The 61,512-nt window shown below is 51.0% G+C and overlaps 2 protein-coding genes across 8 annotated transcripts; both read left to right on the top strand.

Moving 5' to 3' along the window:
• The first annotated feature begins 2,757 nt into the window (after window positions 1-2,757).
• CUNH1orf115 (chromosome unknown C1orf115 homolog) lies at window positions 2,758-6,626 on the top strand. Its single transcript, XM_036453474.2, has 2 exons — window positions 2,758-3,083; window positions 6,272-6,626. Exons 1-2 carry the CDS (start codon window positions 2,808-2,810, stop codon window positions 6,389-6,391), a joined length of 396 nt encoding a protein of 131 aa, XP_036309367.1. The 5' UTR covers window positions 2,758-2,807; the 3' UTR covers window positions 6,392-6,626.
• An 8,205-nt stretch (window positions 6,627-14,831) lies between these two features.
• Window positions 14,832-36,706, top strand: LOC118727643 (mitochondrial amidoxime reducing component 2). 7 transcript variants are annotated; one of them, XM_045587107.1, is made up of 8 exons: window positions 14,832-15,164; window positions 28,412-28,585; window positions 29,701-29,863; window positions 31,338-31,478; window positions 32,898-32,959; window positions 33,048-33,119; window positions 34,763-34,833; window positions 35,751-36,061. In XM_045587107.1, exons 1-8 carry the CDS (start codon window positions 14,887-14,889, stop codon window positions 35,975-35,977), a joined length of 1,188 nt encoding a protein of 395 aa, XP_045443063.1. In that variant the 5' UTR covers window positions 14,832-14,886; the 3' UTR covers window positions 35,978-36,061. The 7 variants fall into 7 exon arrangements, with proteins under 7 accessions (XP_045443063.1, XP_036309364.1, XP_036309361.1 ...); XM_036453468.2 differs by lacking the exons at window positions 28,412-28,585; window positions 29,701-29,863; window positions 31,338-31,478; ... (2 more) ...; window positions 34,763-34,833; window positions 35,751-36,061 and adding exons at window positions 15,744-15,920; window positions 17,631-17,793; window positions 19,655-19,795; ... (2 more) ...; window positions 21,711-21,857; window positions 23,454-23,755 and having other exon boundaries at window positions 14,848-15,164; XM_045587108.1 differs by lacking the exons at window positions 28,412-28,585; window positions 29,701-29,863; window positions 31,338-31,478; ... (2 more) ...; window positions 34,763-34,833; window positions 35,751-36,061 and adding exons at window positions 15,744-15,920; window positions 17,631-17,793; window positions 19,655-19,795; ... (2 more) ...; window positions 21,711-21,828; window positions 23,454-23,683 and having other exon boundaries at window positions 14,849-15,164.
• The last annotated feature ends 24,806 nt before the right edge of the window (window positions 36,707-61,512 follow it).

Here is a 61,512-nt window from a genome sequence, read left to right as displayed (position 1 = left end):
GCAGATTGCTAAGGAGCAGGTCACATAAAGCCCTGATTGGCAGCCTCGGCTCAGACTTGGACACACGACAGGCGATTCCCGCTGATGGCATTCAGGTATCTCCAGCATCCATGTCACCCCCGTTCCCTCTTTAAAAAGAACGTTCCCACTGAAACCGGTTTGGCTCAGTGGATAGAGCGTAGGCCCTAGGACTGGAAGGTCCCGGGTTCGATTCCGGTCAAGGGCATGTACCTTGGTTGCGGGCACATCCCCAGTAGGGGGTGTGCAGGAGGCAGCTGGTCGATGATTCTTTGTCGTCAATGTTTCTAACTCTCTATCCCTCTCTCTTCCTCTCTGTGAAAAATCAATAAAATATATTAAAAAAAAAAAAAAAAAAAAAAAGACCGTTCCCTTTTCCACTTTCCCTGCAGCTTTCTTACGGCCTGTTTCTCCACCAAGTGAAACATGCCTTCTTTCGATTATTATTATTTGAAAATTAAAAGGCCTCACAATAGGCATATAATGGACATCATTTATTTTTCTCCTCAGTTGTTTGTAAACGGGCCAGGAAGGCTGGGCTGGCCCAAGCCCTTAGCTTTGGATAAAGAGCAGAAGGAGTGGTAATGTGTTCTTGCTTTTCAACTGGAGTCCGGTTTGTGAAAAGGTGTTACTTAACTGTGGACAGACATGAATGCAGACTGGGAAATTGCTTCATATTTTTATTTTAAATATATATATATTTTATTGATTTTTTTTACAGAGAGGGATGGAGACGGATAGAGAGTTAGAAACATCGATGAAAGAGAAACATCCATCAGCTGCCTCCTACACACCCCATACTGGGGATCAAGCCCACAACCTGGCATGTGCCCTTGACCGGACTCGAACCCAGGACCCTTCAGTCTGCATGTGGTTGCTCTATCCACTGAGCCAAACCTGGCTAGGGCTCTTCTAAACTTCTTGACACATGGAAATAATATTATAGTTGGTTCCAGTCATTACCAGAAAGAACCACAAGGGGGCAGAGAAAACCCTATCCTGTATGCATTGCTCAGTCTTACCACCCACAATAATTGCAACTCTGTGAACCTGTACATAAAACAGAGACCCCATCGCCTCCCCCCTACCCCCCACAGTGCTTGCTCTTGTGGCCCACATTCTCTGGGTTAAATGAAGACCACATCTTATTCTGTCTACTCACAGACTTGAGGTGGACATCCTTCAGTTCTTCAGCGGATTTTGCCCTTTTCGGGTTATTTATATGACTTTCCATCTGACTGCAGAGGCATCATGGGACCGTTGGACCCTCATATCCAGATGTAATGCTTCATAAGTTTTCTCAACTGGTTGGAATTCTGCATTTTTCTCATCTTGTGCAAGTCTAGCAGGACCAAAAAACATGCAGATAATGAAAATGATCCTTGAAAACAATATAGCCTTTTATAGCCGTGTTCTTTTAATATCATAACACTGATTTCTCTTAGAATACTGGGGTGCACCAATGGCTTTTCATTGACTCAATTTATTTCCATTATTTGTAGTCATGAGTGTTTCTAGGGTGATTAGAATGTCACTGTTTAGCCAAAGGAATCCTTTAACTGGCCCAGGTAGCTTTGTGTGTATATGTTTTGTGACACCCTGTACATACACATATTAGACTATGCATATGTATGTAAATATATGTGTTAGAATGGAATACCATTGGCAAGAGTGACTGTATACCAATGCAGATTTTTCAGGTTTTGTTAGAAATACTCGCTTAGCCGTGGCTGGGTAGCTCAGTTGGTTAGACCATCTTCCCAATGTGTCAAGGTTGTGGGTTTGATCTCTGGTCAGGATACATACAAGAAGCAACCAATGAGTGCACGGATGAATGGAACACCAAAGCGATGTTTTTCTCTCTCTCCCTTTCTCCCTCTAAAAACATTTTAAATAATGTTAAACATGCTCTTTTGACGCATAAGATCAAAATTCTGACCTCATTTCTCCCTCAAATATTCTTCTATAGCTCAGTCATTTCCCAAGTCTTCAGTGTCGTTTGGCTAAACGAGAGAGAACCCATGATATTGTGAAAGAATTCTTTTAAGCGTCAGCTATCCCACTTAGAAGCTCTACCCACAGGGACTTCTGGTTCTGCTTCCGATGGAAAATGATTCCAGAGACTCTGGGTCTGGGGCAAACCCAGGTGTGACGCTGCACCGCAAACACAGATGGCGTTCTTGGGCGGGAGGTGGGCGTCATGGCTGCAGGAGCAGAGGTGATGGAGAAGGTGATGGAGTTCCAGGGAGGACCTGCCTCACTGAGGAGCAGCCAGAGATGCCCCCGGCCTGCTGGAGGTGGTGAGGGAGTGGGTAGTGGGGGAGCCAGGGGGGCATTTGCTGGGTCATGGGCAGGAGAGGAGAGTGTCCCGTAGGGGATCCCAAAGAACCAAGAAAGGTGCCAGGCCCAGGGGGGGGGGACACCCCTGGGGCAGTCCCAGCGAGGGAAGAACTCTCCTGCCCTCTGACCTGTTTTGGCCGCAGAGGGGGCTGAGACGCATCATTGGAGGTTCATTTATTTCCTGGCGAGTGACATGGTTTGGCAGTTCACGGTGCATTGACCTTTCCAGGTGCATGTCCCTCACCCCTTGGGGAGGGTGGGTGGGCCCATCACGGCCAGGCCTTGGCTGGGCCGCCGCAATCCCGGACCCCACCGCCAGGGGGCGCTGCGCCCTCAGGTTCCCCCCGCCCCGTCCGGGCCGGGGTGGCGCCCGCCCGGGGCTGGGAGCAAAGGTTGGTGCCTTCACAGCCGGACCTTCCTTCGCCAGAGAGAGGGGCCGCGGCGGCGTCATGGCGGTGGGTGCCAGGCTCCGGTGGGGGCGCCGGGGGCGCGGGCGGCGGGCGGCGGACGAGGAGCCCATCGTGGAGCAGCTGGAGCTGGACGACGGGGCGGCCGAGTGCCCCGCGCGCCCGGGGACCCGCAGCGCCCGGCGGGTGCACCTGGCCGCCCTCCCCGAGCGCTACGAGCCGCTGGAGGAGCCGGGGTCCCCGGGGCCCCCGGGGTCCCCGGGGCCCGGGGACAAGCCCAAGCGGAGGTACCGGCGGAAGCTGAAGAAGTACGGCAAGGTAGGCCCCGCCCCCACTATCGGGGATCGGGGTGCGGGGTGCGCCCCGGGCTTCCCACGGGGGAACGGATTCCATCCCCACGTCCCCTGCGCTCAGCCTCCCGCGCTCCCCTCTGCCCTTCTGCTCCCTCCAACCGCCCTCCCTCCAGCATTCCCCACTTAGCTACCCCCTGTGACCTGGGAAATGAAAGAAAAGTTTCCAATAAGGAGAGAAATTAACGCCCAGGTGACCCTAGGCACCCACCCGCTGCTGGCTGGTTAAGGACAGTGCCGAGGGTGGCTCCCCAAGCCAGTTCCCTTCCTAGGTGTGTGTGTGTGTGTGTGTGTCTGACACTCCCCTGTGGGCTGGGCAGGTGGGGAAACTGAGGCCTGGGCGTGGGCAGGTGCGCCTAGAAGGCGACCCAGTTGCAAAGCGTGGATTGCATCCTCCTCCCCAGGAGAGCCCGCCCGCTGAGACCTGAGTTCTAGCCCCCAACTATCCCCAAGGTTATTTCAAAGGGCCTGGGAGCTGGACAAAGACACAGATAGGCGCCTGCAAAAAGAATGCCGTTGGCCCTGGGGGTGAGAGGCCGAGGAGGGGGGGGAGAGAGAGAGAGAGAGAGAGAGAGAGAGAGAGAGAGAGAGAGAGAGAGAGAGAGAATGAAGGAATTTCCTCCTTGGGATCAGCCTGGAAGCATCGGAAGCTACAGCTGCCCCTGCCCCCTGGGGCCGGACAGGCGCCCAGAGGAAAAATCACAGATGAGTTCCTTAGTGGCCAAAGGCCAAAGGCCCTGCCGGTTTATTGTCCGGGATTCCTGGGCCCTGCAGCCGCCCTTCTCCTGCGTGGAACCAGCCAGGCCCCATTCCTGGAAGCTTGGGTGTACCCTCCTCCCTAGAGTATGGCTGCAGCCTGGGGAGCAGCCTGCAGGCAGGCAGTTATAAACCTGGGAGTGCACACGTGATGAAGCGGGACTCGGAGGTGGGGAGTCCCGCCAAGACTCACCATTTGCTTCCTGGTTCTGGCTGGGCCCAGGCAGCCATCGTTGCTCTCAGCAAAAGGTGAGTGGATCAGGTGCCCGTCTCAGCTCAGACGCTGGCTCCGAAGATGCTTTTTTTTTTTTTTTAAATGCATTTTTATTGATTTTTTACAGAGAGGAAGGGAGAGGAATAGAGAGCTATAAACATCCATGAGAGAGAAACATCGACCAGCTGCCTCCTGCACACACCCCCACCGGGGATGTGCCCGCAACCAAGGTACATGCCCTTGACGGGAATCAAACCTGGGGTCTTTCAGTCCGTAGGCCGACGCTCTATCCACTGAGCCACACCGGTTTCGGCTCTGAAGATGCTTTTGGGGGTCCAGGCATTGTGCTAAGCACTAGACACAAAAATGGGGACCCCACTCACTTCTGACCTTTTCGGGGAAAGATGAATTGGGATCACTTCATGGGGATGCAGAGCATGTGTGTGTGTGTGTGTGTGTGTGTGTGTGCATGTATGTGCTGGAGGTACAGAGACCTGCGGAGAAAGAAAAAGGTACAAAATGGCCCCTGGGAGAGAGAGAAAGTCAGCCGGCCGGACAGACAGGGCAGGCTTGCCAGGCAGCGTGGGAAGTGACAGTGAGGTTTGTGCTTGTCATCAGGGATTTTCCTTGATACCGGGCTCCCCGGTCATTGAGGTTGGACGGGCCACACGGTTGAGGGACAAGGTGGGTGTCGAGGTCCATGCACGCTGAGGTCATCGAGAAGGATGAGGGAGGTTGGGGACGAGGAGAGGAAGACGGGGCAACAACGCCATCTGTGTTGGTCACTGGTGGCCGTCTGAGTGTTTCTGTTGTGATTGCATTTGAGTCCTTGCATGGACCTGTCTTGCATGGCCAGGTCTTACAGAAAAGAGGCAGGAGGAGTGGAGATGGGAAAGGAAAGGACAGCCTGCCCGGCCGGTGTGGCTCAGTGATTAAGCATCGACCTAGGAACCAGGAGGTCACGGTTCGATTCCCGGTCAAAGGCACACCCAGGGTTGCAGGTTCCATCCCCAGCGTGGGGCGTGCAGGAGGCAACCGATCCATGATTCTCTCTCTCTGTCTTCTTATTTTTAAAAAAATATATTTTATTGATTTTTTTTACAGAGAAGAAGAGAGAGGGCTAGAGAGAAACATCGATGAGGGAGAATCATCCATCAGCTGCCTCTGGCACACCTCCTACTGGGGATGTGCCCGCAACCAAGATCCATGCCCTTGACCGGAATCGAACCTGGGACCTCTCAGTCCACAGGCCAACGCTCTATCCACTGAGCCAAACCGGTTTCGGCTCTCTCTCTCCTTATTGATGTTTCTCTCTCCCTCTCCCTCTCCCTTCCTCTCTGAAATCAATAACAATGTATTTAAAAAAAAAAAAAAAAGAAAGAAAGAAAATACGGCCTGGTCCTCACCCTGGGTATGTGGCTGTGTCTGAAATGCAGACTTCTCTGGATGCAACGATCAGAGCCTTAAAGGAGACACAGGTGTGGGTTGCTCAGCGCTCTGTGCTGCTGGTAGAGAGGACAGGGCTGGCTCTGGGATAAGGGAACTAGGGGAAACCTAGACCCAGCCTTCAGACGATCTGGTAACACCTGCAACAGAGGAGGAGTCAGCTTTGGTTAAAAATAATAAATAAATAAACCAAAACCGGTTTGGCCGAAACCGGTGTGGCTCAGTGGATAGAGCGTCGGCCTGGGGACTGAAAGGCCCCGGGTTTGATTCCGGTCAAGAGCATGTACCTTGGTTGCGGGCACATCCCTAGCGGGGAGTGTGCAGGAGGCAGCTGATGGATGTTTCTCTCTCATCGATGTTTCTAGCTCTCTCTCTCCCTCTCCCTTCCTCTCTGTAAAAAAAAAAATCAATAAAATATATTTTTTTTTAAAAAGAAGAAAAAAAAAAAAAAACCGGTTTGGTTTCTGAGCCAGCAGCCCCTCTGCTGCCCCCAAGATCTCGGAATGATCTGGAAATACGAGGAGCGTGAAAGCACGTTGATTCAGTGACCTCTGTCCTGAGTCCCCACGTGTTCCCAGGTCGGGGTGGGTGTGAGACAGACACGGTAACTGGCTCATGTGCCCCCGGGGAGAGGAAGAAGCAAAAATGATTCTCCCGGGATGCCCCCTCCTGCAGAAGCCCCCTGACCGAATTCTTTGCCTTTTTTTTCTTTCTTCTTTTGTCTCGATTCCTAAACACAGAACGTGGGGAAGGTCCTCGCCAAAGGCTGCCACTACGTGGTCCTCGGCCTGCAGGGCTTCGCCGCCGCCTACTCCGCCCCGTTCGCCGTGGCCACCAGCGTGGTGTCCCTCGTCCGCTAGCGGGGCCGCCGAGGGCCCCGCGTGGCCAAGCGCTGGCCTGGGACCCAGGAGGCCACAGGTCACCGTCCGATTCCAGCCTCTGCAAGCCCAGAGCACCTCGGACCTGAAGCCACAGAATGACCTGGAGAAAACAAAACAAACAACAGTCTTTGCCGTTTGAATGGGACGCGTGATCCGAATGGGCCATCTGCCAAGCTCTCTCTCTCTCACCTCTCTCCAGTGGACAGTCCCGCAGAGATTTGGGCCGATGTTGGTTTGGGGTCCGAGTTCAGTTTGTTCATCCTTGGGGACTGGCGGGGCTGGCTGGGGTGGGAGCACCGCGGTGGCGATGGGGAGGGAGGACTTGAACCCGGAGTGAGGACATTTGCTGCCTTCTCCTGGGAAGGCTGCAGGCTGACAGGAGTCCTCCCTCCCCTCTCCTCCCCCACCCTCGGTCGCCAGGAGTTGAATCTCAGGCCTGAGAAGGAGGAAGTGACATCCCTTTGAAGGCCGCGACACTCCGAAGCTGGGTTGATTGACAAGGCATCATCACGACTGTTTAAAGTAGATAGATGCTTGTCATCGCCGTCAGGGTGACATGGACGTGCAGGGGGGCTGAGGGGAGGGAGAAGGGCAAGTTCAGGTGCGGGCTGCGTGGTGGGCAGGGTTGGTGAGGGGGTACACACATGGCTGGTGCTGTCCTGACTCAGGCGCCAGCAGCATCAGCCCGGCGTCTCTGGGCCAAGCCGTCGAAGAGGGCTTTGTCCCGGGAGCCAGGGAGATGCCACATCTGGGGTGAGAACGTAGGACGCAGAGAAGGAAGCAGGAAGTGGGAGGCGGGCGCGGGAAGGAAGTAGAAACAGGACAGGAAGGAGGTTGGAGGAGGGCGGTGGAGATCCAGTACCGGGATTCGGGCCTTTGGCGGGAGGAGAGGGGAGGGCTGAGGGCTCCTGAGTTCACGTTGTCTGTTTTACTGGCATCCTTCTCTCTTCTGTGCTGCCCACTTTGACCACATCCCACCTGGACTCCAAGGTCAAGGTGAGCATGGTCCTGACGCCCCCCCAGCGTGACCCAGCGACAGATGGGTCCCCTGGCCAGGAAGGTGGGAGACAGGAGGTCCCTCACCCCAGGCCCTCCGCCAGCTCCGGCCATCGGCCACTGTCCTTTGTTCCCGGAATCTCTGAGAGTCCAAAGTGGTCATTGCTGGGGGATCGGAGGCCCCGATGTTCTCGTTCCAGCCACCGAGCCCAACCAGGTAGCCCCGTGGAGCGGGGACGGTGGGCAGACAGACAGATGGACAGAGAAGGAAATGGGAGGTGGGGAGAGAGAGCCATCGTTGGGGAGCGAAGGCTGGGAGGCGCACGGTGAGTGAACTTGGACTCAATGCCAGCGTCACTCGTGTCCGTGCGGACGAGAGAAAACAGATGCTCTAGTTCAAGCCCAAAGGATGGAAGTTATCACACAGGAGGGTATTACAGCAGGCCTGGCCCCCCGGGAGCTGGCGGGGGAGGGGAGGGAGAGAAGGATGATGAAGAGGAAGAAAAAGCAAAGTTGTGTTTAGTGGGAGAGTTGGGTCTGCTGATCCTGAGAAGGAACATGGGAGAGAAGGAGGGAGGGAGGGAGAGAGAGAGGGAGGGAGGGAAGAAGGGAGGGAGGAAGGGGGGGACCAGTTGCTGGAAGTGGTCCAGGGATGCTGAGCAGCCCCTGAGCGCTCCCTGGGTCCCTGAAAGGTGACCCCAGGAAGGACAGGGAAGGCCACTGCAAGACCTTCCCCACCTCGTGCCCCCACCCTACCCCGGCCGCCGCCCCCATCTTAGAGACGCTATCAGGCCAAGTTCACTTGGCCCTGGACTTCTGGAAGGCTGGTTAAGCATTAACCCAGGAATTCCAAAAGTCGAACCTCACAGAGGTTGTGCCCGCAGCCAGATTCCTGGGTCAGACAATGAACTTCAGACTCGCCGGGCCCCGAACTCTCCAGACTCCCCGAGGGGCCGCCCGTGCTGGCCACCACCTTCTGTGCCTTTTCTTTCTCTCCGGCGTCTCCCCAATCCCCAGGCCCGCGCCCCATTGAGAATGGGGGATCAGAGCTCTTTTCCTACGTGTTCGGCCTCCGAGGCTTCTTTTGTATCCTGGTCGCGGCCGGTTATGTAAATAAAAACCCCGGTTGGTTTAATTTCTGTGCGTGAAGATGGTTTTTTTTGCGCCCTTTATGGCCTTTGCATTAGCCAGATGCCCGCGGCGTCCAGCCACAGCTGGCCAAGGACTTCACTCAGCAGGTGAGGGTCCAGGCCCCAGGAAAGAGGCCCTGACTCACCTGGTGCTCTGGTTGGCTCGTAAAGGTGGGGCCACTCTCTAGAATCTTCTAGAAGCCCAGCAGGATGGGGTTCGGTGTGCAGGAGCCTCGGCTCATGTATTTGCTAAAAAACGAAAATGTCCTTGCCTGGCCCGTGTGGCTCAGCCGCTGAGCGTTGACCTGTGAGCTAGGAGGTCACAGGTCACAGCTCTATTCCAGGTCAAGGGCACAGGCCCGGGCTGTGGGCTCGATCCCCAGGGTGGGGCGTGCAGGAGGCAGCCGGTCCATGATTCTCTCTCCTCATTGATGTTTCTACCTCTCTATCCCCGTCTTTCCTCTCTCGGCAATCAATAAAAACATAGTTTTATTTTTCTAAATATTTTATTTGATTTCAGAGAGGAACAGAGAGAGAAAGAGGTGGGGGGAGAAAGAGAGAGAGAGAGCGATCAACAGTGTCTATTGTTGATGGAGGGGGGGACTTCTTTCTTTTCTTTCTTTTTTTAAAGTACGTATGTTTTTATTGATTTTAGGAGAGAGAAAGGGAGGGAGGGAGAAACATGAATGTGAGAGTTGAACGTGTATCAGCCTCCCACTGGGGATGGAGCCCACAACCTGGGCATGTGTCCTGTCTGGGAATTGAACAGGCGACCTCTGGGTGCATGGGAGGATGCTCAACCACTGAGCAACACCGGCCAGGCCAGGGCCAGGCGGGACCTCTGAGGGGATCTTAGTGGGGGCTTGTTCAGCAGGAATGGCCTCTGTCTGGGGAGATGGGAGGGGTCGGGTCCCAGAGCCCACGGAGAAAACAGAAGTAACGGGGTAGGTAGGCCGAGGTGGGTGCAGGGGTGAGGGAAAGCGAGGAACCACAATTCTCTCAGCTTCTGGCCGGAGCAACAGAGACGGCACCAGCGGGGGAAGAAACGGAAGGAAAAAGGCCGGAGTCTTTCCAGCTCAAGGCCAAGGCCGTTCCCCGTGTACAATGCCGCTCTGCTGGGCCAGAACTATTATACCTGGGCTTGCTGCGGCCGCGGCCACGCTATTTCCTGAGCCATTGTTACCGTTTTCACCTTGGAGCCTGGTGAGCAGTCCCACGGCTGGCCCCGGCCCTGACCTTGGCTCTGGGGGAGGCTGGAACTTGCCGGCCACTCCCCTTGGTCTCCGCTGGCATCGGAGTCTGCTGGACGCTGGACAGACACATTCAGCCCTGTGGGGGGGGCAGGGGCTTATGAGGCAGGGAAATCCAGGCCATGAGGTGTTCAGTTCTACGTGGGGCTTGAGCCTCACCACAGCACATGGACACGCGTGTCATGGTCCCCGCTGTTGACACGTGGGGAGAGGCCTCTCTCCTGCATGGATCTCTACAGGGCACAGCTCAGGCCCTGCAGATTCTGACCCCACCCTCCGTCTCGTTTTTCTTCTCCTTCCCTCCCTCCTCCCTCCTTCTTCCTCCCTCTTTCCTTCTCCCAGCTATCTAACCAGATGGTCCTCTTTTTTTTTCTTTTTCTTTTTTTTTAAACATATTTTATTGATTTTTTTACAGAGAGGAAGAGAGAGGGATAGAGAGTTAGAAACATCGATGAGAGAGAATCACTGATCAGCTGCCTCCTGCACACCCCCTACTTGGGGATGTGCCCTTGACTGGAATGGAACCTGGGACCCTTTGGTCCGTAGGCCTCTGCTCTGTCCACTGAGCCACACCGGCACTAGGGCTATTCAGACGATCTTTCCGCTAGACTCTGTGTGGCTTCCACCACCACATTTGGCCCAGACTATTAAGAGGATTAGGTGGAATTCCCTCTCCCTGGGGAACACGTGAACAGTTTTCTATCCACATTCCTGAAGCTCAAGGTGTGGTTCGTAAATAAATAGGATGAAAGGGGCATGGAGGCTATTTTGTGCGAGACACTTTGTTTCATCCTATTTTCCTGGGGTTGGAGGCCATCCCAGCGGGCAAGGACATTCTTCCCCTGGCCACCCCCCTCCCCGAAACCTATCCGGCCCCAGTCCTTCCTCCCCCTCTCCCAGCCCAGCGGGGCTGAGATGAAAGGCCAGCCTGCCCAGCGGCCAAGGAAAACAATGGCAGAGACACAGCAGCTGGGAAGGGGAGGGGCCTCGGGATTCTGCATCCGGGCTGATAACCTCCTCAGAGGCAGAGCTGCAAAGACTGGGGGGGCTCGGCCATGGTCATCAAAGGAACTTGGGGGTGAGAAGGTCCCTGGCCCTCAGGGTCATCAGCTTAAGCCCCCTCGACCTTGCCCTTGATGTCTGAGGAATAGAGGTGATCCTCCCCCCTCACCATGAATTCCTTGGAGCACCTATTTTTTTAAAATTCTATTTATTTGTTTGTTTATTGATTGATGATTGATTGATTTTACTGATTTTCCACAGAGAGAAAGGGAGAGGGACATCCATGAGAAAGAGAGGTAGAAACATCCATGAGAGAGAAACATCGACCAGCTGCCTCCTGCAACCTCCCCCCCCCGCCCCCCCCGCCCCACCGGGAATCCAACCTGGGACCTTTCAGTCCCACAGGCCGACGCTCTATCCACTGAGCCACACCGTTTTCTGCTGGAGCATCTATTGATTGATCAGGTATCAGCTGAGACATGACGGTGCCCCAGATACACAGGGAGACCCCCAGTCCCAACGGGTGGAAGGAAGGTCGCCTTACAGGGGGGACTTGGCGAGGACAGACACATTGCACCTCTTTCTTCTGGCCGGTCCCCATTGCTTGCTCCCCGCCTGAAGCCACACACTCCAGGCATCTCTCTCCTCCTCCTCCTCCTCCTTACTCAAAGGGCAAGTGTGGGAGGCCGACACAGTGGGGAGCTGCCTCTTTCTCTCCGGGCGGGGCCCTCCTTCAGGGAGACAGGGGACTCCATGTCTCCGCCCGAGAAGGGACTGCATGTCTCGGCTGGTTGGGGAACAGACACCTCATCCTACTTCCCACTCAGGATGGCCCTGAGGGCCTGCCAGCCTTCTGCCCCCCAGGCCCTGCGGGGACCCCAGTCCAAATGCCAGGGGCCGCAGGCAGCGTGGCTTTGCTTCTCCCCAGTGGATTGCCAAACACTCGGCCTCCAGGTCACTTGCAGGCCCCTCTCTTCCCTGAGCTGGGTCAAGGGAAGCTGTGCTCAGGATTTGCTCCCCAGGAAGGAAAGGAGAACTTCCTTTCTGGGCCCCAAAGAACCAGCTGCAGGCACACCCTCCCCTCCCTCCTCTCCCCCACCTTCCCTCCTTGCCAAAATGCTGGTGGCGGCGCCCCCTGGTGGACATCTGGAGCAACTGCAGGAGACAGCCGCCCTGGACCCAAAGGCTCAGGGCCTGGGATTGAACTCAGGGAGGCGGGAACTGGGGTGATCCATGGTTGGGGTGATGCCGCCACCAGGTCCAGCTGACTGTTGTCCTGAAGAATACAGATCTCGCAGGACCAGCTATTTCGGTTTTTCAGGACAAACGGGAGGAAGTTGACTATTGAAAAAAAAAAAAAAAGTCAAAGCAAGCCAAAGACAACAGGAGGCGGGCCAGAGTTTGGAGCCGCAAGCCTTGATTTCTGGAAAGATGAAACATTGAAGAGCAGCTTATCCCAACCCACCCACAAGGCGCCGTCCGGTGAACAGGAACGTGTTTGTTGTAGAAAATGTAAAAGTCACAGCGAGGGACCTATTTGACAGGTGTCCTCGGTCGCTTCTGAGTTTTCCCACTTGTATTTGCTTGTTATACGTACTGATTTTTTAAAAACTTGTTATACCCTTTTTTTTTTTTTAACTTCTGATATGAGCCAGCAGAAACTAGGAATTTTCTGTAAAAATTATGGGTAGGATAATTTTTTTATTATTTTTAAAAAATATATTTTATTGACTTTTTACAGAGAGGAAGGGAGAGAGATAGAGAGCTAGAAACATCGATGAGAGAGAAACATTGACCAGCTGCCTCTTGCACACCCCCTACTGGGGATATGCCCACAACCAAGGTACATGCCCCTGACCGGAATCGAACCTGGGACCTTTCAGTCTGCAGACCGACGCTCTACCACTGAGCCAAACCGGTTTCGGCATAAGTAGGATAATTTTAAAATATAATTTAAAACAATTTTTTTTAATAAGTAACAATTTGGATGATTCAAAATGAAAAAAGAAAAAAGGTGTAAATGTGTGTAGGACTGAAAAGTGTCCGTCTCTCCCATATTTCTAGCCACCCAGTTGCTATCAGTAAATGATGTTACTCTTTTTATTTTATTTTATTTTTTTTATCCTCTGGGTGAAGTCCACATTCCTTTCTGCACAGTGTAATTCTCTCTGCCATCTGGTCTTGTTTATCTCCCCAGCCCTCTCCCTACACCCAGACTTTGCCCTGTGCTTCTGAGCCCGCACTGAACTTAGCCAAGTTCTCTGTCACCCTCCCCCTCTGTCCCCTACTCTCTCTTCACCTAGCAAAACGTCCCTCATCCGTCTGGCCTCAGCGCCTGTCCACAGGGGTGCCCAGTGCCCAGAGGGTCCCAGGGGCCTCCCTTCCCTTCTCCCCTCCCCCCTCCAGTGGTTTTCTCCTCCTAACCTGAGGGGATTCTCCCAGGCTCCTTGCCATCAGACACCCTTCCTCAATCTTTTTATTTTTTAATGTTTTGATATATTTTTATTGATTTCAGAGAGGAAGGGAGAGGGACATGAGAGAGAGAAGCATCCATGATGAGAGAGAACCCTTGATGGGCTGCCTCTTCAACCCTAGCAGGTGCCCTTGACGGGAATCGAACCCGGGGACCCTTCGCTCTATCCACTGAGCCGAACCGTCCAGGGCGCAAAGATAGCTTTATTTACCTGCAGCAAATACAAGACACGGGACTCACTGCTAAACTCTGCAGGTTAGCCATGGCTGGCATACACCTTGGCTCCAATCCTCTGTGATCCTCTGCAGGTGGCTGCTGCAGCTGCTGAGTCCTGAGCTACAGTTTAAATATATTTTATTGATTTTTTTTTTTTTAACAGAGAGGAAGGGAGAGGGATAGAGAGCTAGAAACATCGATGAGAGACAAACATAGATCAGCTGCCTCCTGCACACTCGCTACTGGGGATGGGCTTGCAACCAAGGTACATGCCCTTGACCGGAATCGAACCTGGGACCCTTCGATGCTCCATCCACTGAGCCAAACCGGTTTCTGAGCTCCAGTTTAACATTTAGCCAGAAGCCCCATGGGACCTGTCCAGACCTGGAGAGCTTTGTGGGGTCCAGCTGGAGGGTCGTCCTGCGGGCTTGGCCTTGGGCTGCAGTAAAGGATGCCAGACTCAGGGCCCAAAGCACAAATTCCCCCCAGTGGGCTGGGGGGCGGGGGAGGGAGAAGGCAGTTCTGCCTTTTTCCTGGGGGATCTGCCAGCAAATGTAGTCCCTCCTGGTTTGGAGGTCTCCCCTTCTCAAACCCCCATCGCTCTGCGCCAAGCATAAGGTGGCCAGATCGTCCAGGTGTTGGCGGGACAGTCCTGATTTCTAACCATTTTTCCCGCGTCCCCGCGGCGTTTTAAAGAAGTCCCGATGTTTGGAAAGATTGGAAACATTGGAGAGAGTCTTTCCAAACATCAGGACATTTTTTTAAACGCCTTGGGACGCGGGGGGGAAAAACTGTTAGAAACCAGGACTGTCCCGCCAACACCTGGGCGATCTGGCCACCTTAGCCAAGCAGCCGAGTGGACGGCGTGAGGGGGCAAAGGGGGCGGAGGGGTGGGCTGGCGGCCACTGCGCGCCCCGGGGACAGGGGAGAGGGAGGAGGGGAGGGGAGCACGCTTGCTCGGAGGGTCGCAACGGCCTCCCGGGGACACACTCTGCCTCGATTTCCCCCGGGGCTGCCTGATCTTACCCCCGCTCCCTCCTGGGCACGCGCGTGGCCGGTGCGCCCTCCTCCCTCCCGGGGGCTGGGCCGAGCCCGGCTCCTCCCTCCCCTCCTCCGGGCCTGCAGGTCCTCGTGCTCCTGGCAGCCTCCCGGTCCCTGCTTTCTCCCAGGTCCTGCTCCCTCCCAGGTCCCTGCTCCCTCCCCGGTCCCTCCCTTCCCCTCCGCCCTGGGCGCGCGGGGGGCTGGGCCGAGCCCGGCTCCTCCCTCCCCTCCTCCGGGCCTGCAGCTCCTGGTGCTCCCTGCAGCCTCCCAGGTCCCTGCTCCCGCCCAGGTCCCTGCTCCCTCCCAGGTCCCTGCTGCCTCCCCGGTCCCTGCAGCCTCCCCGGTCCCTGCCCGCCACCCTCCGCCATGGGCGCGGCGGGCTCGCAGCTGCTGGGCCGCCTCGGGGGCCCGCGCCGGGCCGCGCTGCCCGGGGCCGCCTGGCTCGGGGCGGCCGCGCTGGGCCTGGGCGCCGCGGCGCTGGGCACGGTGCTCTGGCGGCGGCGGGCCCGGCGGCCCCGGCGGCGGCAGCAGGTGGGCACCGTGGCCGAGCTGTGGATCTTCCCCGTCAAGTCCTGCAAGGGGGTGGCGGTGCGCGAGGCCGAGGGCACGGCGCTGGGGCTGCGCTGCGGCCGCCTGCGGGACAGGTAGGGGGAGCGGGCGCCGGATCGGGGTGAGGATGGGGGGCTTGTCAGCCCGGGACCTGCTGGGGTTGGGGTCGGGGGGAGTCCGGAGGGGAAGGGAGTTTACCGTTATCTTTCCCCCATTCCCCTTCCGGAAGGAGAGTAGAGGTTTGCCACAGGGTCAAACGCAAAACCAGGTGGTAAACCTGTTTTGGGAAGGTCAAGTTCACGCCTGAGCCAGATTGGGGGAGGTAGGCCGGGGCCAAAGTTCCTTCTGGGCAGAAGGACTGAGTCTGCCCTGGTTGTAAACTTGCTGTCTTCGCTTTTGGCTCCACAAGCAGAAACATAAACTGCCATCGCCACTAGGGGGCGGCCTGGAGCAACGCTGAACCCAAGGCCCTGGCTGGCTGCAGGGGCCTGGCTCTGGCCTCGCTGGGGCTCCAGTGGGTGCTGGGACATAGGGGTTCCCCACCGTGTCCGGTCCCAGGGCGAGGGTTTGATGAAGGAGGACCGCAGAGGGCAGCCCTGGGGGAGGTTAGGGGGTAGGGGAGAGGGGAGGGAGGAAAAGGGTGTCCTGAGTGTGCCCTGGCTCTTTTATCGCAGGTTTTGGCTGGTGATTAAGGAAGACGGACACATGGTCTCAGCCCGGCAGGAGCCCCGCCTGGTCTTGGTCTCCATCGCCTACGAGGACGACTGCCTGGTCTTCAGCGCGCCCGGCTTCGCCGAGCAGCTGGTCTTGCCCACCAAGCTGCCTTCCTCCAACCGGGTGCACAACTGCAGGTGCTCTGCTTGGGGCCCCCCTGGGACCTGCGACAGGCCCAGCCCCGCCTCCTAGGCTCTTCCCTGAACCCCCTCTTTGCCCAGGACGGGACGAGTCTGGTGAAGGAAGTGTTTAGGAGCCGTCTAGACTGAGTTGGAATCAGGTGTGATCAGGTGCAGGCTATTGCTTGAAGGTACCTGGGAATTGTTTTAAATATATTTTTATTGACTTCAGAGAAGAAAGGAGAGGGAGAGAGAGAGTCAGGAACATCGATGGGAGAGAAACATCGATCAGCTGCCTCCTGCACACCCCCTACCGGGGATATGCCCGCAACCTAGGTACATGCCCTTGACCAGAATCGAACCTGGGACCTTTTAGTCCGCAGGCCGACGCTCTATCCACCGAGCCAAACCGGTTAGGGCACCTGGGAATTGTTTTAAATACATATATATATTTTTATTGACTTCAGAGAGGAAGGGAGAGGGAGAGAGAGATAGAGAGAGATAGAGAGAAAATCATTAACTGGTTGCCTCCTGCACGCCCCCCACACACTGGAAATCCAGCCCGAAACCCGGGCATGTGCCCCAACCAGGAATCGAACCGTAACCTCCTGGTTCACAGGTCGATGCTCAACCACAGCCAAGCTGGCTGGGCGCTGGGAATGCTTTTTGTTGTTGTTGTTTGTTTAAATTTCTTGATTGATAAAGGTATCACATATTTGTCCAGCTGGGAATTGTTTTAATCAGACATGGTAAGACTCGCAGGTGAGGAAATGACTGTCACAAAGAAATATTATATATATATACATACATATATATATATATATATATATATATATATATATATATATATATATATATAAATATTTGCCAGTCCCTAAACACAGGGCGCCAAGCCGCGCAGGGCCACACGGGGGCGCTCCAGGCTGGTCAGGAGGCAGAGGGGACAGGAAAGAAGTGAGCAAGAGCCTTGACTGTCCTTTCCAGAGGAAGGACTTAGGATTGGCGGGTGTGGAGAATTTCAGTGGGTGCTGGGACGGAGGGGCTGGCACCTTTGGGCGCTGGGTGATTAGGGCAGGGGATGGGGGCCGGGGTTTAAAAGTAGCAGAGGAGGTGGCTGGAGCTGAGGCTCTCCGTTTGTGGGCATGGGTATGGAAACCCAGTGGTTTCCTACCTCTAGCTCTGGGAGGGCACTTGCTTTTGAATCAGCAAAACCCTGAGGTGGCAAAGCATCACAAATATAAACGGTCAAAAAGTGTGATTGGCCGAAACCCAGTTTGGCTCAGTGGATAGAGCGTCGGCCTGCAGACTGAAGGTTCCCAGGTTCGATTCCGGTCAGGGGCATGTACCTTGGTTGCGGGCACATCCCCGGTGGGGGGTGTGCAGGAGGCAGCTGATCGATATCTCTCTCTCTCATTGATGTTTCTAGCTCTCTATCCTTCTCCCTAACTCTGTAAAAAAATCGATAAAATATGTTTAAAATAAAAGTGTGATTGGTACCAACACGGAGGGCGTGGGAAGAGCCAACCTTTAGGGTCTGTCTCTTTCTGCTCCAGCAGAATGACTTCTATGCAGCGTTGCCTCCTTGTCCTCCTCCAAAAGCATCCTGAATCCCTGTGGTCCCCGGTCCAGCAGCTGAGAAAGGCAGAGCCTCAGGCCCTGAGGACCCCACCTGCTGCCCAGGACCCGCCGATGCAGGCCGTGACCCCGGTCCCTCTATCGCCCCTGCAGGATCTTTGGCCTGGACGTTAAGGGCAGGGACTGTGGCGACGAGGCGGCCCAGTGGTTCACCGGCTTCTTGAAGTCAGAGTCCTTCAGGCTGGTTCAGTTTGAGCAGAGCATGAAGGGAAGGGCGTCGAGGAGCATTTTCCCGTCTTTTGTGCAGAACTACCAGGTGAGCCGCCAGAGGCCCGCCCCTCCCCTGCCCCCCTCCACCCGCCCGCCACCCTGCTCTTTCTGCCTCCTCCTCCTGGGCCCCCTAAGAGCCTCTGGGGGGCCCCAGGCAGGGAAGGGTATTCTGGCCCAGGTGAGTGGCACTAGGGTACCACCTGGGCAGGTGTTGGGGATGGAGAGGGCAGTGGGATGCCTAGAGCAGTGTTTCCCAAGCTTCTCTCATGATGGGAATCACCTGGTGGAGTTGTTAAAACACAGATTCCCGGATCCCAACGAAGAAGTGCTAAACTGGAATTTTTGGGAACTTATACCCTGTTTCCCTGAAAATAAGACAGTGTCTTATATTAATTTTTTCTCCCAAAGTTGCGCTAGGTCTTATTTTCGGAGGATGTCTTATTTTCGGGGGAAACACGGTAGGTAAAATTGTATACTTAACTAGTGCTTTTACCTCTATGCTCCCCCCAAAAATCCCAGTTTAGCACTTCTTCGTTGGGGTTCGGGAATCTGTAGTTTAACAGCTCCACCCGGTGATTCTCATCATGCGAGAAGCTTGGGAAACGCTGGCCTAGAAGATAGAATGTGGGGGACCCCTGTGCAGGGAGGAGCCAGGAGTGACTCTGGGGCACTCTGGAGAACACGGCTGGGGAGGAGAGGTGAGCGTGAGAGGTTCCTTTGGGGCTAAACGCAGGTTTCCTAACATTTCAGAAGCAGGCTTCTCCCCCGGCCAGCGCTGCTCCCACAGGCAGCTCGGGACGGTTTTGTCGGGTGCTGGGAAGGCACCTCCAGTGAAGACACTGCGCCCCAGCCTTTGGTCCTGCAGTGAAATAAGGTTTAAAAGAGCATGCACGCTCCTCGGGGTGTCTCTCCCACCCCCTCCCCCAAGCCCCTCAGTCCCCAGGCTCCTTGAGTGCATGGCCTGGCACCTGCGTTGTTCTATGCAGTTTTCCCGCCTGGAACAAGGCTGGCGCGCAGTAGGTGCTTCATGAAATGCATGTTGAGGGGGCTGGTGGCAGCGGAAAGACATCCCTACTTCGGCAGAGCTGACTGGCCGCAGACGCTTCCCCCATTTGATGATGATGATGATGATGATGATGATGATGATGATGATGTGGGAGGGGGATCACCTATGGGGCGCTGGAGTGCGGAATGAGGAGGAAAAGGGGTTGAGGGGGTGGACCCCCAGCCTGGCTGATCCCCCGCCCCAAGTCCAGAGCTGACTTGGCCATTTCCAAGCTCGAAGCATCCCTTCCCTGCTTCTGCACTCGGGTGGTTTTGCTTCTAAAATTAAAAAAAAAAAAAATGTGTTTTTTAAAAATATTTTTTATTGAATTTTTACAGAGAGGAAGGGAGAGGGATAGAGAGCTAGAAACATCGATGAGTGAGAAACATCCATCAGCTGCCTCCTGCACGCCCCCTACTGGGGATGTGCCCGCAACCATGCCCTTGACCGGAATCGAACCTGGGACCTTCCAGTCTGCAGACCGACGTTCTATCCACTGAGCCAAACCGCTTTTGGCAAAAAAATATGTTTTTATTGATTTTAGAGAGGAAGGAAAAGGGAGAGAGAGAGAGAGAGAGAGAGAGAGAGAGAGAGAGAGAGAGAGAGAGAGAGAAGCATCAATGATGAGAGAGCATAATGGATCGGCTGCCTCCTGCACGCCCCCTACTGGGGATGGAGCCCGCAACCCAGGCATGTGCCCTTGACCAGAATCGAACCTGGGACCCTTCAGCCCGCAGGCCAATGCTCTATCCACTGAGCCACACCAGCCAGGGCTTGTGTGCAGACTTAGATTAGCTGTGCCGTCGGCCCCAGGACTGTCAGGAGGCGGCCAGGCCTGATGGGGGCCGTGCTCTTGGTGTAGGTGGCGTACTCGGACGGCAGCCCGATCCACATCATCTCCGAGGCCTCCCTGGCCGACCTGAACACCAGGCTGGAGAAGAAGGTGAAGATGGACCAGTTCCGGCCCAACATCGTGGTGACGGGCTGCGGGGCATTTGAGGAGGTCAGTGGCTCCCTATTTAAAAAAAAAAAAAAAAAAAAATATATATATATATATATATATATATATATATATATATGTATATATATATTTTATTGATTTTTCACAGAGAGGAAGAGAGAGGGATAGAGAATTAGAAACATCGATGAGATAGCTGATTCTCTCTCATCATTGATGTTTCTCTCTCTCCCTCTCTCTTCTTCTCCCTCTCCCTATCTATCTATCTATCTATCTATCTATCTATCTATCTATCGCTCCCTCTCCCTTCCTCTCTGAAATCAATAAAAATATATTTAAAAATAAAAAAAAAATCTGAGGAACAGAATAAACTGGTGAATATAATAGAATCAGGGACACAGAAAGGGAGTGGACTGACAATTCTCTGGGGAAAGGGGGTCTGAGGGGTGCGGGAAGAGACTGGACAAAAATCTTACACCTGTGGATGAGGACAGTGACGGGGGTGTGTGTGTAAGGGCATGGGATGGGGTGGGAAATCAGATGGAGGGAAACTATGGGGCGGAAAAGAGGAACATATGTAATAATCTGAACAATAAAGATTTATTTAAAAAATAAAATAAAATGAGGTCATGGTGAAGTAAAGAGCCAGTTATGCAAACCTCTGAGTAAGAATAATTAAAAAATAAAAAAGACGAAGGAAGCCTTAACTCAACAGACAGTGCTTGTTCCCCCTTCTCCTAGGACACCTGGGATGAAATCCAGATTGGCAGCATGGAAATGAAAAAGGTTTTGGCTTGCCCCAGGTAAGGACTCTCTCGCGAGACTTGGCCCCTGGGGAGTGGGGGTTCTTCGTCATCGGTTCTTCACCGTCACCTTACCCGCGGCTCCTGCCCGGCAGGTGCATCATGACCACGGTGGACCCCGACACCGGAGTGATAGACCGGAAGGAGCCCCTGGAGACCCTGAAGAGGTAGGACATGGGTCCCGTGTGTTTTTAACATGATCCCCACCGAGAGCTACCGGCACATGGGCACCTCCCACTCTGCCTTCCGCTTGGCTTGTGCCTATCGGTTCTTGGGAGTGCTGCTTCCTCTTTGTTTCTGGATGCATCTTTTCATGCTTTTGACAATTTAAAAAAAAAAAAAAAAATATATATATATATATATATATATATATATATATATATATATATATATATATATATATATATATATATAGTTTTTATGCCCTAACCGGTGTGGCTCAGTGGATAGAGCGTCAGCCTGCGGACTGAAGGGTCCCAGGTTCGATTCTGGTCAAGGGCATGGACCCTGGTTGCGGGCACATCCCCAGTAGGAGGTGTGCAGGAGGCAGCTGGTCGATGTTTCTTTCTCATTGATATTTCTAGCTGTCTATCCCTCTCCCTTCCTCTCTGTAAAACTCAATGAAATGTATTTAAATAAATAAATAAATAAATATATATATATATATATATATATATATATATATATATATATATGTATATGTTTTTATTGATTTTAGAGAGAGAGGAAAGGAGAGGGAGGGAGAAGGAGAGAGAAACATTAATGAGAAAGAGAAACCGCTATGGCCAGCCTGGGGTGAAAGCTTGAATCCTATGAAAAGCCCTTAGGTTATTATTTTTTCTTTTTTTAATCCTCACCCAAGGACCTTTTTCCATTGATTTTTTTAGACAGAGTGGAAGAGAGAGGGAAAGTCAGAGAGACTTACTGATGCGAGAGAAACACATCGATTGGTTGCCTCCTGCATGAGCCCTGATCAGGGCCCCGGTGGGCTGGGGGAGGAGCCTGCAACCAAGGTACATGCCCTTGACGGGAATCAAACTCGGGACCCTTCGGTCCACAGGCTGATGCTCTATCCACTGAGCCACATCAGCCAGGGCCGAAGCACTTAGGTTATTAATGCTTTTTGGCTCCTGAGGAGGAATTTGGGCTTCTTTCAGCTACCGCCTGTGTAATCCTTCGGAGCAGCCGATCTACAAGTCGTCCCCGCTGTTTGGGATGTATTATTCGGTGGAAAAAATTGGAAGCTTGAAAGTGGGCGACCCCGTGTACAAGATGGTGAGTGACGTGGGGAAAGGGCCAGCTGTGCTGTGGAAGGCGGGGCCTTGAATTCTCAGCCACGCTTTCTCACGTTCAGATGTTTCTACGTTTTGTGGGAAGAGTGAGCAGCTTGCATTCTGACCTGTGGGGATGGAAATGCCCTTTATTTATTTTTAAAATATATTTTATCGATGTTTTACAGAGAGGAAGAGAGAGGGTTAGAGAGCTAGAAACGTCGATGAGAGAGAAACACCATCCAGCTGCCTCTTGCACACCCCCTCCCGGGGATGTGCTCGCAACCAAGATACATGCCCTTGGCCGGAATCGAACCTGGGACCTTTCAGTCCACAGACCGACGCTCTATCCACTGAGCTACACCGGTTTCAGCAAAATGCCCTTTATTTTTAATGCCCTCAGTCATCTGTATTCCCCCACCCAGATTGCCCATCCCACTCTCCAGGCCATATAGGGGGCTGATGCTGGGGCTGCTACAGTGACAGTCATGTGTACCCAGCTCTCTAGCGGGTATTACTCAGAATAAGACCATTAAGGTGAGCGACCCGCGAGAGCTACATACTTATTTTTTTCTGTCTCTGATATACGGTATATATCATATGCTACACACACACACACACACACACACACACACACACACATATATACAAACACAGTCCCCCAAAAATGTATACATAGTGTAACAACAGATAGCTCAACTGATGTTTCTTTTCAGATTTAACACATTGGAATTAATAATCATTCAGAGTGTGTATACATTTTTTGGGACATATATATATGATGTCTCCCCCCAAAAAATATATATATATGTGTGTGTGTATACATGTATATATATATGTATATGTGTATATATATCATGTATCTATAAGATATACAGTATATATATATGCACATACACACAGAAATATGTATCATAAGCACTTTCATAGCCTTCCAATCTATTCCAATGTCATTTAAAAATATACTTTTATTGATTTCAGAAAAAAAGGGAGATAGAGAAACATCAATGATAAGAGAATCATTGATCAGCCGCCTCCTGCACGCCCCACACTGGGGATCCAGCCTGCAACCCAGACATGTGCCCGGACCGGGAATCGAACTGGGACCTCCCAGTTCTATGCTCAACCACTGAGCCACTCTGGCCAGCCTCAAATGCCATTTTTCGATGGCTTCATAACATTCCATCATCTTACAGTATTTTTGACAGTTGGACTATCGCCGGTTTTGCTAAGAAATAGTGTTACGGTCCATGTGTTCGTATGCAGAACATTTAAAATGAAGTGTTTTCCTCTAAGTTCTTTTTAAAGTGGAATTATTGGCTCATGGGGATCTCGGCATATTTTTTTTTTTTTTTTAGCACCTTGACCAATTGCTTTCCAAAGGGCTCTTCCCATCTGCATCCTCCCTCCCCCACCATGTCCTGGGAGAGACAGCCCTCGCTCTGAGCTGTTGGCAGAACTGGGTGGGCGACTCCATCTTAACTCGACTTTTTTTCATGATTTGGCGCAAGACATGGTTTTTATTTCCTGCATTTTGATAAGTGGCTGTTGTGTTGGGTATCTGAATTCCGTATATGGGCAGGACGAGAAAGAAAAGCAAATAATCAGACACTCTTGTTATTTTCCCAGATGTAAGCGTCCAAGAGACATCCATCAGGATTTTAACTACAATAACAACACCTCCGATCAGCTTCGCCCTGACACGAACCTTCGTTTCTTTGACTTTTTGGAGTTATTCCTGCTCCGAGTTAATGCAAGGAAAGTATTAGAGGTGATTTGGGGATAAGAAGGTTATATAGATTTTAGGCGAGGAAGACTGTTTCAATGAATAAAATCATCTATAGAATTGTTTTGAATGGCACTGTAGCTTTTTCAATTCTGACATTAATTCTGACGAGGGAAGAAAGGATAAAGAATCTGCTGAAAAGCTGCCCGATTTTTCCAAAACGTTTACATTTTATTACCTCGCCTTCCCTGTTTTAGGCGAAAGGAAGAACAGCAGGTTTCCTGATGTGCCTTTATGGATAAATACACAAAATTCTGTGAGCTGGTTCTTCACACGAGGATATATTTTTAATTGATTTTTTAGAGAGAGTGCAAGGGAGGAAGGGAGGGAGGGAGTGGCAGAGAGAAACATAGATGTAAGAGAGACACATTGATTGGTTGCCTCCCAAACTGGCCCTGCCTGGGGTGGGAGATTGAACTTGCAACCCAGGTATGTGCCCTTCACGGGGAATCAAACCCGCAACCTTCGGATGCTCAAACCACTGAGCATACTGACCAGGGCACTATTCATTGGTTTTACATGGCTATTGAGTCCTATGGACCTTCCATTCATGTACTTTTGACCCGACCACCATGGAATCCGGCTGTACTTGAGTAAGGCAGTTATTTTATAAAACTTATTTTTATATTCAATTGTGCCTCTCTTAAGCCGAATACAAGTATTTGTGCAACTGTGGAAATCCAGCTGTGATCAAGAAGAGAACTGGGATCTAAAAGAGAATGGAACTTGGAGAGTGGAGTGGGAAGAAGGAAGGCTGCCCATAGATTTTTTAGGCACAAATCATTGTTAATTTGATAACCAAGAAAAATGAACTTTTTGGGTATGATGCAACAGAAATTCTCATTGAAGTAATAAATATGTGAATGAATTTGCAGATGTATAATTTTGTGGTTCCTTTCATATTAATAAATGTACTTCCTCTTTGGTATGTATGAACCTGTTTCCAGGGCTTTCTTATTTTATTTTTTTTAAATATATTTTATTGATTTTTTACAGAGAGGAAGAGAGAGGGATAGAGAGTTAGAAACATCAATGAGAGAGAATCATCCATCAGCTGCCTCTTGCACACACCCTACTGAGGATGTGCCCGCAATCAAGGCACATGCCCTTGACTGGAATCAAACCTGGAACCTTTCAGTCCCCAGGCTGACGCTCTATCCATTGAGCCAAACTGGTTTTGGCAATAAAAATGTATTTTTTTAAAATTCTGGAGAGAAATTAGGAAGAGAGAGAAATAGAAACCCACCACATTGAAGGTCTGGGAGCTGTTTTTTCTATAGAGAATATGGGATCCAAAACCCTGCGTTCTGGAATATGCTGTCCCTCTATCTTCCCAGGCCTCCCACCACCCAACATTGCGGGGGAGGGAAGAGCTATGAGCCCAAGGATGCACCCCAATAGCTGCAGCAACGCTGATCTGTGTGCCCTGAACACGATTCCTGGATGTTGGGGTTGGGAGAGGGTGATAGCCTGAGGTTGGAGAATGAATAGGTTAGATGCACCTGTTCCTAGACTCCTGGAAAGGTGGCATGGACTCCTGGGTGCACCTGCTCCCCACTCTCCCCACGCCCGGGAGCTGCCCGCCGCCTGGTTTCTAGCTGAACGCAGGCTTTCTCTTGCACATGTTCCCTTTTTGGCCCCTTTTCATTTGGATAAAACAGGCCATGAGCTGAAACCGGTGTGGCTCAGTGGATAGAGCGTCGGCCTGCGGACTGAAAGGTCCCAGGTTCGATTCCCGTCAAGGGCATGGACCTTGGTTGCGGGCACATCCCCAGTGCGGGGATGCAGCTGATCGATGTTTCTAACTCTCTCTCTCTCTCTCTCTCCCTCTCTGTAAAAAAAATCAATAAAATATATATTTTAAAAAAAAACAGGCCTCGAGTAAGCAGATCGATCCTTGGGCAGCGGGCAGCCTGCCTGGGTCACGCGCCTGCCGGGCCGCAGCTAGCGGGCACCGGAGGCCAGCGCGCCCCCACCCCGCCCCTGACCCCGCCCCCTCTGGCGATCGCGGGCCTCTGATTGGCCGGGAGGGCGGGGCTTCCGGAACTGCCCTCCGGAGCTCGGTCCAAGGGTCACCACCCCAACCCCACCCGGCCCTGCACCCCCCAAGCTGGGGCAGCCGCGCACGTGACCGCGGTGCCCGGCCGGCTCCCCGCGCGCCCCGGCCATGGGCACCCCGGCGGGCAGCCACCTCTACGTGCGGGTGCTGCGCCTCCCCGAGCCGCCGCGGGCCTCCTGGCTGGGCACGGCCGCGCTGGGCCTGGGCCTGGGCGCCGTGGCGCTGGGCCTGGGGCTGGGCGCCCTGGCGCTGGGCAAGGGCCTCTGGCGCCGGGTGCTGCGCGGGGGGCGCCGGCGGCAGGTGGGCACCGTGGCCGAGCTGTGGATCTACCCGCTCAAGTCCGGCAAGGGCGTGGCGGTGAGCGAGGCCGAGTGCACCGCGCTGGGGCTGCGCTGTGGTCACCTGCGGGACAGGTACCGGCTCCGCGGGGTGGGGGTGGGCATGGGCATGGGCATGGGCATGGGCATGGAGGACCAGCTGGGGACAGGGTGGACCCGAGAGGCTGCAGGGACGCTCACAGGTCCTCCCGGGATGGGGATGGGGATGGGGATGGGGTTGGGATAGGGATGGGGATGGGGATGGGGATGGGGTTGGGGATGGGAGTGGGAGTGGGCATGGGCATGGGCATGGAGGACCAGCTGGGGACAGGGTGGACCCGAGAGGCTGCAGGGGCGCTCACAGGTCCTCCCGGGATGGGGATGGGGATGGGGATGGGGATGGGGATGGGGATGGGGATGGGGTTGGGATAGGGATGGGGATGGGGATGGGGTTGGGGATGGGAGTGGGAGTGGGAGTGGGAGTGGGCATGGGCATGGGCATGGGCATGGAGGGGATGGGGATGGGGTTGGGATGGGGATGGGGATGGGGATGGGGATGGGGATGGGGATGGGGATGGGGTTGGGGATGGGGTTGGGGATGGGAGTGGGAGTGGGCATGGGCATGGGCATGGAGGACCAGCTGGGAACGGGGTGGGCGCGGGAGGCTGCAGGGGCGCTCACAGGTCCTCCCGGGATGGGGATGGGGATGGGGTTGGGGATGGGGATGGGGATGGGCATTGGGGACCAGCTGGGGACGGGGTGGGCGTTCACTGGTCCTCCCGGGAACCAGGAGAGGGTGGGACAAGGGAAAGACAGGGATGCATCGCCTGGAGCTGAGCTGAGCACACACACCTGCTGTCCCCAGCTGGCTGGCTTTCCACCTGTCAAGGGCTCTTGCATCTTGCATCTTGCGCTCCTGCTGAGGTGTGGCATGGGTCCCCAGGCATGTCCAGCGGAAGCCCCGAGCCAGGATTGCCCCCCCCCACACCGCACCCCCTATACCCCTCTGCCTCGCCACTTTTTCTCACTCTCTCTTGAGAACTTGGGGTAACTTGGAGCCACCTCCCAGCCCCATCCAAAGAGCGCCCCCAGGCTGGCGCCACAGGATAAGGTTGGAAACTTGACGCTCGGGTTTCTTGCTGCTTGCAAAGTGCGGTTGCGTTGTCATGTTACTGCGTCCGTTAAAAACAAACAAACACAAAACACATGTGCTGAGCTAATCTTCCCCCATAATTCTCTCCAGCTGGTTTTTATGGGGTAAGAACCCGGCTCAGAGCCGCGGGCAGTGGGCAGGCAGGCAGGACTCGGGTTCCCTTCGCCCTTGGTGCGTGGAGAAGAGGGGCACTATTCACGCCCCATTGGGTAGGCACAATCCCTGGGAATTCATGGGGTTCAGCCAAGACTGCAAAGGCCCAGAGCAAGGGCCTTGTCCTCCTCGGGGTCTGGCTTCAGGAATGACGTTCTAATTTATGCTATAGCATAGATACATCTAGAGAACATTATATTAAGTGACATAAGCCACCCTGGCCTCATGGTTCGTCTGCACCCCAAACGCCTTCCTCCCCGTGGCAGCCCTCACAGCTTCTGTGGGTAACACGGGGCTCAGGGCCTGTCACTTCCTTCCTCTCCCCGATAGAGGGCGACGTGACACCGTGGAAAGATGAGCGATGCCTCTTGGCTCCAGGGAGGAAGCCAGCGGCCCCAGCTCTCCCAGGGTTTGCATAAGGACTCCGGAGGAGCGTAGCATTGACTTTGCAGGCCCAGAGGTCAAGGTCATTGCCAGTGCGCTGTACCCGTTGGAAAGAGATGCACTGAGCTCACAGTGCAAAGGGCGATCGTAAGAGCTGGCATTTGCACGGGGGTGCACGCTTCCCTGACCTGCTGCCAAGCAACGTGACCCGGGGATGCAGTCCTACGGGGCAGCTGACGCAGCGTGACCGGTGGCAGGATGCAGGGGAAGGGGCACCAGGAAAGGTTTGGGGAGGTCAGGAGCGACATCGTCGCTGGAGCTGAAAATGCAAAATTAATGAATTTTCCCAGCAAGCCCATTGAAGGAGGAACATTCTAGAGCAGTGGTTCTCAACCTTCCTAATGCCGCAACCCTTTCACACAGCTCCTCATGTTGTGGTGACCCTGAGCCATGAAATTATTTTCGTTGCTACTTCATAGCCAATGTTGGTACTGCTATGAATTGTAATGTAAATATCTGTTTTCCGATGGTCTTAGGCGACCCACAGGTTGAGAACCGCTAGCAGGGTCGCCTAAGACCATCGGAAAACACAGATATTTACATTACGATTCATAACAGTAGCAAAAGGACAGTTATGAAGTAGCAACAAAAATAATTTTATGATTGGGGGTCACCACAACGGGTGAGCAGCCTGTCGGGGCGGTCCATGCACATCTTGTCTTTTGCAAACGGCAGGTTCTGGCTGGTGATCAACGAGGCGGGGACCATGGTGACCGCCCGCCAGGAGCCGCGCCTGGTGCTGGTGTCCCTGACCTGCGAGGGCGACACGCTGACCCTCAGCGCGGCCTACATGCAGGACCTGCTGCTGCCCGTCGAGGCGCCCGCCACCAATCCCGTGCTCAAGTGCAGGTGAGCCAACGGCCCTTCTCAGCCCTGGTGTGCGTGTGTCGAGAACGTTCGACTTTCGGAGAGAATCCTGAGAAAGGTGGTCAGCAATTAGTGAAGGATTCCAAGTCCTTTTTGTTTGTTTGTTTAATTTTGTATTTAAAAAAATATATATTATTGAATTTTTTACAGAGAGGAAGGGAGAGAGATAGAGGAAGCTAGAAACATAATTCTTGGTGGTGAAAATTTTTATCCCTTAATTTTTAACCCATCTGCAATGGCGTGAAAACGTTCTGCATGATCCTGTATAGACTTTGACCCCTGCCCCAAAGACTAAACAAGAACCTTTTTGGAAATTGCAAATGAGAAATGCTCAGACTCTTGGGGCAAAGATGTCAAGAATCCACTGGTCCATACAACCCAAAGTCATCTACAAATTCAGTGCAATCCCTACCCAAAAAATCCCAATGGCATTTGCCCCAGAAGTAGAAGACTACAATCCTAAAATGTGCATAGAACCACGAAATACCCCGAATAAAGCAATTTTTTTTTGGGGGGGGGGGGAGAGAAGAAAGAAAGAACAAAGTCAAAGGCATCCCACTTCCTGATTTCAAACCATACTACAGAGCTACAATAATCAAAACATTACCAGCATAAAAATACTAGACAGCAGATCAACGGAACAGAATCGAGAACCCAGAAATAAACCCACGCCTACAAAGTCGATCAATATTTGACAAAAGATGCCAAAATCGGTTTGGCTCAGTGGATAGAACATCAGCCTGTGGACTGAAAGGTCCCAGGTTCGATTCCGGTCAAGGGCATGTACCTTGGTTGCGGACATATCCCCAGTAGGGGTGGGGGGTGCAAGAGGCAGTTGATGGATGATTCTCTCTCGTCGATGTTTCTAACTATCCCGCTCTGTAAAAAAAAAAATCAAGGAAAACTGGGTATTCACAGAAGCAAGGGGCAGGTGAACATCACGTCTCCTGATAATGAAGGGATGACGGTGACATCACAGTGTGGGCAGGTTCTCTGATGTGGGTGGGGCATGGTAAGGTCCTCAGATTTGCAAAGCCAGGCTCAGTCTTCACTCCTCCTCACACCCCTTCCCCGCCCCCCCCCCCCCCCCCCCGCAGGGTGCATGGCCTGGAGATCCAGGGCCGGGACTGTGGCGAGGCAGCAGCCCAGTGGATCACCAGCTTCCTGAAGGCCCAGCCCTACCGCCTGGTGCACTTTGAGCCTCACATGCCGCCCAGAAAGTCCCACCAGATAATGGACGCATTCCGGCCCACAGACCAGGTGAGAGATGTGTGTCTGGCAACCCACAGACTTAAATGATGCCACCGGCTCTTCCAGGAACAAGGCTGCACGGAGTCATGGTGACAGCGGGGTTGGGAGCACGCTGTTGTGTAGTTCAGTTACTAGGGCCATTCAACAAATCACTATCATCAAGAATCTTTTATTTATTTATTTATTTTATTGATTTCAGAGAGGAGGGGAGAGTGTGAGAGAGAGAAACATCAGGGATAAGAGAGAATGATTGATCGGCTGCCTCCTGCAGGCCCCCTACTGGGGACCGAGCCTCCAACCCGGGCATGTGCCCTTGACCGGAATCAAACCCAGGACCCTTCAGTCCGCAGGCTGATGCTCTGTCCACTGAGCCAAACTGGCCAGGGCCAGCAAGAGTCTTTAACACTGCAGATTGCGTAAGTAAATACCTGTGGAATCAATGAATGATTTTTTTATTCACACACAATGAGGTCATCGAGCCCAACCGCCTGATTGTCAGCTAAGATATTAACCGTGAGAAACCAGAGGCTGGGAAAGCTGGAGTGACCTCCCCAAGGGCACTCGCCCACCGACAGCTCCAAGACCCCAAGGTCACGTCCACGTCCCTCCATCATGTAATTCCCGTTATCTGCAAGGCCTTCCGCATCACTGTGACTTTTCTATAAAAAAGGCCCGGCCTGTGTGGCTCAGTGGTTGAGCCATCGACCTATGAGCCAGGAGATCTCGGTTCGCTTCCCAGTCAGGGCACAGGCCCGGGTCTAAGGCTCGACCCCCAGCGGGGGGTGTGCAGGAGGCAGCCGATCAGGGATCCTCTCTCATCATGGATGCAGTTAATGTTTCTCTGTCTCTCTCCCTTCTTCTCTGAGATCAATAAAAATATAAAAAGAACTAGAGAAATATTGAAAGAGATTGGGGGGGGGGGGGAGAAGAGCGGGTTCTGAGGTTTAGACCCGCCTGACCCCTGAGAAATCCTTTGTGTAATACCCCGTTTCCCCGAAAATAAGACAGCAGTGTCTTATATTAATTTTTGCTCCAAAGATGCGCTAGGTCTTATTTTCAGGGGATGTCTTGTTTTTCCATGAAGAAGAATACGGTACACATTTATTGTTAAATGAAAAGAAAGGAAATTTATTACCTGCATACGGTACGGCAGTACGGTCGATGTCAACACAAACCAGACAGACTGTGAATCCTACAGCATCAAGAATTGACTCGTTTATTCGATGACAGTCATGTCATCATCTTCTGGAACATCATCCTAACCATCCAATTCCGGAATTTCCTGATGAATTTCTTGTGACTCCATTTCTTTCAGAATCAGTCGACCAAATCTCTCATGTTTTGCCTGTGAGGGGGCCTTATTTTCGGGGGGGGGGGGGGGATGCCTTATATTTCACTCAGAAGGAAACCTGTTAAGTAGGTCTTATTTTCGGAGGATGTCTTGTTTTTGGGGAAACACGGTAACGGTTTGTCTCTCCATCAGATCGCGTACTCGGACGCCAGCCCGCTCCTGCTCCTGTCTGAGGCTTCACTGGCGGATCTCAACTCCAAGCTGGAGCGGAAAGTCAAGGCAACGAACTTCAGGCCCAATATCCTCGTTTCGGGCTGCGGCGAGTATGCAGAGGTAACGCGAGCCTTCCTGGCCTTTTTCCTTGGATTTAACTTTTTTTTTTTTAAAGGCCTGAGAGTCTTTGAAGTGACATTCGATTATTTCTAAAGTTCATTTTTATTTTTTATTTTTTATTTCCTGCGCACCCGACCAGGGTTGGGGGCGTCACAGGAATAGACAAGGCAGAGATGTGCTTTTATGTGATGTCGGTGCCCCCCGGTGGAGAAACGCACACGGTACAGGCCCGGGCTGCTCTGTACCGAGCTGTCCAGATTTCTGGACTGTTGCGAAATATTGCAGTTACGGGGCCCATTTCATGACTTAAAAGAAAAGCCTGCAATACACATACCAAGACTAATACACACTGCCCAGCTGGTGTGGCTCAGTGGTTGAGCATCGGCCTATGAACCAGAAGGTCACAGTTTGATTCCCGGTCAGGGCACAGGCCCAGGTTATGGGCTCCGTCCCCAGTGTGGGGCGTGCAGGAGGTAGCAAATCAATGATTCTCTCTCTACATTGATGTTTCTGTCTCTCTCTCTCTCTATCCATCTCCCTTCCTCTCTGAAATCAATAAAAATATAATTTTAAAAAAGAGTAATGTAGACTCTTTTTAAAAAATATATATTTTATTTATTTTTTTACAGAGAGGAAGGAAGAGGGATAGAAAGCTAGAAACATCAATGAGAGAGAAAACATAGATCAGCTGCTTCTTGCATGCCTCCTACCAGGAATATGCCCGCAACCAAGGTACATGCCCTTGACCGAAATCCAACCTGGGACCCTTCAGTCCGCAGGCTGATGCTCTATCCACCGAGCCACACCGGTTTCGGCGAACTGAGGGTCTTAATCCACCTCAGTCGCACACACAGTGATCTGACACAGCCTCTCCAGACCCTCTCCTCGCTTTTCCCCACTCCTCTTTCTCCTTCTTTCTCCGCCTCTTTGAGTCTGGCAGCATCAATCAGGGCGGCTTCCTGCAGGAGGCGGGCTTCCATCACAGATGGACAAGTGAGAGGAAAGGAGACTTCACTTCAGGCGAATGAACTGACGCATGGAAGGCAGAGAGAGGGGCAGGAAGCTGTGTGTCTTCACGGGACTGATGCAAACTCTTCCATCTTTAGCCAAAGCCGGTTTGGCTCAGTGGATAGAGCGTCGGCCTGTGGACTGAAGGGTTCTGGGTTCGATTCCGATCAAGGGCATGTACTGCCTTGGTTGCGGGCACATCCCCAATAGGAGGGAAGTGCGCAGGAGGCAGCTGATGGATGTTTCTCTCTCATCGATGTTTCTAACTCTCTCTCCCTCTCCCTTCCTCTCTGTAAAAAATCAATAAAATATATTTAAAAATAAATAAATAAGCTGCCATCTCTGATGCGAGGGGCACGTCGGGGCGAGGGCTGCGGAGTGCTCACATGGCCTCTGCGTCCTGTCCCCTAGGATTCGTGGCACAAGCTTCTCGTCGGGGACGTGGAGCTGAGGAGGGCGATGGCCTGTTCCAGGTAAGACCCTCCCGGCGTGGCTGCCCGGGACAGGGAGGGCGGGACCAGGCCTCTGTTCCCGTGTGACGCTCTGGGCCCGTGTGCGCAGGTGCCTTCTCACCACTGTGGACCCGGACACGGGCATCATGAGCAGGAAGGAGCCGCTGGAGACTCTGAAGAGGTAGGAACGGGCTGTAATATCTCCAAGAAGCAGCAGTCAAACGCCGCCGCCACCACCACCACACACACACACACACACACACACACACACACACACACGGCCTTAGGGACTCCGATCTGGGAAGTAGTCTGAGGAGATGGGGATGGGGCTGGCCCCCGGGGTGCCTGCTTGCACACACGTTTGTTTGTTTGTTTGTTTGTTTGTTTGTTTTTCATTGAGAATTCACGATGCAGACACACCGATTAAAAAACAGACTCACAGTGTTTAGCCATGTTGGCAAATTTTTATCGCGGAACCGAGATGACGCCAGAGCGTATGAGGTGTGATAATGGCATTGAGGGGATGCAAGGCGCGTCCGTGTGTTTGGACAAAGATGTTAAACGTGTGTGGGGAAGTGACATGATGTCTGGGATGGGCTGCAGATTATTTTAGGGGGAAAAAAAAAAAAAAGACACGGGAATCCTGGCTGGGTGCTCAGTGGTTAGAGCGTCGGCCCAGGAACTGAAGGGTCTCAGGTTCGATTCTTGGTCAAGGGCACATACAGTCCTGAGCCCCACTCAGGCTGAGGTGCGCAGGAGACAACGAATCGATGCATCTGCATTGATATTTCTATCTCCCCCTTTCCCTCCCTCTCTCTCCTACTCTCTCTCTCTAAAAAAAAAAAAAAAAAAAATCAATGGAAAAAATATTCTCGGTTGAGAATTAACAACAAAATATAACATGGGAAAAATGTTGATAAATAGAATCTGGGTGATAACAGTGGATTCATTGCACTGTTTGTTTTTTTAATATATGTATTTATTTTTTTATTGATTTCAGAGAGGAAGGGAGAAAGAGAGAGAGACAGAAGCATCTATGATGCGAGAGAATCATTGATCGGCTGCCTCCTACGCACCCCCTACTGGGGATCGAGCCAGCAACTCAGGCCTGTGCCCTGACCGGGAATCGAACCGTGATCTCCTATTTGTAGGCCGACACTCAACCACTGAGCCACACCACCCGGGGTCTGGATGTTGTTCTCCATGAGGCAGCAGGCAGGGCAGAACTGGGTGGTTCTGTGTCCCACCAGCCAAGCCATGGGGGATCGGACCCTCCTCCTTTCCTGCACGCCTGCTTCTCTCTGCCACCAGCATGTTCCTTGGCGTCGGGCACCGTCCCCTGTGGGTGTCAGAGATGCCAGCCTCCTGAGGACCACCCCCTGCCCCCCCGTGGGCTAGGCCGCCCCCCTTCCCCTCCAAGGGAACCTGTGTTTACAGAGAATCACTGATCCAAACACAGAGCGAGGGTGGGCACACGGAGTCAAGGGGACTAGCTCGCTCTCCTGAAATTCCGTATGTTCCCTGCAGGCCCCCCCTCTTTGCTCTTAAGCCCCCAGGAGACAGAGCAGCCAGCCTAGGTGCCTTCTCCTCTCGCCCAGGAGATTTAGGTTGCCACAGAGGCAGTAATTTATGCTTCCCGGGGCAGGTAGTCATAAATCGGGCCGCGAAGGGCCCGGCCGCAGGACATAAATCATGGACGTGAAGCAAACAATGGTGTCCAGACGACTCCTGGCTCAGGGGCAGGGTGCTCGGAGCCACACTGCTTCCCCCCACCCCACCCCCCTGTGTCCTCGTGGTGCCCAAGGGCTGCGTTGCCCCCCCTAGGCATGTTCTCAGCTGGGAGGCCTCTCCGATGGCCTTGCCTCCTGATGGTGCCACCCACGGCGGGCACGGGGTCCCGTGTGTTCGAAATAGCAGCCCGGAGGCCCAGGGAGGCACCCACTGGCAGGAACAGATGAGGAAGGAATTAGTCTTTCCCTTTACTTTTTATTTTTTTTTAAATACATTTTTATTGATTTCAGAGAGGAAGAGGGATAGAAACATCCAGGATAGGAGAGAATCACTGACTGGCTGCCTCCTGCACGCCCCCTACTGGGGATGGAGCCCACAACCCAGGCATGTGCCCTTGACCAGAATCGAACCTGGGACCCTTCAGTCCACAAGCCTATGCTCTGCCCACTGAGCCAAACCGGTCTCAGGGCCTTGAGGAGGAGGTAGAATTTGAATGCACGGGGACCTGGGGCGGGGCGTCCTGCAGGAATTGCAGAAAAATCAGCAAACCGGGAAAGTACGGAGGGGACAGGACATGGAAGATGCCTGGGCAGTGCCGTCTGGGGGCATGGGAGGGGCAAAGGGGCACAGGTTTGCAGAGGCTGGTGAGGGCAGGGAGAGGCAGTGGCCAGACCAGAGCAAGCTTACAAAAAGAATTCAGGCTGAAACCGGTTTGGCTCAGTGGTAGAGCATTGGTCTGCGGACTGAAAGGTCCCAGGTTCGATTCCGGTCAGGGGCATGTACGTTGGTTGCGGGCACATCCCTGGTAGGGGATGTGCAAGAGGCAGCTGGTCGATGTTTCTAGCTCTCTATTTCTCTCCCTTCCTCTCTGTAAAAAATCAATACAATATATTAAAAAAAAAAGAAAAGAATGTAGTCTAGTGCAGTGGTCTGCAAACTCATCAGCCCACAGAGCCAAATATCCACAGGACAACGACGGACATGTCTTTGGAGAGCCACGTTTTTTTAAACGTAAACTTCTTCTAACGCCACGTCTTCAACATAGACTCGCCCAGGCCGTGGTGTTTTGTGGAAGAGACACACTCCAGGGGCCAAAGAGCCGCCTGTGGCTCTCGAGCCGCAGTTTGCCGACCACTGGTGATGGTGACAGACATGAGGATCAGGAGGAGGGGTGTGTGGGAGAAGGAAGGTGATGAGGGATGTGGAAGCATATCCAGTACAGGGACCGTTGCTTGGAGGAAAGATGCAGGGTGTGGCCACTGCTTGCACTTCTGCGGTGTGCGCACTGGGGGGCGCTGTTCTGGGTGATGGGGAGGTGCTCCCCGGAGCTGGGCCCCAGGGCCCCGTGGGGTTCATTCTCACTCACCTCCGCCGAGAGGAAACCAGGTGTGGCTTGAGCTCTCGCTTCTGTGCGGCTGTCACTCACCCTGGTCTCTCTCCTCCTGTAGTTACCGCCTGTGTGACCCTTCCGAGCAGAAACTGTACGGAAAATCGCCTCTCTTTGGACAGTACTTGGTTCCGGAAAACCCGGGGACGATCAGAGTGGGGGATGCCGTCTACCTGCTGGACCAGTAATGGGGACCCCGGGTCCCCGGAGAGCAGGTGCCCTGGAGAAAAATGCCCTCGAAAATGCCACCCCTTTGACATACCGTGTGTTGGAGCCTCTGCCTTTTCTTGAGATCTCTGGTTTCCCGAGTCTTTGCTTTTGTGGATTTCCTTGTGTCTCGATGCTCCCAGAGTCCTGAGCCTCAAGCCCAAAAACATAACACAGTCTCCATGACTGAGTCGGACTCCCGGAAGCCACCTAACGGCCAGGCGTCTGAGAATTCCGTGTGTCGCTATGATGGTGGGGTCATTCTTTCTCCTTCCTCTGGATTCACCTCCTGGGAGCGCTCACCTCGGTCATGTCATGGCCCCCCCTTAGGGAGAGAGAAAAGAAGAGACGGAGGAAGAGTGGGCGAGCGAGAGGAATGTTCTAGAAGGTTTTGTGTGTGTGTGGGGGGCACGCAATGGGAATTAAATAGCTCCCCAAGCAAGGCTGGAATGTCACGTGGCTTTTCTCCTCCTGGAGCCCCAGGTGAGGTCCCGAGAGGGCACAGAGAGCATGACCTAGGGGTGGGGGTTGTGGGGGAGGTCTGCTGCCTGGGGGATGGGTGCTGAGTGGGTAGAACTGTGGCTGGAGGCCGGGTGAGCTTGACTAGCCAAGTGTGACCTTGGGACATGGCCCATGGGGTTATCACCACCCGGGCCGGGAGTCCAGGCAGATCATTCCAGCAGTGCCTGATGGGAGGACAGAGTGGCCCCCCTCCTGGGTGTGGCCAGGGTGTTGGTGCCACGCCCAACAGGGCACCTCCCTGTGTTTGATTGGCCCGTGCAATTCTGGAGGCGGGCCTGGAGGGATACTCCTCAGAGAATTCGGGGACCAGTAGTTTTGGGAAGTCCTGTGCGCCTCATAGCTCTCCCAAGGCCAGCAGCTGGCCGAAGGCCCTGGAGGCCTGCAGTTGGCGTTGACCACCACCCTCCCTCAGCTGATCCCCTTTGAGATGCGGCTCTGGCCTCCGGGAAGTGCCAGCCGGGGGCAGGGAGTCGGGTCAGCAGGAGGGACGTTGGGAAGTGACAATTCCTGATCCCATGGAGGAGGCCTCTTGTGGGATGCGTCCTTCTGCATGGAAGGATGGGATTAGGGATTACAAGGTCCAAGGGGACGAGGAAAGGGCCTCCTGGACCAGCTCCCCATGCGTGGATCTTAGGGGAGAAGCATTCTCTCTCTTGGGACTCGTTTTCCCAACCTGATGGATGGATGGGTGGACAAGAGGCGCCATCCTTCTGTCTGCTAGCCTTGCTTCCATGGCAACGCTTCCCAGGGAGTGCTGCCTCCCTCCACCATGAGCACAATTACCGCCGACCCCGAAGGCCCCCCAACCTACATAAGCTCGCGCCCTGTGCTAGGATCTCTCGTCAGCAAGAACAGACTCTGTTTGCTGCCACCGTGTTCTTAGAAATGAACTAGTGGGTTATGACAGCATCTCAAAGTTACCCCATTCCATTCCAAGCAAGGGGAAGACTCTGGCTCTGCACCACCAATGACTGGGGATTATAAAAATGTGTTTTTAAATATATTCTTATGCATTTCAGAGAGGAAGGGAGAGGAAGAGAGAGAAACATCGATGCTGAGAGAGAATCGTTGATCGGCTGCCTCTCGTACGTCTCACACTGGGGATCAAGCCCGCAACCCGGGCATGTGCCCTGATGGGGAATCGAACTGTGACCTCCTGGCTCCTAGGTCGATGCTCAAGCACTGAGCCATGTTGACTGGGCTAAAAATGCATTAAAACAACAACAACAATAATCGGAGGGATCTTGGTGTCAGATCTCGGTGACTGTGTTGTCCTTGGGAGGAGGCCTAGGCCATGGCCTTGACTGTGATCCTGCTCTCCCTGGGTCTCACTGCGGGGGGCCTGGGGGGTGGAGGGATGGGTGGGGCACGGGTTCCATGCTCCCCCCAACCCCCCACCACCCTGCCCAGCTCAGGGGAGGAGTTGCCGCCATCACATGATTACCGTATTTTTCGGACCATAAGACGCACTTTTTTCCCCCCAGAAGTGGGGGGAAAAGTCCCTGCGTCTTATGGTCCAAATATAGCCTACACATATACTTTAAAAAAAAAGTTTTTTTACTTGCCTGGCTCTGTGTGGTCTCTGTGTGCTTGCCCGGCTCTAAAATGGTTCTAAATGCTGCTGTTTACTTTACAGGGTTGATTACATGTGTTTATGACTGTGATGTTGGGTTTTAATGCACATAAAATATTTTAGGACACTATTTGTTTCAGAATCTTTTTTTCTTCATTTCCCTTCTCTAAAAACTGGTGCGTCTTATGGTCCGGAGCGTCTTATGGTCCGAAAAATACGGTACTCTTCCCGGACAGCCTGTGGGTTGTGTTAAGCAACAGAAGGGGCTGAGACACGACTTCCCATCCAGCTCCTTCCAAGGCTGATGGGTGGGTCAAGTTCACTCGCCTTTGGCTATTGACCAAACCTCATCGACTCATCCTTGGTGGTCCTCGGTCCTGCTCCCTTCCTCTTCCCAGAACATTCTAGACTGCTCTTGCTCCTCCTCCCTCCCTCCCTCTTAGGCCCACAGCCCCTGGATTCCCCCATTTCATTCCCTTCTCTGTCCCCTCCACCCATCCCTGACCCAGTCCCCCAGTGTCTCCCAGTCCAGATTGTGGTCCCGATGGAGCCTTGTGGGTTCTAAGTTAAGTCTAACTGGTCTCTCTCTCTCTCTCTCTCTCTCTCTCTCTCTCTCTCTCTCTCTCTCTCTCTCGGGCTTGCTGGGAGCACCGTCCATGAAGTCTCGTTGTCATCGTTATATCGTTATTCCTGATGAATATTTTTACACCTCCTAATGGAGTCTCAGGAGTGATTGTCTTTGCTTGGTCGTTTGGAGGGGTCCGGGGGGGCACCTTCCCCATGACCGGCCGAGCAATTAGAGCCGCTTGTTAAGTTGGAGGCCCAGGCCAGCGAGGACAGCTGGCCAGCCCGTCTCTGCGCGCGGCTCTGGTTAACATCAGCCCCAAAAGCTCTTTGTAAACACGTGAATAATTGATCGCCCGACGCGCACAAAGCTACTGAGGATCTGAGCCGGCATGACTCATCTGCGGGCCACGGCTGTCGTCCGGCTGCCATAACATCGGAGGAATGATGACGGTTTCTTGGAGATGCTTCCCTGGCCGGCGTTGCCAAGACCGAGGCCGTAATGGTTTGTTATGATGACCTTTGTCGTTCCATTAGGGGCTCAATTGCTTTAAAAAATGATGTGCGCCGACGTGCGGAGCGTTTTTACCCTCGGCGTGGACCTGACATCACGGTTTACATTACGGATTGTATTAATGACAGAGGAGTATTTTCACGTCCCCGGGACAAGTTTTTAACAACCCTAATCTGCCCTCGGCCATCATAAATACAAACGTATTGGTCAAACAGATCGCGTTAATGTGGCCAAGATAAATGCAGGCCTATATTTTAAGGCAGCCGAAGTCCTGGAGGATATATGGGGAGCTTTTTTGGGGGGAGAGGGGTGTGTGAAGGGATCTCGTGGACCCGCTATCAGAGGGCTGAGAGAATGAGCGATCCCCCCACCCCCTTTTCTGGCTTTCCTTTGGACAAATATAAACGTCACAGGGCTGTCCAGCAAGATTGTCCTCGGAGCATCTGGACCCCATTAAGGCCCGGTGGGGTGAATCTCAGTGTTTTTTTTAAAATATATATTTTAATGATTTTTTACAGAGAGGAAGGGAGAGAGATAGCTAGAAACATCAATCAGCTACCTCCACACCCCCAACTGGGGACGTGCCCGCAACCAAGGTACATGCCCTTGACCGGAATCGAACCCGGGACCTTTCAGTCTGCAGGCTGACGCTCTATCCACTGAGCCAAAGCGGTTTCGGCTTTTTATTAAAAAATATATTTTATTGATTTTTTACAGAGAGGAAGGAAAAAGGATAGAGCGTTAGAAACATCCATGAGAGAGAAACATCCATCAGCTGCCTCCCTGCACACCCCCCACCGGGGATGTGCCCGCAACCAAAGTACATGCCCTTGATCGGAATCGAACCTGGGACCTTTGAGTCCACAGGCCGACGCTCTATCCACTGAGCCACACCGGTTAGGGCCAAATCTTAGCCCTTAAAGCCGTATCCTTCTCACAATGCTCTCAGGGCCTTCAAAAGGCTACAGTGAAGATTGCCACGTCTTGGTGGCGTGTTGCTCAACCGCGTTTCCTTGAGTCCCCCTGCCTCTTAGAGCCTTAATTCTATTCATCCCCCACCTTTGCCCAGCTTTGAGCTTCCTGGGGGAGGAGCCCCGGGCCCTCAGATGTTCCTGACATTTCGCGTCGTTCCAGTTGGCCATCCAGATGTTGGCAGGCGAGGATGCTCTGGGCGGGAGCGGCAAGATGGATCAAACACTCCGTCTTCCTCCCCCCGTTCCCTGACCCTCCCCAGTCCTGGCCTCCATCCGCGGTGGCCACGTTGTACGCTTCTCAGGCAGGACATAAATCCTCGCTGGTGTGTTTCCAGTCTGAGCCATGAGCATGGGCTTCAGGCAGTCATGGCTCAGGCGCTCCTTTCTGGGGAAGCCAGCTGTGTCCGGGGGTGAGGTCATCTCCCCCAGGCCCCAGGGGGATGCGGCACCCCAGTTGACCTCCATGTGGGTTGTGGTCACCTGGCAATGACTGGTGAGGACTTCCAATCACACCGTGTACCCTCCTTCGCGGAGCAGGATCTTTCCTCTGTGTGTGCTCCGGCCCTGGCCAGCATCACACACTGGGCTGGAGAAATGGGATTTTGCCTGGAGCCCTCTGGGGCTAGGGATTGGGTTATTATCAAAGTGCTATTGGTGTGAGGATGCTCTGTGTGGTTTAAGGTTTTTATTTATTTATTTATTTATTTATTTATTTATTTATTTATTGCCCTAACCAGTTTGGCTCAGTGGATAGAGTGTTGGCCTGCCAAAGGGTCCCAGGTTCAATTCCAGTCAAGGGCATGTACTTTGGTTGCAGGCACATCCCCAGTAGGGGATGAGCAGGAGGCAGCTGATCAATGTTTCTCCCTCATCGATGTTTCTCTCTATCCCTCTCCCTTCTTCTCTGTAAAAAAAAAAAAAATCAATAAAATATATTTAAAAAAAATTTTTTTTCTTATTGCTTTTAGAGAGGAGGGGAGAGGGAGAGAGATAGAAGCATCAATGATCAGAGAGAATCATGGATCGGCTGCCTCCTGCACACCCCACACTGGGGGTTGAGCCTGCAACCCTGGGCATGTGCCCTTGACTGGGAATCAAACTGTGACCTCCTGGTTCCTAGGTGTTGTTGCTCAACCACTGAGCCATGCCGCCCAGGCTGTGGTTTAAGTTTTTTTTTATCTCTTTAATAAGGGAGGCACATCCACCTAGTTCCATGCTCGGCAAACTGCGGCCCTCCAGCCACATGCAGCTCTTTGGCCCCTGGAGTGTGTCTCTTCCACAAAATACCACGGCCTGGGCGTGTCTATGTTGAAGACGTGGCGTTCGAAGAAGTTTACGTTTAAAAAATGTGGCTCTCCAAAGAAATGTCCGTCGTTGTCCTGTTGCTATTTGGCTCTGTTGATTAAGGAGTTTGGCGACCACTGACCCCGTTCATAGCAGCACTGCCCTCAATAGTCAAAGATGGAAGCCACGCGAGTGCCCATGGACGGAAGGATGAATAGGCAACATGGGGTATCGCTCAATCTTCCAAAGGGAGCGAATTGGGACAGGTGTCACATAAAGATGCACACTGAGGACATTGTGAAGAGTGCAACAGGCCGGTCACAGAAAGACAAGGCCGCCAAAACCGGTTTGGCTCAGTGGATAGAGCGTTGGCCTGTGGACTGAAAGGTCCTAGGTTCGATTCCGGTCAAGGACATATAACTTGGTTGCGGGCACATCCCTGGTAGGGGGTGTGCAAGAGGCAGCTGATCGATGTTTCTCTCACATCGATGTTTCTAACTCTCTATCCCTCTCCCTACCTCTCTGTAAAAAAATCAATAAAATATATTTAAAAAGAAAGAAAGATAGAAAGAAAGAAAGAAAGAAAGAAAAAGAAAGAAAGAAAGAGAAGACCAGTGTGATTCCATCTCTAGAGCAGACACATTCAGAGAGGCAGAGAGTGGAATGGAGGCCTCAGAGGGCTGGGGGCAAGGGGAGGGGGAGTGACTGTTGAATGGGGACCACGTTTGAGTTGCACAAGCTGGGAAGAGCTCTGGAGAAAAGCTGGTGGCGTTGGTTGCACAACCCGGTGAGTGTACTCCATGCCGCTCCACTGCCCTTAACCAATGGTTCAGAGGGTGCATGTGAAGTGAAGCGTCTTTTACCACAATGAAGACATCATCATAAAAAAAGGAAATGAGAGGAGGCACATCAGAGGCTCGCAGTGGAATTCATTCTAGCGCTCAGGCCCTTTCCTGGAATGGAAGCCCGGATGGCTGGCTCCAAGAACCCCACCCCACCCCGCCCAGAACGTCAAGAAGGCTTCTTGCCGACGCCAGAGAGAGAAAGACGTGGACATGGAGTGTCTTTGAACTTCATCTCCATGGAGGGTGAGGTTATGTAAGCTCAGGCCTTCATGGCTGCTTTGAACTCCTCTGGACCTTGACTTGTAAGGGGATTTCATTTCAGACTTGGGGACTCCCTGGTCATTTGACATTTAATGGGGGGGGGGGGTAAAGTTCAAGTTCAGAATGTCTTCTGGTTGGGGTGCCTTGATGTGTCTCTGCTGGACTTCTGGTAGGTTGTGTCGGTCAGGGCAGCTAGAAATCATTTGATTTGGAAAATAAAAGAGGATCCTCATTTTCCAACTGGCGTTGGAGAACGTAATGGTCTGTACTGACCCGCCTTAGAAATTCCATTGCTTCTTTCTGTATTCCTAAACTACGACTTCCAGCCTTGCTTTTCATCAGTAATTAAACAGATATTTTTAAAAATATATTTTATTGATTTTTTTTTTTACAGAGAGGAAGGAAGAGAATTAAAGAGTTAGAAACATGGAGGAGAGAGAGAGTCGTCCATCAGCTGCGTCTTGCACGCCCCCTACTGAGGATGTGCCTGCAACCAAGGTACATGCCCTTGACCGGAATTGAACCCGGGACCCTTCAGACCACCGGCTGATGCTCTATCCACTGAGCCAAACTGGTTTCGGCAAAACAGATATTTTGATGTAAGAAAAACAAATAAATAGGTTTTTTTAAAAAAAAGATTTTTAAAATTGATTTTTGGAGAGAGGAAGGGAGAAGGAGAGACAGAGATCCATTACTTATTTTTTGCGTTCATTGATTGACCCTAAACCTTGGCACAATGGGATGGTGCTCTAACCCATCAGCTACCCGGCCAGGGCTTTTGTTTTCATGCTGAAGACAAGGAAAGGGTTCGGGAAGCCGGTGAGTGATTGCCTCGCGTGCTCAGAGGACAGGGAGGTGGTGCGTGCCAACTGGTTTTTCTCTCTTTCCACCTCCCGGCCAAGCGTCAGAGGGAACTTTTGTTGAGAGCTTTCAGGCCTTAAATCCTTCTCGAAAATAGCCTTCTCTCAGGAATCTCCAGGCCCGAGGAATTATAAAGCGTTTCCTTGGAATGGCCGGGTTAGTCACTCCGGCTCCTTAGGTCTTTGAATAGGAGGATGCCATAAATCTGGAGGTATCATATTTGTTCTGGTTGGTGACGAAGCAAAACTGTGGACTGTTAAGTCAGACGCTGTTACAAACATATGAAACGGCACTTCCCCCGCTCCCCCACCTGGGGGCATTGTGGCGGGAGGCTTTGGGGCAGTAAAAGATGGTTTTATGGTCTTGCATGCCCCGTCTGCTTTCAGCCAGCTTTTCTTTTGGAGCACGGATGCGAAGTGAAAGGTCTTGTGTGTGGCTGTCTGTCTTCCCGGTGAGGACACAAGGCTGCGTGGAGGCGAACTTAGCCCTTTGCAGGCTGTTCTTTGGGGTGTGTGTGTGTGTGTGTGTGTGTGTGTGTTGGGTGGAGGGAATGCATGTGTGTGTGAATGTGTGTGTGTGTGTGTGTGTGTATTGGGTGGATAGGATGAATGTGTGTGTGTATGTTGGGTGGAGGGGATGAATGTGTGTTTGTGTGTGTGTTGGGTGGAGGGGATGAATGTGTGTGTGAATGTGTGTATGTGTATGTGTGTGTGTGTGTATTGGGTGGATAGGATGAATGTGTGTGTGTGTGTGTGTTGGGTGGAGGGGATGAATGTGTGTTTGTGTGTGTGTGTGTGTGTGTATGTGTGTGTATGTGTAGGGGATGAATGGGATCCTGGCACTGGGATGTTTGGAGGCCTGGGCTCTGTGTGTGTATTGGGTGGATGGGATGAATGTGTGTGTATGTTGGGTGGAGGGGATGAATGTGTGTGTATGTTGGGGGGAGGGGATGAATGTGTGTGTGAATGTGTGTGTGTGTGTGTGTGTGTGTGTGTGTGTGTATGAATGGGATCCTGGCACCCTGGGATGTTTGGACTGGGAGGGATCTTAGTTCACCTACTTCCTCATTGCCCGGGTCATGTTCATGGCCCCGTGTAATGGCAGTCTTGACCTGGTCCGTTTCCCACCGCCACGTGATGGCCACGCTGCTCTCCGGGGCAGACAACGACGAGACATAGGGAGCACTAAAAGGTCATCATAGTTTTCCTTGTGTTGGCGCTTGTGGGGAATCTTTCTGTAGGTTCCAAATATATATATATATATTTATAATGAAGAAAATAAATTTACATGTAAAATAAGGCGATATATATATAATTTAAAACTGTGTTTCTAGAAGTAAGGAAAAACACAAAAAGAGGCGAGAATGGGTGGAAGACTCTCAGGGGCAGTGGGAACGGTTTTTCTCCCCCTCCTCACCTTCCCCTCCCCTCCCAGCCCAGGCCTCAGCCTCCCGTAGCCCCGATCGCCCCACAATGTCTTCTCCATCTCGTTCCCCATTCGCCTGCACTTGGCACACTGCCCACTGCCAGGCTTTGCACCAGGACAGCTCTTTCCCCAGGATTCCTCCCGGGGTGTGCGATGTGGAGGAGTCAGGGAGCCTGACAGCCCAGAATGAAATAGAAACCCCGGCTCAGGCCCCACAAGCCCCTCACCCCCAGATCCTGTCCATGAGGAGACATCAGGTCTTTGGTGATGGAAGTCAGAGCAGTGGCTGGGAATGAGGGAGGGCGCAGGGGGCAGGGGCTGGGCCGGGCCAGAGAGAGGGCTTCTGGCTGGGGGAGAGGCTGTTCCTGGTTTGCACGGATTGCCTCCGGTGTTCACTTGGGGAAACTTTTTAAAAAATATCTATTTTATTGATTTTTACAGAGAGGAAGAGAGAGGGATAGAGAGTTAGAAACATCAATGAGGGAGAAACATCGATCAGCTGCCTCCTGCACACCCCCCACTGGGAATGTGCCCGCATGGGGATATACATGCCCTTGACCGGAATCGAACCCGGGACCCTTCAATCTGCAGGCCGAGGCTCTATCCACTGAGCCAAATCAGTTTCAGCTCTTGGTGACACTTCAGTGAGCTTGCTTACCCTGTGTACTTTTCTGCATGTGTGCTGCCAGTCACCACAGAATTAAAAGAAAGAAAGAAAGAAAAACACCCGGATAGGTGGATGCATGGCTGAGGATTGCTCTAACAATCCTATAGGGGTCCATGCAGTGGTGTGTGTGTGGGGTGTGTGTGTGGTGTGTGTGTGTGTGTGTGTGTGTGTGTGTGTGTGGCCACCAGGGGGCGCTGTGTCCCCTCGCTTGATGGACAGGTGGCATCTGGAGGCCCCTCCCACAATCCTCAGACTATAGAGATTTGTGAGTGAGTGACCCACCTGGAATAGTCACTTTATCTCTCCTCTCTCCATTGTGGGGCAGCCACATACGTAAAAGACCCGGGGGGTGGGGGGGGCCATGAGGGAGAAGCTGGGGGTGCAGGGAAGACATGTAAGGCCACTCTTCCTTGGGAAGAGTTGGGGATGCTTTGCAAGCTGTCCAGAGACACTCCAAGCCCAGGAGGCCAGCTGGGGAGCGACCGGCCCGCGGTTATCAGCGACGGAAATCCTGTGAGTGGTAAATGCAGCCCCAGCCATGCCTGCAGAAGTGATTAGGGAGCAGAGAGGGGCCGGCATACCAGCCAGGAGGTTATTAGCCAGATCGTGGCCGGGAAGCCAGCGGCCGCAGGATGGGGGCCAGAGGGGCCCAAGCGGAAATGGGGGAGGAAAATAAATAAATGAGATAAGCCGTTTCATTGGCTTCCTCCCTCCTCGGCCTTTTGTTTTGTGCTGGGGCCCGAGGCCTCCTCCCCTCTTCAGAGACAACTGGCCCGAGCTCCTGGCCCTGCACCCTCCCCTTGGCAGTGACCTTCCAGGGGTCAGCGGTGACCTTTCAGGGGTCAGCTCACCTCTACCGGGTGTCAGAGCCCTAGGCTACATGCCGCATACCGTGAAGGCCAAACGTCGGCGTCCCTGTGTGTGGAGGCCCCAGTAAGAGAGCTCATTAACACTGGCTGATTGCTCCCTGCTGGGGATGGAGCATGCATGCGCCCTAGGCCAGAATCGAACCCGGGACCCTTCAGTCCGCAGGCCGACGCTCTATCCACTGAGCCACACCAGCTGGTTCTATAGGATTCCCTAGGATTCCCTCTTAATGCCTGGTGTGTGCAATGTAGGATCAGTTTCCTTGGATTCACCAGATCTGTTAAACTGCCCTAGGTACCATTAAGAGGAGTGTGTAGGATTGTGAGATTCCAGTGAGTCTAAAATCCACTTGACCTTGGCACTCATGGTCCATCCCATTCAGGGCACCCTTGGGACCCCTGATAGGGTCTGGTGGGCATGTCAGGACTTTCTTAAGAGAACGGAGACTCTTTTCCGCTCTCCCCACACCTCTCCTAATACTCAGTTCTGTTGAATTTGCCATTAAACAAAGATGCGCTCACAGTGCGTCTGAAATCATCAGATTTTTCAAAACAAAACCCAAAGGGTACACCCTGACCCTTGGTCTCTACTGCTGCCTGCCGTGGGGTCTACTCGGTCCTGTTGTACCCTCTTTAGGAGAAAAAGGGATGTATAATAAAAAACATGTTTACCACTCTTAGCCTGAATGACTATCTTTTTTTTTTTTTAAAATATATTTTATTGATTTTTTACAGAGAGGAAGAGAGGGATAGAGAGTTAGAAACATCGATGAGAGAGAATCATCGATCAGCTGCCTCCTGCACACCCCGTACTAGGGATGTGCCCGCAACCAAGGTACATGCCCTTGACCGGAATCGAACCCGGGACCTTTCAGTCCGCAGGCTCTATCCACTGAGCCAAACCGGTTTCAGCTGACTGTATCATCTTATCCATTGTCAGCAGCTCAGGATCCCACTAACGAGAAATCTATTTTCCCACCGACATTCTAGGATGCAAAACACATTGTTCATACTTTGGTGGGCGGGGGAAGGGGGACAAGAAGAAATAATAAAAATAAGATATTGTCAGAGCTTTGAAGTGTGTGTGTGTGTGTGGGGGGGGCACCATGGCAGGTTCCTTTGTTGATTTTCTTAGTGGCCACTCAGCAAGATCCTTATCGAGCATTTCTGAGCAGGAGACAATGAAAAGGACCCGGATGACAAATGTGCTGCGAAAGGAGTGCCCGGTCCTTATTGAAAACAAATAGCCCATAGGAGGCTCACTCCACCTTCCCCATCCTTCTTAGACCCGGGACCGGAGCTGTTGGCCCTGGAAAATGAATGGAGTGCCAGGAAAGCTCCCTGGCCCCCTTCTCTGGCCCTCGCGTTGCACCTCAAAGCCTTTTTTTAATGAGTTATTTCTTACAGGGGCCCTTCCAGGCAGGTCAGCATCAATATTCCTGCTTTGGAGACCCAGCTGGAGGGAGGGGAGGGCCGGGAGGTGACTCAGTAATGGGCCTTAATGATGGGAGGGTCACGTGTTTGAGGATGGGGAGCAGCTGTCCTCAGGGTCTCTCCTGAGGTCAGAGGAGAGGGCGAGAACAAACGTGAGCAGGGAGAGCATATTACAGGGAAAAGAGGGTCCCCATCATGGAGTCGTGGTCTCTGGGATGTCACGAAGCTTTCTGAGGGCAGGCATCTGTCTTCTGCCTCTTAGTGGCACAGCATCTATTAGATATAAACGCATTCCAAGAAAAATCAATGTTCAATTGCTCGATTGCTGAACAGTATAGACCCGTGGTCAGCAAACTGTGGCTCGCGAGCCACATGCAGCTCTTTGGCCCCTGGAGTGTGGCTCTTCAACAAAATACCACGGCCTGGGCGAGTCTATGTTGAAGAAGTGGCGTTAGAAGAAGTTTATGTTTAAAAACTGTGGCTCTCCAGAGAAATGTCAATTATTGTCCTGTTGATATTTGGCTGTGTGGACTCATGAGTTTGCCGACCACTGGTATGGACAAACTCCATAGGTCTTTCAACGAAGGCTGGGCACCCGTGGACCTTGGCCGACTTGACCTACCAAGAAGGAAGGCACACGTGATCCTATGAAGTCATTCCTGGTTTGGGGGTCCCCAGATTAGCTCCTCCTAGTGTTTCTGTTCAACTCAATTGAAAATCCAGTCAAGCCAATACTTATTGATCATTTACTACGTGGGAGGTAGTGGACAAGGCTTTGGGGCATTGCAGAAATGAGTTAGTCGTGACTCCTGCAAAAGCAAAAGATGGAATGGGAAAGAAAAAGACGCAGGTAACGTCTTACAATGCAAACAGTTGAGACTCTTCGTCAAGGCCCACAGGAGAAAGTGTCTTTCCTGAGGAAGGACTGGTCCTCCTTTGAGGGCCTCTCCCTTGATTAAATAAGAACCACTCAAGCCAAAACCGGTTAGGCTCAGTGGATAGAGCGTAGGCTTGAGGACTGAAAGGTCCCAGGTTCAATTCTGGTCAAGGGCATGTGCCTTAGTTGCAGGCACATCCCCAGTGGAGGGGGGTGGGGGGGTGTAAGAGGCAGCTGATCGATTGTTTCTCACATCGATGTTTCTAACTCTTGATCCCTCTCTCTTCCTCTCTGTAAAAAAATCAATAAAATATATTTATAATAATAATAAAAAAAGAACCACTCAAGATCATGTCCCTCAGGTTAAGTCAGAATGGACTGACTTGAGATCTCACTTTACATCTGTCAAGCCTCTTCATCTTTGCTGTATAATGTTCCCTAACCACTAGTGCTGTCCTATCCTGTTTGCAGATCCTGTCCATACTCAAGGAGCGGATATAGTATAGGACCTGTACACCTGGGGGTCATCTTAGAATTCTACCTGTCCTACGGGACTCATTGCTGGTGCCTGTTGGCTTCCCTGTGGTTAAAATAGGACCCCATTGCCCTAGCTGGTATGGCTCAGGGGACAGAGCATCAGCCTGTGGACTAAAAGTCCCAGGTTTGATTCTGGTCAAGGACACATGCTCAGGTTGCGGGCTTGATCCCTCGCAGGAGCCGGGCAGGAGGCAGCTGGTCAATGATTCTCTCTCATCATTGATGTTTCTCTCTCTCTCTCTCTCCCTCTCCTTTCCTCTCTGAAATCAATAAGAGTATATTAAAAAAAAAAAAAAAAAAAAACCCCACACACAAAACAGGACCATTGTGTAGGCAGGGACAGAGCAGAGTCTGTGTATGACCAGCATGCACTTGGAATTGTGCGTTTCCATTTCCTCTTTTGCAAGGCTCACCCACCACCCCGGGTCGGTCTTGGCCTTGGGTCAGCATTTCTGATGAAAGATTTTGTGGGAAAAGGATGACATTTATGTTTTAAGCGTTGATTTGGTGATTAGTGTTGGTGATTAGCTTTTAATTATTCCTGCTTCCTCTCTCCCCATTGTTGTTGACAGTCAAGACTCAGTTGCTCATATTATTTATTGAAAGGGCTAAAGAGGAAAAGACCAAGGCTAAGGCCAAATAATGGGAAGGAAGCAGCGTGTTTGAGGCCACCGAAATGCTCATGGATGGGATTGGCTTCTGGACTTAAAGTTTTTATCTCAAACTAGTCTTGGAAAAACTGCATCTTAACACAACCAAGCAACTCTTAGAAGTGGCAGCTGATTGCTTTTTCAAGGGCTGCCTATTGGAATCCCACCTTGGGTTTTATTTTGTTCTTTTCAGTCAACCATTTTTTCACATGTACTTAGCCCAAAATCTTACTATTTAAAAAAATATATATATTTTATTGATTTTTTTACAGAGAGGAAGGGAGAAGGATAGAGAGAAACATCGATCAGCCGCCTTCCTGCACACTCCTTACTGGGAATGTGCCTGCAACCAAGGTCCATGCCCTTGACCGGAATCGAACCTGGGACCCTTCAGCCTGCAGGTCAACGCTCTATCCACTGAGCCAAACAGGTTAGGTCCCAAAACCTTATTGGACGATACAAGAAGGCTAAGCCTGGGAAACTCAGCTAATTTGTAAGATAGCAAGTTAGGGATTTCAATCTCATTAAAAAATGTCCAAAATTTCAATGGCCTTGGAGGACAGTTTGTGCCATAGTACTGCCAAAAAGTCAACTCTGATGGTGAAACCAGCTTTTACTGAACACAAAACAAAAAAACACACAAAAAAGCAGGACTCCACCGTTCGGATCAAAGACTGACCTTCACAAATGTCCGCACGACTGAAGAAAAGCTTGCTTATTCCTGCCACCCTCTGCTGCTTCAGTGATGCCCTCTGCTCAGAACACTGCCCGCTCACACAGGCTTAGGCCTTGCAGCTGCTTGAGAAAGAATTTTTTTTACTCTGATGCTCTTATATTATTTCTTATATTTATTTTTTCAAAAATATTCTTATTGACTTTAGAGAGGAAGGGAGATGGACAGTCAGAAACATCCATGAGGAGAGAGAATCATGGGTCGGCTGCCTCCTGTACGCCCCTCAACGGGGATGGAGCCTGCCACCCGGGCAAGTGCCCTGACTAGGAATGGAACAGTGACCTCCTGGCTCATAGGTTGATGCTCAACCATTGAACCACACTGGCTGGTGTGGCTGGGCTATTTTTTTCTTTTCTTTTCTCTTTACCGGTATTGTTGAGAGTATTACAGATTCACACCCTGACCCCATTTTTTTTCTTTTTTTTTTTTCTAGACAGCGGGGCAAAGGGATTTCTGTGGACTTGACATCTGGGCTCAGACTGGGAGAGCGTGAGCCTGGAATATTCTTTCCGATTCCCTCTTCCTCACCTCGAAGACACGGGTGCCTTGACATGTCTTCCTGGGCCTGTAATGAAGATGCTTATAAATATTACAAGAGATTTATCACTTCGGTGCGAAATCCTCTGATACCAACAGGGAGTTTTTTAAACACAGCGGGTAACAAGAAGCATATGGTCCGAGATTCAAGTTACTGCCTCTTTTTTTTTTTTTAATTGTTGTCTGCCAAGGACAATATATTCTCTCCCCCCCCCCCCCTTTTTCTTCAAAATAAACATTGTGCAGGAATGTGCCTCAGCAAATGGCTGGGACTCCATTATATTTCATGCAGCTTTTCTAAACAATTTCCAAGCCGGGGCCTGGCCGAGTGTCAAACAGAAGGCAACCAACAATAGCAAAATCCCATTAAAGCCGAGAAGGTTCCTTCCTGAGGTGAGCCCGGCCAGAAATAGTCATCTTGGCTCCTTCTCCCGGTTTGGCACCGGGGACTAATAATGTGCAGTCTCTTAATGGAAATTATCTAATTTCATCCAAGTATCCCCCCCGGAGGGACCGGGCTGACGCACTCGCAGTCAATATAACAACATTCTTCTTGAAGTGCTGGACAATGGGCCTTTGGAGGCACTGATAAACCACGTCAGCCAGCGGACAAACACGAGGTAAAAATAGCCATCGAGGCACCGGCCCAGCCACCTAATTTCTCAGGCGGGAGGCCTCGGAGGAGGCGCCTTCAGAGGGCTTGTTGGGAATAACTTCATCAGAACCTGCGGGGAGAAGGATCGGAGAGAAAATCAGAAGGGGCGTGGGAGAGAGAGAGAGAAAGACAAGACCCATCGAGATGGAGATAGTGACGGAAAAATGGAGCAAGCGGTACGGGAAAGAGAGGAGAGTTCCTTCTCCATCCATGGTACAAATAAGTATTCGGCCACTGGACATGGTCCCAGCGGGAAAGCAGGCTCCACTGAAAGATATAAAGGCCCCGTTGAAAAGTAGTCATTCTACTTAAAAATATAAAGGACTAATTCCATTACTTAAAGGTTCTTCGTTAAAATAACTTCATGCTGCCCTGATGGGTTTGGCTCAGTGGAAGGGTCCCAGGTTCGATTCCAGTCAAGGGCGTGTACCTTGATTGCAGGCACTTCCCCTGTAGGAGGTGTGCAGAAGGCAGCTGATCTATGTTTCTCTCTCATTGATGTTTCTTAACTCTCTATCCCTCTCCCTTCCTCTCTGTAAAAATCAATAAAATATATATTTTTAAAAATAATAAAATAAAATAACTGCATGCTTCTCAGGTATTAATACATATGAGACATATACAGGAAAAGGAAGTCTGAATATTATAGAAGATTGGAGTTCTGTGAAATTTATGTGTATATACACACATAGGTAGAATTACATCTGTAGATATATAACTACATTTCTATCTCTCTATATATCTATCTGTCTGACCTGTAAACTATCCCAATAGCACTTTCCTAAGACTAACAAGATCCCCCTGAGGTGTATGCCTAAAGGAAAAGGAGACAGATTCATACTGATTAAAAGTATAGCCCATGAAAAAGTTGTTAACCTCCGCATCTAACACCAACTTCAAAATATACAAAATAAAACCAAGAGAAATGTAAGGAGAAACTGGTAAAGATAACACAAAAAGGAGATTAAATGTGCAAAAATGAGTAGCAATATATAATAGCATAACCATTAATTATAATAATATAATTATTAAAAATGCTCGAGGCCCGATGCACGAAATTCATGCAAGGGTAGGCCTTCCTTCCCCCAGCTACTGGCATTGGCTTCCCTCTGGCACCTGGGATCCGGGCTTCCCTCGCAGCCCCTGCCTCATCCAGAAATACATCCGGTCTAATTAGCATATTATGCTTTGATTATTATAGATTAGAATATATATATATGTGTGTGTGTGTGTGTGTGTGTGTGTGTGTGTGTGTAGCTAAAAGTTATATATAAAATTTGGTATTCAACAGAGACAATCCATTACTTGTAAAAAAAAAAACATTTTTAAAATTAGAACATCTGTTGCTGGACTATGCATCTATTCAGATTTTCTATTTCTTCATGAGTCAATTTTGGTAGCTGTGTCTTTCTAGAATTCTGTCCATTTCATCTATTTTATCTAATTTTGTTGGCGTATAATTGTTCATAATATTCCCTTATAATTATTTGTATTCTTTAAGGTCATGCCATCTCTTTTGCTCCTGATTTTAGTAGTTTGAGACTTTTCTCTTTTTTTCTTAGTCACAGTTTTTAAAATATATTTTTATTGATGTCAGAGAGGAAGGGAGAGAGACAGATAGATACATCAATGATGAGAGAGAATCATTGATTGGCTGCCTCCTGCACACCCCACACTGGGGATTGAGCCTGCAACCTGGGCATGTGCCCTGACCAGGAATCAAATCTGTGACCTCCTGGTTCATAGGTCGATGTTCCACCACTGAGCTGTGCTGGCCAGGCGGTTTGTCAATTTTTACTGATCTTATCAAAAAGCCAACTTTTGTTTTTATTGATTTTTTTTCCTATTTTTTCTTTTCTATTTCATTTATTTCTGCTCTAATAATATTTCCTTTCCTCTGCTAGCTTCGGACTTAGTTTTGTCTTCATTTTCCAGAGTCTCAAGGTAAAAGGTTAGGTTATTGATTTGAGGTCTTTCTGTAAAATATATATACATATATATATATATATGTTTATAGCCATGCATTTTCCTCTACGCATCACATTTGCTATACCTCATAAGTTTTGGTATGTTCTATTTTCCTATTCATTTATCTCAAAATATTCTCTATTTTCCCATGTGATTTCTTTCTTCCTTCCTTTTCTTTTTTCTTTCTTTCTTTTTATTTTTTTTTTACCCATTGGTTATTTGGGACATGTTGTTTAACTTTCACATACTAATGCATTTCCCAAATTTCTGTCTGTTATTGATTTCTAGCTTCATGTGGTTGGAGAACAGACTTCTTATGACTTAAATCCTTTTAAATTTATGAGACTTGTTTTATGGCCTAACATGTGGTCTGCCCTGGAAAATAGTCCATGTGCACTTGAGAAGAATGTATATTCTTCTATTGTTGGGTTGAGTGTTTTATAGATGTCTGTTGGGTTCAGTTGATTTATAGTGCTATTCAAGTTTCTGTTTTCCACACTGATCTTCTGTCTAAGCCTATCCATTGTTAAAGGTGGGCTGCTCAAGACTTCAGCTATTACTATGGGATTATTTATTTCTTCCTTCACATTCTGTCACTTTTTGCTACATGTATTTTGGGGCTCTGTTATTAAGTGCATATGTGATTATAATTATGTCTTCTTGATGGATTGACTCTTTTATCATCATAAAATGTCTGTCTTTGGCTCTAGGAATACTTTTTGTCTTAATGTCTGTTTTGTCAGAGAGTAGTATAGCGACTTGAAAAAGATATACTTTTTAAAAACTATTTTTCCTTTCAATTTGCTTATGTCTTTGAATCTCAAGAATTTTTTTTTTGTAGGTAGCATAGTTAGAACATTTTTTAAAAATCCATTCTGCTGATTTGTGCTTTTCGATTGGAGTGTTTAATCCATTTCCATTAATATGATTACTAATATAATCAATAATTAATAAAATTACCATCTTTTGTTTTCTATAGGTCTCACATTGATTTTGTTTCTCTGTTCCTCTATTACTGCCTTATTTTGTGTTATATATTTTCTAATACACCTTTTAGTTTTCCTGTCATTCATATATAGGGTTATTTATACACGGTTAATTTTATTCATCTAGAAATGTCTTAATTTCTACTTCATTTTTGAAGTATAGAAAGAATAAGGACACAGAAAGATTGGAGAAGAGATGATCAAAGGCCCTGGTGACAAAAAAAAAAGGTTCGAATCCAGTGTGTATCACTATGAACTGTGACCTCAGACAAGTTACTTAATTAAAACTTTGTTTTCCCAAGTAAAATGGAAATGCTAAGGACAGCTCCTTCCCGGGCTTGATCCGAGGGTCGAGTGAGATAATGTCTGGAAGTGCTGAGCAGAGTACTCCCCGGAGACTCACCCGGCAAGGTTGGCAACTGGTCTGGAAAATTCTAAGAGAAATTTCAGAGGATTCTCTTTGACCTTCGTGACTAAATTACACATGTTATAGGGGAGGGACAGAGAGGAGAAGGAAGGGAGAGAAGAGCGAAAACCTGTTTACTCCTCAGCAGATTGGGATAACAGGCCGTATTGAACTTCTTGCTGTTCAGGACACCTGCCTTGGGGAACCTGCTGGGCTGTGTGGCTCAGTGGTTGGGCATCAACCTATGAACCAGGATGTCCTGATTCAATTTCTGGTCAGGGCACATTCCCCCTTCAGTCTCCAGTGGGGGTATGCAGCCTATCAATGATTCTCATCACTGATGTTTCTTTCTCTCCCTTCTTCTCTGATATATATTTTAAATACACACACACACACACACACACACACACACACACACACACACACATTTTTTATTGATCTGAGAGGAAGGGAGAGAGAGATAGGAACATCAGTGATGAGAGAGAATCATTGATGGGGGCTGCCTCCTTCACACTCCACACTGGGGATGGGGTCTGCAACCAGGCATGGGCCCTGACCAGGAATCAAATATGACCTCCTGGTTCATAGGTCAATGCTCAACCACTGAGTCATTCTGGCCAGGATATATATATATATATATATATATATATATATATATATATATATATAATTTTCTTTTAAGAAGCCTTTTTAAAATGGGCCCTCAGTCTGCTTGAGACCCTGAGGTGTCACCTCCCAGTGGAATTCTCCATCACACATGGCTGCAGTGGGAAGAAGGGTAGGGAGAGGAGGAAACATCTGAAACAGGGAGGCGTTTTCAGGGCCCAAGTCATGGAGCTTGAGATGGGGCTTTGCCCGCGACCAGAATAGACTCCACTCTCAGGCTGCCCTGGAAAAAGGTGACCCGGATGTTATGACTCAGGGCGAGAGTGGAGGAGGGTGAATACACAGTTTGAATAAACGTTTTCCTAGGCCCGTTTCCAAGCTACACCTCGTTGCTAGAATATGGTAAGGATTCAGGGTGATTCACGGTTAGCAACGCCCAGGCACATGTGTATCAGCCAAGGGCTTTCTGATGAATTGGACTCAGTCTGTGTCACTCATTGAATTCCGATCATGGGCAGCCGGATGCCAGAAATGCCAGGTTGCAGGCTGGTGTGAGGGCTCCAGCGTTTGGGGTTCCTCCTGACTTGGTCACGTTGGGAATGGGGGGGGGGGGGCGCGGGGGGAAGGAGGTGGGGCACTTGAAGAGTTATCTGTGTTTTTAGCAAATCAGGGAAGCAAGCATAAGTGACTATGGCCATCTACTGTGTCAGAGAGTAGGCAAATGGGGCCCTCCCAGCAGAAATGCAAATTGAGAGCATCATAACAGATTAGTGAAAGTTAAAAGGACCGAGACATCGCTGGCTGGTGGGGTTGTGGGAAGAAGAGTGATGTCATCATGGATAGTAGAAATGTGATTTGTCACCACGCTGTGAAAGCTGACCACTCAATGAAAAATCAGATAACCCCCATGAAGAGGAAGTGCACCTTCATCGAGTGAGGATGTGGAAGTAGGACCGTTATGTTTCAGACCTTGCCTTCTTCAACAGGCATATGGGCATTCCAACTCACTTGTGAATAGTCTGTTTTGAACCTAATAGCTCAGGTATGTGTGCCCACTTACACACAGACACAGCAGTTAGCCCTGTGTTCAGAAGTCTAATCTCAAACATGACTGATCACTTTGAAGGATCAGGCACTTTCTGTCAGCATCTCCTGGTGCGGGAAGCAGCCGCACCAGAGAAAAACTAACCATAAAGCTGGGCGTTAACTTGTCATCGGGTGCTCTGTCTATAAATTTGCCACTGAATACAGTTGTACACATGTTCTGTTACCATGTTTGTTTTTTAAATATATTTTTATGATTTCAGAGAGGAAGGGAGAAGGACAGAGAGATAGGAACATCAATGATGAGAGAGAATCATGGATCGGCTGCCTCCTGCATGCCCCCCACTGGGGATCAAGCCCACAACCCAGGCAAGTGCCCTTGACTGGAATTGAACCCGGGACCCTTCAGTCTGCAGGCTGACACTCTATCCACTGAGCCAAACTATAATAGCTAGGGCTGCAATGCTTTTTATAGTAGGAGCTGTTAAAGGTGAAGCCACTGACTAGCTTGTCAGTTCTAGCACCTAAACAGCTTAAATTCTTGCCTTGGTCTCCATTTACACCCCCCTTCCCCCACCCCTAAGCTTTAGTCCAGGGGACAAAGTTTCTGAACCAGGTTGAGGCAGGTGACACAGGTTAGCAAGATCCCGGTACCACTGAAGTCCTCTGTGACCCCAGACTTGCTTTTCTCCTTCTTTACAATTCTCATTCTCTTTCAAGACCCAAGGAAACTAGTATTAGGGGCATTTTTTTATACCCAACTGGTGGTCCAGTGCACAGATTTATTCACATAGAAAGGAAATGAATTAGAAGAAATATTTTAATATCGCTATTTGCCCTTTCTCTATCATGGGAATGTCAACCAAATTCATGATTGACAGATGGAAACACACACTCATTCAGTTGGCACCAGTGAGAGCTTTCTATGTACCGCACACACGCCAGTCAACATTTATTTGTTATATCGTTTATTTTTAAATTGCCAATGTGCGTCATATGTACCGACTGGTCGGTCACCTAACAGACAGATGTATGGTCAGTCACTTAGTCTTTTATATCTATAGTTACTCAGACAAAAGGGCCACTAATCACAAAACACCTGTATCTACAGGAATACCTCTACTACAGATATATTGGTGGGTAGCCATGAACTTCCAAAGTGAACTACTTCTTCGTAGCCAAACAAGGCATTGAAATCCTACAAAACTCTTGGGTGCTGGTGGGGAAATGACCTAGCTCTTCAACCCTTCTCACACTTACAGCACACGTGGACAGAGAGGGCAGACCCTAAAAAAACCCTAAAACCCCACCCTCCAATCTCTCTCTTTATCCCCTGGGCAGGGAACCCGTGCCCAATGCTCCCCACACAGAGCCCCGAGTTCTCCTTCTCAGAACCCCCTTCTGTCTCCTCCCCACCAACATGGCCACTGGGAGGGCAGGCAGAGAGACCTGGTGAGCCCCAGTGTGGATTAGGATCAGTCTTCCTAATACTTCAAGGCACTGATGAATGATGTGGTCCTCAACCTGCCCTTGGGTAACAGTCTTCCCGGGACCATCTCTGGGATCGAGTTCCATCCGCCAGCCCCTTTGCCTGAAACCAAGGCACCTCCTGACTTGGGAGTGGGGGTGGGGGGCAGAGAGATTCCCCTCCAAATACACTGTTTCCCCTAAAGCGATGGGCTGAGTGGTAGAATTTTGGCCGATGCGTCAGAAAACGTGGCCTGCTCTCTCCAGGGGAACACCGTTTCCTACCGGGGCAGCCTCAGGCACGCCACTTAACCTCTCTGAGGACCAACTTCCTCAGCTGGAACCCGGATGGTAACCTCCCATCGCCTCTGCGTCCCTGAGCTGGGCTCTGCTGGAGATAACACAGGTCAACGGGTAACCCACCGGGCCTTGAGGTCTGTCAAATGTTACCCTGTTTCCCCGAAAATAAGACAGTGTCTTATATTGATTTTTGCTCCCAAAGATGCGCTAGGTCTTATTTTCAGGGGATGTCTTATTTTTCCGTGAAGAAGAATACGGTACACATTGATTGTTAAATGAAAATAAAGGAAATGTATTACCTGTATACGGTACGGTAGTACGGTAGTTGTCAACACAAACCAGACAAACTGCGAATCCTACAGTATCAAGAATTGACTCATTTATTCAATGACAATCATGTCATCATCTTCTGGAACATCATCCTAACAATCCAATTCCTGAATATTCCGGTGAATTTCTTGTAACTCCATTTCTTTCAGAATCAGTGGCCCAAATCTCTCATGTTTAGCAATAGCATTCTGAGACAGAGCCTAGGGGGGGCCTTATTTTCGGGGGGGATGCCTTATTATTTCACTCAGAAGGAAACCTGTAAGTAGGTCTTAATTTTCGGAGGATGTCTTATTTTCGGGGAAACACGGTAGCTGATACCACTGGAGGGTGACAGCTCCCCTCACCCCGTGTCCGGCGATGCTAAACGCATCCTACAGGATCTTTCCATCCTGTGGGCATCAGGGAAGGAAGCAGCTGCTGGTCCCAGCTGATTTTAGAAACCTGCCTGCCTTTTCGCCCAAGGAAGAAAGAGTCCACCTGCTTGCCAACAAGGCTGCCGCCTGCTGCAATGCGCAGATGGACCAGCAGGTGGCAGCAGAGAACCGACGTTTGGTCCTCAGTGGGCTCCTAGCGGGATGGAGTGGATGCTGGGACCTGGAGCCTGAGGGGTCAAGGGCAGGGCTGTGGCCACAGAAGGAGGTGCGGCCTGTGAGTCTGCCAGGCCTGGGAGAACAGAAAAAGGGAAAAGGACTCAATCAAGTGACTTTGGGCCTTGTGGTCTTGTCGCATGGTTATCTGCCTTTCTTAGCCCCAATCGAAGTCTATCTTCCCAAAACTCAGGAACTCGATATGGTTCTGGAATACTGAACGGCTCCAGGAAAAGGAAGTGGTGGCTTACTTAGTATAATCCAAAGGGTGTGTGGTGGGGGGGAGGAGGAGGGGGAGTGTGTGGGGGGATGTCTCTAAAGTCCTAGACTCTAATATCTGACACCCACAAGGCACAGAAGTCCCACGTTTACCACGAAACCCAAGCACCAGGCCCAGCATTCAGCTGGCGGGGGGACAGGCAGGATATGTGCAGATGCCAAAATGGCCAAACAGCCCTCACGTCCTCACTCGGCTGCGTGTACTTTGTCTCTTTCTCCTCCTCCCTGTGGAGATATAACTGTTTCCGCCTCTTTCCTGGAAGCCAGAAAGCACCATATTGGAAAGAATATTTAAAATGAAAAGGGTGTGTGTGTGTGTGTGTCATTCTATAGAGGAATGGCCTTTTATACATTTTTTGTCCAGAATCTGTAAGAAAAGACAAAAGCAGCTGAGCCCTTGCAGAGTTCAGTGACTGCATCAGCAATGCTTAGCATTCACTCTCGTGGAGCTTTTCTGCTCAGCTGGTGTGTGAGCTGGGCCCCAGACTTCAGGACAAGAATTTGCACTGGTTTACGTGTGGAGGCTCTGCAGACAGCCAGAGGGTGATGGGAACCAGCTCTTGCTCCAATCAGTGCACACGCCTCTGATTCAGGCCCCTTCTTCCAACCCCAGATCCCATAGACCACGTCGTTACATTATAAAACCAACCTCTGAGGCACCCTGCCTTCCCAGGATGGGGCAAGACTTTGGCTGTGTCTGCCCAGGAACACGGAAGGAAGAGCCATATGCATTAAAGACAGTCATCAGAAGTGACCAGCAACCCCTCTATGGTGGCCTTCCCTCCACCCCGCCCCCCAGCTGTGTAATGAACCTTTCAGCAAAAAGAACGCTCTGCCATTGCTCTTTTTTAAAAAAATATATACGTATTTTATTGATTTTTCACAGAGAGGAAGAGAGAAGGATAGAGAGTAAGAAACATCGATGAGAGAGAAACTGATCAGCTGCCTCTTGCACACCTCATACTGAGGATGTGCCCGCAACCAAGGTACATGCCCTTGACGGGAATTGAACCCGGGACCTTTCAGTCCGCAGGCCGACGCTCTCTCCGCTGAGCCAAACCGGTTTCAGCTCCATTGCTCTTATTGCGGATTGTGATTTTCTGGTGCAGCTATGCAGTCTCGGGTGAAATGATCTTGACACATGAGCTTCCCCCAAGAACAGCGCAGCCACATTAAAAAAAAAAAAAATATATATATATATATATATATATATATATATATATATATATATATATATATATATGATTGATTTTTTTGCAGAGAGGAAGGGAGAGGGATAGAGAGTTAAAAACATCCATCAGCTGCCCCCTGCACACACCCCCACTGGGGATGTGCCTGCAGCCAAGATACATGGACCAGAATCGAACCAGGGACCTTTCAGTCCGCAGGCCAGTGCTCTAGAACCGCTATCCACTGAGCCAAACCGGTTTTGGCAAGCGCAGCTGAAGCTCAAGTTCATTCGGTTCATCCAGGTCCTCTTCACTCCTGCTGGTGTCT

This window comes from Pipistrellus kuhlii, unplaced genomic scaffold (genome assembly GCF_014108245.1).
Source record: "Pipistrellus kuhlii isolate mPipKuh1 unplaced genomic scaffold, mPipKuh1.p scaffold_m20_p_25, whole genome shotgun sequence".
Lineage (NCBI taxonomy): Eukaryota > Metazoa > Chordata > Mammalia > Chiroptera > Vespertilionidae > Pipistrellus > Pipistrellus kuhlii.
The sequence above is the reverse complement of the archived record's forward strand: the minus strand, read 5'-3'. Positions and strand labels throughout refer to the sequence as shown.

Excerpts from the sequence above, each read along its gene's own strand:
- CUNH1orf115 (XM_036453474.2), top strand. The coding sequence starts at position 2,808 with ATGGCGGTGGGTGCCAGGCTCCGGTGGGGGCGCCGGGGGCGCGGGCGG. Across the intron at positions 3,084-6,271 it reads AGCTGAAGAAGTACGGCAAG|AACGTGGGGAAGGTCCTCGC; the intron begins GTAGGCCCCGCC and ends TCCTAAACACAG.
- LOC118727643 (XM_045587106.1), top strand. The coding sequence starts at position 25,778 with ATGGGCACCCCGGCGGGCAGCCACCTCTACGTGCGGGTGCTGCGCCTC. Across the intron at positions 26,083-28,411 it reads TGTGGTCACCTGCGGGACAG|GTTCTGGCTGGTGATCAACG; the intron begins GTACCGGCTCCG and ends TGCAAACGGCAG. Across the intron at positions 33,120-34,762 it reads CCGCTGGAGACTCTGAAGAG|GCATGTTCTCAGCTGGGAGG; the intron begins GTAGGAACGGGC and ends TGCCCCCCCTAG.